Genomic DNA, 72,089 nt, shown 5'->3' with positions numbered 1-72,089 from the left:
CAGCTGTTTTTTCATTCCATTCAACTTTTACATTTTGGTTCAAATAAATTAAATTGTTCAGCCCTTCAGTTTATTGCTTTATTGTACAACCCGATATGCATTTCTTGTAATGTTGGAAGGATCATGTATTTATTGTAAATTGATGCTAATTGCTACCAATCTGTTTTATTGGCTGAAGTCTTATGTTCTTGGAGAGATTCCATCAATAAAGGATCGAATAACCATAGTTCGCCAACTTTGGGATCTAACAAGTGATCTTCTGGTATGGTTTCTTGCTAATACTTTCATTGTTATGTGAAAGAGAGATTGTCTATAAATAATGTTACTTATTAACTTGGTGTTGTTTTAGCATTTAAGTTAAGTAAAACAAAATTATAGCGGAAAAGGAGTGGTAGGAGCAAAGAAAAATGTCTGTTAATTTTTTCAAAGAGTTCTTTAAAAAGGAATGATGGGAGCCCCTTCGAATTCATGATATTGTGTTTAATTCTTTTGAATCTTATATCTAATGTTATCTCCGTTTGTGAAATTTAATTCTTGTAGGTCTTGGTTGAACCAGGAACGCCTCATGGATCTAATATTATTGCTCAGATGAGATCTCACATATTATGGATGGAAGAAAGAGTAAATTTACTACTTTTGTGAAAAAATGAACAATAATAAATAATCTTTCTATTCTGTATTTAGGCATCATAGTTGCCTTTCTCCTTCTATATTTTATTCTTACTAAGCATGAAATTTGCTGTTTTTGTAGAAATATCGTAAAGCATCTCGTAAGAATAATGAAGTTTGTAAAGATTTGATCACTCAGAAGTCTGGTGCGTTCGTGGTTGCCCCTGTAAGTATATTACAGTTTTACTCAACATCTTTTCCAATTATTTTAGTTTTACAACTCATTTTTCTTCAATTTCTGCCTGCCCCATTCTTATTCTCTTTTCTGGTGAATCTTCTGCATGCAGTGTCCTCATGATGGGATTTGTCCGCTGGTAAAATCTGGAAAATATTGTCATTTTGTTCAACGCTTAGAGAGGACTTCATCGCAACGTGCCTACAAGGTTTCTGTGTAATTCATATTTTTCTTTCTGTACTGGAAGGAATTATGTTTCTTCTTACATTCCTAGTTTCACCTTTTCCTGTGATTTCAACAAGGATTAGCATAAGCAATTTATTGCTGTTAAATTTCGCCATTACAGCGTTCAAAGGGTGATCCTTTACGTGGTTTTGAAGATGAGAAATTTTCCTATGTTGTTTTTAGACGTGGACCAAGGCCAAGGCAAGTGTTTTAATTAAATCTTTCATTCTGGAACTAAATCAATGTAGATACTAAATAGAATAGAAGAAAATAATTTAATTAGTAAAACTTTTTCATACTATCATGATGATGGATTGTCATGTGTGGTAGTAAGGTTGATAACTTTTGTAATAAATTACTTTCAAAACCACATTTAGGATAATTTCTAATTAGTTAATAATATAAAAATCTTTATGTTAACAATGTGTCAAATTTAAACTCTTGATGAAAAAATTGCAGATATCTTTTTTTCATGAAAATATAACAAGACTAATGGCATGATCTCTTGTTGACATGTATCTCTTAATATTTTCCAATTAATTTCTGTTTTGATTTCATTTTTTTTATGGATATTTCTTATGGTCACAATTTCTACTTAAAAGAAGGAACACTTTCTGATCCTTCCTACCCTGATTATTGAATAGGATAAATCCATATCTTTGAGGCATAAATGTTTCATCCTTTATAACTCTGTTCTTTTTACCCATCCCTCACACCAGGGAACCTTGGCCCCTTGAGGGTGTGGAATTTGAGACTCTGAAGGAGCAGCATGCAAAAAGAAATCCAGAGGATCTTGAAATTGACTATGGTACATGTTTGCCTTTATGCTAACTTTTTCCTAGAATGCTTTGAAACAGAACATATTGTATGATTTGTTAGTAGCAAACAAGCTTCCAAACAAGCTTCCTTTGCATGGTATACAGGAAAGGGTTTTTGAGATTGTAAACTAATGTTTTTTTGATTATTATTTATTTGTCAATTTTTCAGAGGACTGGATGAAGTTACAACAAGCTGATGATACTCTTCATGAAGTAGCTGATGCAGCAGATGATTTGGAAACTGGTGACACTTCTTGTGAAGTAGTTAACGCTGTAAGTTATGATTCGGATGCTGTGGAAACTGACGGTGATGATGATAGTGACAATGACTACGAAAGGAGAGAAGAGAGAGCTAGTGCTGATCTTGGAGGTGGCTGGGGCAGGATTGTCTTCATGCCTGTCAGAAGGGGCAGACAGGTCACAATGAATGTGTGCAGATCCACCAAAAAGGATGCCTCAGAGGGTTCATATGATCGTATTGTCGTCACAAAGAGCAAGAACCCTACCTTGCATCATCAGGCCAAAAGATCTATCTGGGGTGACCTGTGGCCCTTTTGAAGCTAAATATTGTTTGATGTTAATTTATTGTCATTTCATGTTCCTGACTGATAAAAAATGTTAAGGGTTATGCCTTCAAAATTCAAAGAAAACATAAGAAATTCACATTATAGATGGAGTTCTGCATGTAGCCTTTAGCTATTAAATTTCCTTCATGAAACACGGTATTATAGATAATTTGTTTAGAGAAAAGTGAGAATTGTATTATAACTTGTTGGGTCAGCTACAAAACCATCAAGAATTATATGCGATAAGTGTTTTAGATAATGATACTTTATTATTTTATTTTAAAAATATCAACAGTATAATTAGAATTTTCTAATTAGATGTTTAGTTATCTAATAAGTTTTATCTTTCTAAAATTTTAAAATTTTATTTTAATGATATTTTATTATTATTTTTTATTTTTTTCTAAAAATTCTAACTCTATTCGTCTATTGGAAGTTCAAAGATTGTGTGAAGGTTCCTTGAGAAGAGATCCTCATAGTCAATTGATTTCAACTATAAAGAAAAAATAGAAATCTTGAAACTGTAAGAGGAATTTTAGAGTTCTTAGAATCATTAGAGCGTCAGTTAGATAAGGAAAGTTAGTTTATTTGGTTTGGATTTGGTATATATGTGATGTTTGATGTTTGTATGATGATATGATGATTGATTTGTGAACTTTAATTAAATTGTAAAATTTGATATGTTAGAGTGTTTGAAAATGATAGTTTGTTGAATTGAAAACTTATACATATTGGTGTGGAGATTGAATTGAGCACGTGTTTTAATAGACATTTTCACTTTCACCCTTGGATCATTTAAGAGATTTTTTCACCAAACCTCATTGATCTTATGTAGCTTCAGAAGATTCTCGATAGTGAATTCTCAATATACTCTCCAACCTGCTAGGGATACTTGGATCAAATAACAAGTTTTAGTTAGCCATTATTAGAAAAACTATTATTTATGTTGTAAAGTCAACAAGTTCTTGTAAGTTTGAAGTTTTAGGCGGTGTTCACTTACACTGATTTTACTGTTTAAGAAGATTGGAAAGGACAGATTCTGCATAAATTCATGTTCACTTGCACCAATTTAGAAAGAAGAAAATGAAGTGATTTGCGAAATCCATGATTAATTTATCACCCACTGATAAGAAGAGATTTGAAGGTAATTGATATAAAATGTCAATTTTTGTCCTTGCTTTATTTCATAATTAGTTACAGGTGTAATTGATTCAAATGAGTTTTATTTAAGGTGCAATTAAAATAATTAAAATTAATTAAAAAATCAATTAATCATAATAATATATTTTGTATAACTACTATTAATAATAATGAAAAAGATTTAAAAACATTGAAAACGTTTATTAAAATCTTTTATAACAATAATATTAATTTAAGATGATAAAATTAATTTTAAAAGTTTAATAATCTATATTAATAAGCAATTAAATAATTTTATTTTAATCTATATTAATAAATAATTAAATAATTTTATATTAATCTATATTAATAAGTAATTAAATTTAATATTATTAATAAATATCATTTTACATTACTTTTATCATTAAGGGTATTTTGGTAATCCTCATTATTTTTTTTATCAATTAAAACATTTTTTTATCTGTCACATCGGTCAAATTCTACACTAACTTTTACAAACTTTTCTTCCAAATCAATTCTGATTCACCTCCAAATCTCTTAGGCTGTGTTCACATCTATTGATGGAACTGTTTATGCAGAATAGGACAGACAAATTTGGAGTTAAAATCGTGTCCACATTAACGAATTGGAAAGGATGGAAGAGCAACGATTTGTGAGATGAAGCATTTTCTCCATCTGTGACAATGGTATGGGATTTGACGGAGACTGGAGTAAAATTCTGTTTTTACCCGTTTAAACATTTTATTCATAAAGCAATTGAAAAAGCATGCAGTCTCGGGATGTGGGAACATTTATTTGAGAGAGGTGTGATATTAGAGAGGGACTTGGTGGTGTGTGAATATATTAAGGTTTAAACCCTCATTTGGTCCTTGTATTTGTGTGTCAATCTCAAGTAGGTCCTCATTTTTTTTGGTCTCAATCGGGTCCATAAACTTGTAAAAATGAGCCAATTAAGCCCTCTCCGTTAAGTTATCACTGACGTCGTCTGCTGACGCTGAGTTGTAATTTGTTTTAGTTGACGAGGCAATGTGTATTAAATTAGATGAGTGTTCTGTTGTATAATGAAGCATTCCACATGGCAACCACATGTTATGTTGTTAGCCCTAACACTTAACATTTAAAGCAACCTTGACTTTCAAAGTGTTAGACATGTTCATGTTGGGGAAGAAGAGTTCTGGAAGCACTGTTCAGCTCACGAAATGTCTGGTTCATCTTCTTCTTGCAAATGCACGGGTTGGGGCTTTCAACAGAGTTCTGCCAGTGGGAGCAGGTTGAGTGCAAAACCCACTTGCTTTTGTGGTCAGAATGCAATCTTCCGCATTGCCAGAACCCCTAAAAACAAGGGCAAAAGATTTTGGGGTTGCCTTAACTTCAAGGTAAGTTTAATGGGAGCAGAAACGTAACTTTTTTTGTGGTTTGGTTTTCCACAGGGTGGGAGTTTTGATTTCATTGACGAGGGAGTGTGTTTTCTTCTTCCATAGGGTGGGAGTGAAGATTTCGTTGGATGCAACTTCTTTCCGTGGTGCAGTGAAGAAGTATTTGATGAACGAAATGTGGTGAATGTAGAAGACACGAGTGGAAGTGCAAGAAATGAAGAAGTGAGTGGAAGTTTGATGAAGATGGAACAAAGTCTGATGAAGATGGAAGAAAGAGATGTTGAAAAGCGGAAAATAGCTTGTTTGGGGAAAAGTGTTGTTGTTTTGGAGAAGTGGATGAAGGTGTTAATGGGGGTGGTGTTTGTTACATGTGTTTATAATGTAATTGTGATATCAATGTTGATGAAACTAGGTTGATTTCTTAGTGGAAGTTTTTTTAATGTAATTTGATATTTGGAATGTAATGTAATTGTGATATCAATGAAACTAAGTTGATTTCTTAGTGGAAGTTTTTGTAATGTAATTTGATATTTGGAATTTTATTGTCTATTTAATTTATAAAGGCGACTTCTAATGATGTTTAATACTGTCTTATTTGTTTTATTTAATTTGATATGGGCAGAATAAGTTAAAGAAAGTGCAAAAGTAACATCATAAAGCAATGGTCAATACCCATCATACAGGAATGAGCACTAGATGAATAAACATTGTCTTTCATTATCATATAACAAAAAAAAACCTGATAGCAACATTGTCTTACTCAGTGCATAACATAACAAAAGAAACCTAGTAGGGACATCTGTCTTACATTATGAAAGAAGTTCACAAAAAAAAAACTGATATTACTTCATGAGTAAATACAACTTCATCAGTACAAATTACACAAAAAAAACTGATATTACATTGTTCCTTCATCAGTACAGATTACATGACATTTAAAAGACTGTGTTCAGAATTGAATTAAATATGACTTCATTGATCAGAAGGAGGCACAGTAGACTCCTGAGTAATAGGCACATCTGTTGGTGGAGGTATTGTAACTTCTGTTTGTTCACTAGGTTGGTCAGGAGGCACATCTGGTGTTGTAGGTCGTTGTGGACAAGATCTTTTGTTGTGTCCAATTTCTTTGCAGAGAGCACATGTTTTTTTGGTTCCACCCTTTCTTAATTCAGTGTCATTCTTCTTCAACTCCCAAGCCTCTAATCTTCGTTTTTTCTTGGGCTTTCCTGGCATTGTCCTCTTCTTTGGGGTAATACATCTGGATATGAAGTTATGTCCCAGACAAGTTGATCATTAATAGGATAAATGATGATGTTGTAGGTCTCTTCATAAGTAGACTTCCTAAACCAATTCCCAATGTAGTCTTCTGCATTTAAATTCAAGAATTTCATTGCGGTAATGGCGTGAGTGCAAGAAATGCCAGTAATTAACCATTTTCTACAACTACAGTCCTTGTTGTCAAGATTGACAACAAATTGCTACCCAAATTGTGAAATGTGTATGACTTCAAATAATTGATGTGATGACCATCTATCATGAGTAAAAAATGACAACATAGTTAGCAACAAGTAAATATAATGTGACAACATAGGAAGCTTATGTGTCATTTTAATTTTTTTTAATATTTACACAGTGTAACATCCAAGTATTTATCAAACTTGACAACTCAATAAGGTTGGGCCACGGTGGCATTTGCACCGTTAGATTTTTAACGATGTGAGCGAAAAGGACCAGACTGAACATTTTTTAACAAATTACGGGGTCTTACTGAACTTTTTTGAAAGGTAGGATTGTTTTGAACCAAACCCATAAAAGTAGGGACCAAAATAGGTATTAAACCTTTCATAAATTAAAAGGTAAAAAGATAAAAAATTTAAAGTAAAAAAAGGGTGATTTTGTAATTAAAAATTATTTAGAGAGTTATAGGGAGCATTTGGGGCTGTGGAGGGAGCAACTTCCCACAAAAAATTATTTAAAAGAAAAACCAAAAACAAAAATTACTTTTAATTTTTTATTAAATAAATATTATTTTAGTTGATTCAAGGAAGATTAACTAAATTAAATATTAAAATTAAATAATCAGTTTAGCTTACATAATCTTATTATTTTTAAGTTAGTATAAGTTAAAGGGACGTTTATCTATGAACAAGTTAAAATAAATATTAAAAATATATAAAATTAGCATTTCACTTAACCGACAATAACATTAATTTAAATATTTTATTAATTTATGATATCATGGACAAAAAGATGCTAATTATAAATAAACTGAAATAAATAAGGTTTACCAAATGCAAATTATAAAAAATATTAAAAAAATAAGTTTAACGTGGATTTAATAGACAATAACCTTGTTTTATTTTTAATATTTTATTTATTTAAATTAGCATAGTCTTACATTAACTATAAAAAAAATTAAAATTAATAAAGTTAATATGGGTTTGACGCTAATCTTATTTATTTTAAATATTTATATTTATTAATCAATGTTAAGCTATATATTCTGAATCGGTATACATTCTTTTTATTAAATATGAATTGTGGATTACTTTTAATTTAGTGGTCCAGATTTAAAGATGACAAATTTTCTTACTCATAATTTTATTCTCTCAATTTCTATATCACATATCATCCCACTCGTCTTCTTCATAAACATTCATAAATCTTCTCTTTATACTCATATCCTTAATCACATTCATCTCTTTCATCTACACACATTTGTCTTTATATTTTTTCTCATTTCCTTCATTCATATCTGTATCTCCTTTCTTGATATTCATTTTTCCATCCATATTGATTTTTTTATCCATATTATATATATATATATATATATATATATATATATATATATATATATATGAATATGGATACATTCTATAAGATTTTTTTTTAATTTAATGTTATTATCATCGATTACACCAAACTAAATTAAATAAATTTTAAAATAACAACATATTAGCAGCTAAGACGATGTTAAATTTTAAAACTAGTATTATATTTCAGAAAATAGGAGCACGTGGAATACTTATTAATCTTCTGAAAAGGGTGACACCCTACGTACTAGTGAGTTGATCATAGTTCATGAGCATGCCATTCGTATGGTAAACTTTTTTTATTTTTCTGTTTCTTTCATATATAATTTATGTATTTTCTATTTCATGTACACTTCTAACTCTAGATTATGTTACAGGCACAAGCTCTGGGACGGACGAGCCATGTTGATGGGGTCTTTGCACAGACTCATGTTCGGAAGGACACTAATGAATTCGTTGATGAAAGATCTCGGAAGACTCATGTAAGCAAATATCACTGCTACTAATAGTAATTTTTCATTATGTTATTGTATCATTCCCTAACATTGCTTTTAATATTTGAACAAGAAGAATTTTCTATGAGACTTTCATAGGTTAGATCCGAACATGGGTCAGCTCCTACACCGGATGATGCGAGTAATGAGGACAACGACATCCATAGGACACAATGTTGGCTCCATGTCGTTGGTGGAAAGAAAAAAGGACGAGTATACGGTGCAGGACAACTTGCTGCAAACTATACAACATCAAGAGGAGATACTTTGAAGCACCAACCTTCTTCTTCCACCACTACTGCTGACGAGACTATCAAGCGCTTGACACAACTACTACAACAACGTGACTAGGAAAATCGTGATTTGAGAGAAGACTACAGTGACTTGAGAAACGAGTTTACAAACTTCAAGTCCCTGGTCATGAGAGCGTTGCCTGATGCTTTAGACATTCATTCCATTGTCCCTTCGACCCAGCCACGACCTTCCCCGTCACCCGTCGTTCCTCAGCAGCTCACATCAGTCCAGCCCACACCAGTCCACCCATCTACATAGCAGCAGATGATGAAGATCATTCCGATGATGACTATGTAGATTATTCTGCTACATTATATTTGCTCATGTCTATATGATATTGTTTTATGTTTCATGTTTCTTTTATAAATACAAGTTCTTAAATATGAACAATACAAATGATGTTATATTGTTGTTTTTGTCATCAATGATTGGATGATTTTGGGATGCATATTATGGAGGTTCGTCTGTTATTTGAAAATAATATGCAGGTTTGTCTGTGTTGTGAACATTTTATACAGGTTTGTTTAGTTGGATAAGAAATACAAATATGACCTACTTTTGCCTGGATCTTACTGAAGGATTTACCGAAGGCTTTTGTAAATGTCACTCAGTTCTATCTTCTTGAGAAACAACAAATGGCTCAACCTGTGAATGAGGCTCATGAGGAAGCAGAAGACGATGATGATCCTCTATCCATATTGATGAAGAGATTACATAAGTTGAATAAAGGAGCAGTAGAGCTGGAGTGGGAGTTAAGAACTTTTGGTGTCCAGTGCCATATTCCATTGTATATTGCTTTCAATGATGCAGTGGAGATCGTTGCTGAGAAAGAATGTTGAACATTTCATGCATACAACTATGATGCATGTAAGTTTTTTAATTATTATTTAACAATTTGTTTTTTAGTATTATTACTTTTTAATAAATATACTTAACTTTATTGTTATAGGTATATAGACACCATCTTAGTGGAACAAGGTCAGGCAACAATGTAAGGCTTTCTTAAACCTCAAACCATTCAACCATCTGGAAACACATTAGATTCCAGACAATCATATATGCAAACATGGATGACTGAGTCTAAAAGAGAGTTGTATGTCGCGCCATACATTGATGCATATGTGTTTTATAATATTGTCAACTTTTATCAAAATTTAATCAATAAACTCACTGGTTGTTAGTACATGATAGGGGTCATTGGCAAGTGAATCATTCCAACAAGAGCACAAGTTGTTAGTTTTGTTCTCTTCATAGGAAGATGAAATTAGAATTGAAGTCTTTGTTACAAACGTAAGTATTACATTCATTTATATTAATTCATTATGATATTAATATATTAACTTATGTTTCTAGTGTTTCAAATTTGTTTAGAGTTGTGGCTAGGACCAAAGGACAACAAATTGAAATTATATATCTTAAGGTTGGAATTTGTTGATTTTTAACTATTAATTTTCGTAGTCAAATTTAAACCATTACATTTGACTAACTTCTTTCACATATTTAGTATAACAAGCAGAATGATTCCTGGGCATGTGGCTACTACATATGTCATGGATGAAGACAATCATCCGAGCATGAATCAGACCAGATTGGACTAAGGTAGAAATTTACATTTGAAAATCTTAATAATATAAATAAATTTTTCACATTAAAATGAATATAGTAGTAAAGTTTCCTTGATTTTGCAGCGGTTCAACACTACCTCTACATTGTCAGATGCTGTAATAAAGAAGATACGAGAGGAATGAGCAGAATATTTGAATAAACATTTTAATTAGATATAGCTTTAGGTTTTTCCTTAAAGTTTTGCAGCGTTTTGATGATAGCATTTGCTTAGCTTTTAGTTTTACTTGTGCAACTTTTTAATGGATGAATTGATGATAACATCGTTTAAACTGTGAATAGATGAATACTGTGAATATATGAATTGGAAAACTGGGTTCTTTTTGTTTTGATGATAGCATTTGCTTTTAGTCTTTTAGTTTTACTTTTTAATTGGAAATGATGAATTGATGATAACATGGTTTAAATTAATTAATTCTGTGAATATATGAATTGGAAAACTGGTTTCTGTATTTAAGGTTTGGTTTAACGAGCAAAAACGAACCAGATTTAAAAAAAAACACTGAACTTGATGTCGAGCTATACATTGTCCGATGTTAATATGTGTATTTTAACGTCAACTTGTACACCGTTTGATGTTCATATGATATAGTGGATTACCATAAAAATGCAACGTTGGGCAAGCTTCTCTCCGACTCAGTGAGGGTAACGTCATGTATCCATAAGTTCGACGTTAACGTTACGTCCAGCCTCCTACTGTTGGACGTCAACTTTACGTCCAGTCCCCTTATAGTTGATGTCAAATCTTCCTTTAAATATAAATATTTATTCACATATTAAATGTTGAACTCTTTATTAATCGACGTGACTATAAACAATAAGTAACGTCGTTCTACGTACTTTGACGTCAACTTTACGTCCAACCTCTTTCAATTGGACATCAACTTTACGTCCAGTCTACCTTACAGTGACACCAAATCTTGCTTTAATTATAAATATATATTCAAATATTAGATGTCGCTCTCTTTATTATTCGAAGTGCTTATAAACAACAAGTAACGTCGATCCTCATAAATCGACGTCAACTTTACGTCCAACTTTTTTCTATTGGATGTCAACTTTACGTCAAGTCCCTTTAGAGTTGACGTCAAATCTTCCTTTAAATATAACTATTTATTCACATATTAAATTTCATTCTCTTTAATACTCGACATGTATATAAACAAGTAACGTCAGATTATATTATTCGACATCAAAATTACGTCTCTCGATATGACGTCGTTCACGAATGCGCCGTTAAAAGTTCAAAATATTCGACGTTATACGTTGTTTTTGTACTAGTGATGAGATGATAATACGGGAAATTGATTCGATATGTCAAATGTAATAATGATTTTTTTTTTAAAAATTTTTTTTTATGACGTACAAGACAATATATGTAATAATAGATTAATTCTGAAAAACATATATTATGGAACGTGAACAATTAGTTGTCATAATATATTTGAGATGTTATAATAGGTAAAAATATCTACGTCATAATACATTGGACATATTATGATAGGTGACAAAAAATACGTCATAACATGCTAAACCTATTATAACGTACTTTTCTGCTACGTCATAAAATGCACAAATATACTATGATGCCTAGAATTATGATGTCAGACCTCCTGTCATAATAGGTCAACTTTACTCATCATAAAAAATGATTTTTCCATATTATTAATTATAAAGACATAAAACTAGCAATATAAAAAATTTATTTTAATAGATATTTTTGCTTGCTTCTTCATAAAGAAATATATGTTATGTTCAAAACCATTATTGACATAAAAGAAAAGAAATATAATTTTCCTTTATAGAATTTATTATATAAATGTATATTATTTTAAATGGTAGAGTTAATTATTTCAGATTTCAATAAATGTAGTGAAATCAAGGATAATTAATTAAATCTTAAATATTACCTTAATTAAATCTTAAATAGTACCTTTAGGACACTACTTAATATTCTTTTTATAATAATAATAATAATTTATTATGATTATTATTGTTTAATATTCTAGAAAGTTAATAATAATAATAATTATTATTATATTAATAATAATATTAATAACAACATTAGTAATAGAAATAAAAATTATTATTATAATATTGATAATAATGATAATAATAATAATTATTATTAGGGAATACTAACCCGTGCCTTAAGTTACTGTTTAAAGTATAATTAATGATTCTTGATTTCGTTATATTTGTGTTAAAATTTGGAATAATTAACTTATTAATTAAAATAATATAAGTTTATTTAACGGATTTTTTAAAAACAAAAAATATGTGCCTACAATCTTTTTGAACATAAAACATCTCTACTAAGAAATAAGGAAAAACAAATATATTGAATTAAATTTTTTATATTGCTAGCTTTAAGACGTTATAGTTAATAATTTTAGATATTAAAATATTGTTTGTTTCTTTGATACAACAGATTTTTTGTTAAGTTAATCAAAACGTTGAAAGAGGTTATCGAGAAGTCAGAAAAGTCAATAAAGTCTTAAATTTATATTTTAATTTTTTTTTTGAAGAATTTTTAGATGTGTAACACTTTATTAGTTGATATACTGATTTCTTAGTTGTTTTATTTTCATTTGTTGCTTCCTACGTTAATTTAAGCCTTTTTTTTAGGTTTAATTATATTTTATTTTTTAGCAACATTAAAATAATAAAGAGAAATGATTTAAAAGAAAGAGAAACGGTGTTTTATTATTTAATTATCTTTTATGTTTTTTTATATCAAATAAATTATATATTATAATTGTATAACATTTATAAAAAAAAATTGTCCTTTAAATAAAGTAAAATTGCATTAATAATGATTATTGATATGAGAATTAAAGAATTCATTTAATGTCACATTAACATTTCTGTGTTAAATTAGTAAAATCTCTTTTATTAAAATTACAAACAATATTTTCATATATGAAATTATTAATTATTGTTGTGAGAATTAAAGAATTCATTTAATGTCACATTAATATTCCTGTTAATTTAATAAAATCTCTTTTATTAAAATTATAAACAATATTTTAATATATAAAATTATTAATTATTGTTGGAAGTTTCACTACCAGATATGAAGTCAATTTAAAGTATATAGGTAGATATAAACCTCAACTTACAGACCGATTTTGTGAGTTGAATTAAACTTAAAATCCACTTTTTAACGTATTAGTTTGAGGGGAGGGTTACATATATTACTTTTAGTTAATTTGTTATTATTTTTTATTTGTATTTTGAGCTTAGTCCATATTTCTTCTATTATAAATAAAGGATGCTACATGTATATTCATAAGGGAGATAAATCTCATATATAGTTTACACTATATTCAACATGGGGGATTATGTTAGACTTAAAGTTCACTTCTTAATATGATATCAGAGCTATGGCATGAGAGGATATGTTGGAAGTCCCATATCGATTAAAAATAAGGCCAATTTATAATATATAAATTGATGCAAACCCAAGACTTTAATCTCTCCATCTTTAAAATAAATAACTCCACTTTTTTATCTTTATTTCTTCAAATTCATTAGCTCACTATCTTTTAAATCCATCATTAGACTTAGACACACTTTGATCACTAAATAATGCTATAAAAGTTATCTCGTGCTAACTTATGTTTCATCCCATTCTACTCATAAGTCACCATTCATATTCTATACTTTCAACATTTATGTGTTAAATTAATAAAATTTCCTTTATTAAAATTACAAACAATATTTTAATATATGAAATTATTAATCATGGTTAGAAGTCCTACGTGGATTAAAGATATAAATCAATTTATAGTATATAAGTGAATGCAAACCTTACTTTATAACTCGATTTTGTAGAGTTAAATTAGACTTAAAATTCAAGTCTAAATATGGTATGAATTGGAATCTATCATAATGTTTATGTGTAAACCAAAGACTTTAATTTCTGTATCTTTAAAACAAAAAACTTCACTTTTTCATCTTTATCTCTCAAATTTATTTGCTAACTCTCTTTCAAATCCATCACTAAAGACAGACACGCTTTGATCACTAAAGAATGCTATAAAAGCTATCTCGTGCTAATCTAAGTTTCATCCAATTCTACTCAGAAGTCACCATTCATATTCTATACCACAATGGCTATGGCAAGTGACAAACAAGCAAATGAAGAGAATGAGCTAATGCTCGCCCTTCCAAAGGAGAGGGGTTTGTATGCAGGTCCCTATCTCCATCTATTTCAAGATTTTTGGTGCCCATCATTTTATTTTCAAGGAGTGATCAACTTTCAAAAACATTTTCTTGCAAAAGACAATGATGTTTTTGTTGCCAGCTTTCCAAAATCAGGTACTACCTGGTTGAAAGCCCTAACTTTTGTCATTGCAAACCATCAACGTTTTTCCTCTTTTGAGAATCATCCATTACTTTCTTCCAATCCCCATGAACTTGTGTCTTCCCCTGAATTCATCTTGTCTCATGATTTGCATGACCAGGTTCTTTCCCTCTCCAACATGAGTGAGCCAAGACTTTTTTCTACTCACTTACCATTCTCTTCATTACCTAAAACTATCACAGAATCCAACTGCAAGATCATTTATATATGTAGAAATCCATTTGATACTTTTGTTTCAGCATGGGAATTTTCTACTAAAATAAAGTCAGTGTCTTCACCTGCATTAACATTTGAGGAAGCATTTGAAAAGTACTGCAATGGGATATCAGGGTTTGGTCCATGGTGGAGCCATATGCTAGGTTATTGGAATGAGAGCATAACTAGACCAGACAAAGTTTTGTTCTTAAAATATGAAGATCTTAAAGAGGATACAGTATTTCATGTGAAAAGAATGGTAGAGTTTTTGGGCTCTTCTGTCACTCGAGAAGAAGAGGACACCACAGTGATTGAAAACATGATCAATCTATGCAGATTTGAGAAGATGAAGGATTTGGAAGTGAATCAATCTGGATATATACACAGTATTGCAGAGAAGAAAAACTTCTTTCGGAAGGGTAAAATAGGAGATTGGATAAATTACTTTTCTCCTTCTATGATAGAAAAGTTATCGAAAATCATTGAAGAGAAGTTAAGTGGATCAGGTCTATCATTTAAAGTTCATTCCTAGATTTCAATGAAAGATGTGACTACATAATGTTCTACTGTGTGGAACAATTGATGTTGTGATCTTTGCTTTTACTAAATAAGGATATGTTTTTACGCTTTTGATGAATAAAGAACAATGTTTTTTCAGTCTCTTATGATCCTTTCAAGCATGCTCTAATTTTGGATTAAGAGTTTGTTCACTATTAAATATTAGCCTTCTTTTACATCGTCCCACTATAAAAAGAGAAGAAAAAACTTTTCCGTTATTTAGTGTATACTTTAACTTGGATCTATATACTATTTGGAGGAAAGATCAATTTTCATGTGAAAAATAGAGTTGTAATATAACTTAAATATATTTTAGATTTTGTAAGAATAATTTATCATTAAACTAAATATGTTTCTGTTCTGGGAGTTAGACATAAGTTTTGAAGAAAGAAAATTAGACAAAAGAATAAAAAAATAAAGGAAAAACAAAAATAAATAAAATTTATTAAAGTTATATGTTAATTTGAATTATTTGTTCATAGAAAATATTATAAAGTGATTTGATTTTATTTATTTAATGAGGTTTGAAATAAATCTAAAGTATTTTCCTGAGATTTAAGAGTAAACTTTGAAATAAAACAAACTTCTAATAATTAGATTTATTCTTGAAATTATATTAACTTCTAATAAATTATTTCTGTTAAATAGGATTTTTTAATTGATAACATGTAAAAATTATATTCTGCACATAAATAACATATGATAAAAATAATATTTTCTATGACTTGTATAAAGTCTAAAAATATATAATTTATCTTAAAAACAATAACAAAAAACAATAACAAAAAACAATATTTAAAACCCAAAATTAAATATCCATAAAGACTGTGTGGAAAATTTGAACGGAAAGGTAAAAAAGTATTGTAAAACTGACTTATTCAAAGTTCAGTTTTTTTTAATTTAATTAAAATATAGTTAATTATAGTTTAATGTAATTTAATTACTTATTTCCAGTCCTATAGTAAATAGTATAGATTAAATGAAACTGGTAAAAGTTGATTAAATAGAATTTTATTATTATCTAAAGATTGACTGGAACAATGTTCAGGTATAAGTAATACGTGTTAGATAGACAGGAAGCTACGTTGAGACAAAAGTTTAGAGGCAAATTGGATTGAGTAGGGCGATTCTAACTCTAGGTATTTTCACTCCATAATTAAATGGGTGGATGTTCAAGGTTTCTGGTATGAGTAATCAATCATTGTTAAAGGCAACGTCAAAGTATTTTTTTTTAAAAAAAGAAAAAATATTGAGTGAAACAAATAATTTGGATATAAAGTTGGGAAAACCATAGACTTTTTTGTCAATCACATTTGAAGATAATATGGAATTGATGAAGGGTTTTGTAGAAATAGAAATAAAGAGCTAATTTGGTAGTTTGAGAGCACTAGGTGTACTGATCCAGATGGATTTAATTTTCGTTTCGTTAAGAAGTACTGAGAGGTTACAAAGGAGGAACTCATCCAAAGAATGAAAAGATTCGAAAGGAATGGAAACATTCCAAAGGGTTGTAATTCGTCATTCATAATATTAATTGTAAAAGCAATCAATTCAATTGGTTTAGATGAATATAGGCTCATATGGTTGGATGTATGTATAAGAAAATTTTGTGAACTTCTTTCCAATTGGCTGAAGCACATCACATCAATAAACTTTTATCAAGGGTGGAGCTCTGAGGGTTGTGTTTTAGTTGCAAATGAACTGACGGTGGTGTGTTTTAGCTTATGGCTTTCTTCCACTCCAAGCTTCAATAGGAGTCTTGTCTTGGACTGCCTTAGTTGGACATCTGTTTAGAATGTAAACTACAATGTAGGTTGTTTCAGCCCAAAAAGGGTTAGACATACTTTTCTCTTTTAGCATTGATCTTGTCATTTCCATAACTGTGCGATTCTTTCTCTCTGACACGCCATTTTGTTGTGGAGTATATGCGACTGTAAGTTGTCGCTCTATGCCTTCATCTTCGTAGAATTTGTCAAACTCGCAAGATGTGTACTTCTTGCCACGACCACTTCTAAGTACTTTTATCAGTTTTTCACTTTGCTTCTCAACAAAGTGCCTTGAATTTCTTGAATACTCTGAAGACTTCTGACATTACCTTTAAGAAATGGACTCATGTCATTCTAGAGAAGTCATCAATGAAAAGGATGAAATACTTGTTGTTGTGATGTGAAGGCGTTCTCATCAGTTTGCAAACATCGGTATGAACTAACTCTAATAAGTCTTTTGTTCTCCATGCTTTGTCTGTCAAGAATGGTAATCATTGTTGTTTGTCGAGGAGACATTCTCCTTCAAGCATGGAAGATCTTTCATCATGTTTTTCTGATATAGAAGCTTTAAGGCATGTATGTTGAAGTGGCCAAATCTCCTACGCTAAAGCCATGAGTCATCAACTTCTACCTTCATGGCAATATTAGTTCGAAGTTTGAAGCTTATAGGAAAACTTCTATTTCTCTTCTCTATTTTTACTTAGCCAATTTCTATCATTTTACTATCATGAATTTTTCATGTATCTTTCTCATAATGAAGAGAATATCCATTCTCCATAATTTGGCCAATACTTAAAGGATTTTCTTTAAGATTTTGAACTTGTAAAACGTCCTTGCTGAATTTCGTACCTTGCTTTGTCTCCAGCATGACAATTCCTTTGCCTTGAGACTCCAATATTGTTCCATTTCCTTGCTGAACTTTGACATTGACAGATTTATAAATGTCTTTGAAGATGCTTTGATCTTTCAACTTGTGATTGGTGCATCCACTATCCAGGTACCAACTTCCTTCTCCACTAGGAGATTCTTGATTGGCATAGAATAAGAGTTTCTCTTGATTGTGTTCTTCGGCAAAGTTTGCTTTATGCTTACTTTTATTACTACAATACTTCTCTATGTGACCAAATTTCTTACAGTTATGACATTGAGGTTTTCCATGATGCCAAAAATCTTTTCCCAAGTGACTTGTCTTTTTACAGATGCCACATATGTAGGATATTTTTCTTGACGAGTCACAGAGAAGCTTTTAGAATTTTATTTATTTCTATAAATTTCTTCTCTACTTTTGTTTCCTTCAATTCTTTATTTTGAGACCGTAATTTCAGTTTTGATTGAAAGACATTTTCAACCAAGTCTTCTTCAACCATTTTTTTTATCAATAATATTTTCCTCATGGGCTCTCATCGGACTAAATATTTCTTTTATTCTAAAATAGCAGTCTTTAATGGTTTCAAATTCTTTCATTCTTATTAATTCAAACTCTTGTCTTAGAGAATGAAGTTTAACATTGTATACTTGATCACTTCCTTGAAACTCCTCTTGTATTATGCTCCAAGCTTGTTTTGCAGTTGTGGCACCAACTATCCTTCGAAAAATTGTTTCACAACTGCTTGTTGAAAAACCAATAAATCCCTTGAATCTTTTTGCTTATTTTCCTTCAAATCCTTCTTCTGAGCCGTAGTAAGAGTAGAGGTGTCTTCTAGAAAAGTGAACCCCTCTTCTATAATGTCCCATAAATCTAGAGAGCGGAAGAATGTCTTCATTTTGACACTCCAAAAACACATTTGAAAAGGATATACCAGATCCACCTACGTTTTCTTCCATTGTTTTTGATAACTTTTCTCTCATAGCTGGTCAAAAGTAGTTTACCCAATCTCCTATTTCACACTTCCAAAATAAGTACTTTTTCTCAATGTTCCTGCGAAATGTTCCAGATTTATTCACTTCTAGATTCTTCATTTTTATGTTTTCAATCACTCTGTTACTTTCCTCTTCTTCTGTGAGTGGACAGTCCAAGAATTCTGCAACTCTTCTCACGTAAAAATTGGCATCTTCTTTGAGTCCTTCATACTTCAAGAAGATAACCTTGTTTGGTGTTGTTATGCTCTCTTTTCAGTAACCTAACATATGCTCCCAAGTCGAGCCAAACCCAACTATTCCCTTGCAGTACTTTTCTAAAGCTTCCTCTATTGTTAGTTCATGCAAAGAGCTTGACTTCATTTTATTGAAGAAGGTCCAAGAAAAAATGAATGCATCAAATGGGTTTCTGCAGATATAAAGTATCTTACAATTGGATTCCTTGATTGAGTTGGAGAGGGAAGGGAATGGAATGTGAGTACCAAAAACTCTTGGTTCAGTCATATTGGAGAGGTGAGAAAGTTTGTGTTGGATGTTATCACCACGAAGATGAAGTCAAGGAAAGGAACAAGTACATGAGAATTTGACAGTAGTGATTTCAGACAAGTTATTTCCAGATAGAAGGATATCACCAACGTATACCAGAATAATAATGATAGTAGAAGGAGAACGTTTAATAAATAAAGAATGGTCAACTGAACTTTGTGTATACCCGATAGAGAGTAATTCTGATGTTAGTTTGTGATTCCAATTTCTGCTTGCCTGCTTTAAACAATAAAGAGACTTTTGAATCTTGCAAACAAGATTGGGAGTAGAAGGACAAACACTAGGAGGAGGTTTCATGTATATATCTTCAGTTAAATCACCATGGAGAAAGGCATTGTCAACATCCAACTGATGAAGAAACCATAGATTGATAGTAGCAGAGCAAGCACAAAACGAATAATGGTGATTTTAACAATAGGGGAGAAAGTCCCATAGTAATCCAAGCCTTCAGTTGAGTAAAACCTCTTGCCACTAAACAAGCTTTATATCTGTCAATAGAGCCATATGTTTTATGCTTGATACGATAGACCTAATGACAACTGATGGGTTTCTTACCAGTAGGGAAATTAACCAAAGTCCAGGTTTGGTTTCTTTCAAGAGCACGAAGTTCAATATTCATAGCCTGCAGCCAACATTCAAACTTGCTGGCCTATTTAAAGTTGAATGGTTCAACTTGTGCAGAAATATTATGACAAAAAGAAGCATGGTTAGAAGAGCAATTAACATAAGAAAGGAACAAATGTATAGGATACGGGGTAGTATGGGATGAGGGAATTCTAGAAGTAGTACCACAATAGTAGTGTTGTAAATACCTAGGTCTACTTTTGTTTCTAAGAGAAACTCTCTTTCCAATAGTAGGAAGAATGATGCTATCAGAAGTATGGTTAGGAGTATTACTAGTTGGGTAATTTGTGGCAGTGGAAACAAGTGCCATATTTAGAAAGTCAAAAAAAGTAACATCAGAAATATCATCATTTGAAGACACGAAGGTGGAGTTAAAGAAGTTTGATAGGGAAAAATATGTTCATGAAAAATGACATTTCGTGAAACAATAGTAGAATGTGAATGCAAATCATGCAGTACAAAACCTTTGGTTCCAGATTTGTATCCAAGAAAAATGCATTTGTTACTTCTAGAATCAAGCATTGTGTGACCTGCAGTGACACAGCTGGAGTATGATAAGCATCCAAAAACTTTCAGATTTGAAAAATCTGGTTTGATGGAATAAACTATTTCATAAGGAGATTATGATAAGCATCCAAAAACTTTCAAATTTGAAAAATCTGGTTTGATGGAATAAACTATTTCATAAGGAGATTTATTTTGAAGAAAAGGTGTTAGTAGTCTATTAATAATATGAATAGCAAACTTTATAGCATAAGACCAAAAAATGTTTGGAACTTTGGATTGGAAAAGAAGAGATCGACAAACATTTAGAATGTGTTGATGCTTCCTTTCAACAATGCCATTTTGTTGGGGAGTAGCAACACAAGTAATTTCATGAAAAATGCCTTTGGTAGTATAAAATTCATTAAGAAGAAATTATTTTCCATTGTGATCTTATTATTTTAAGTTTACAATAAAACTGATTTTCAGTTAAAAGAATGAAGTTTTGCAGTAAAAGTTTGACCTCATATTTGTGTTTCAAAAGGAGAATCCATGTGAAACGACTATAGTCATCAACAATGGTCAAAAAATATTTATATCCATCAATGAAAGTAGTAGAAATGGGGCCCCAAATACCAACATGAATAAGATGCAAAGAAACATGGTGATTTAGTTTTGCTAACAGAAAATTGAAGACGCGTTTTTGTTTAGCAAAGCACAAGCATCAATAGATTGAAAAGAAATATCAGAATATTGAGAAGCTAATGTGTGGAAAATTTTATTTGAAGGATGACCAAGTTTCATGTGCCACAAATTACAAGAATGACTAGAGTTATTATTAGAAACAAAATGAAAGGAATTTAATTCTGAAGTACTCATGGTATTATTATTCAAGAGATAAAAGAGTCCTTGGTATTTTTTAGCTACTCCAATCATCTAGTAAGTATCCATCTGCACAATGAGACAACTATTTTGATGAAAAATAATGAAACGATTATTGGAATTTAACATTTTAGAAATAGAAACAAGATGAACAGAGAAATTGGGAACAAATAGAGTATTGTGCAAAACCAAATTGCCTAAAATTATAGTTCCTGAGAATTTAGCAGTAACAAAACTTTGATTAGGTAAATGTATAGAAATAGGAGTGATAGGCTGAAAGAATTAAAAGGAAATCTTGAAGAACATATATGATCAGTAGCCCCACTATCTATTATCCAAGAAGAAAAATTGGGTGTAGAAAAAGAACCTGATGATTGTGGAGTGCATTGATTGACGCTGGCCATGATAGGAGTAGATGGTTGAGATTATTTCAACAAGCCAAGAATAGCTTTATACTATTCCTGAGAAAAACTACAGTGAACTTGGGTTTTATCAGTAGAGGAGTCATTGGAGGTGTGTGAAACAACATCAGTCAGGTTGGCAGAGGGGTTGGAGGAAACATGATTCTGTTTGATGGTGGGTTTATAACCTTGAGGAAGACCATATTTGATCCAGCAATTGTCAGAGGTGTGATTCCTTCTTTGACAATGATCATAATATTTGGCACGACCACACAATTTATTAGTACGTCCATGTCCACGACCACCAAATGACCCACCACAAGAAGTTTTTGAAGTCTTGTTCTGAGAGTCCTAAAATTGAGATTGGCCATGGAATCTTGTGGAATTTGAGAGGAGGAATTATGAAATTCACGTTCTTGTTGAAGGGCCAAAGAAAAAGTTTTAGGGAGAGTAGGAATAGGTTTCATTAGCATAATCTGAGAACGAACTTGAGAAAATTCATCGTTTAACCCATGAAGAAACTTTATGACAAAATCATCGTTGCGCTCTTGTTGAATCTTGGTCAATAACCGCAATTACAAGGAGAATTGCAGGTGCAGAGAAGAATGGTCTTATACAGGGAAATTATTTGAAGACGAGTATAATATTGAGAGACAGTAGAATCACCTTGTTTACAAGATGGAAGTTCTTCTTGGAGATCGGCGATATAAAACTTATCACCATGAGAAAAACGCTGGAGAAGATCGGTCCAAATCTCGTACACGAAATCCGTCCACATGACAGATTGTTTGATAGGAAGAGTCATGGAACGCGTCAGCCATGAGATCACAATCTTGTTGCATCTCTTCCAAGCTTCATGAAGAACATCATCAGGGAGAGGGAAATAAAGGGTACTAAGAACAAATTTGTCTTTGTTCTTGGTTTCAAGAGCTTACAAGCATATCATGCCTCCATTGTTGAAAATTGGTGTTGGAGAGAGGAGGGTTAACAAGAATGAGGGCTGGGTTCTCACCGGAATGAAGAAACAGAGGGTGTACAGGGTTAGAAAGATGATCGGAGAAAGAAATCGGAGTGGCCATGAGAGAAGAAGAGATAACGAGAAGAAGAAAGGGGAAAACGAAGAACCCTAATTACTTTCTATCTTCTGATACCATGTAAGTGTTTGAAAAAAAATTCTAGGAAAAGGTATTATTGAGAATGAAATCAATCAAAATTATTGAAATACAACGGAAGCAAGAAATATATACAAAATGAAAAAATAAAAAAGTCTTACAAGAGTAATTGTAACAGAAGAAGAGATATGTTAAGATCCCTATCAATAACAACACAACAGTGTTAGGATGTCCTTGCTAAGGCACAGCAAAAACAGTAGCATTTTTGGAAAGTCTCTTGACGTGTGTTTGCCAGAATGAATTGGTGATTAATTGCCTCTTTATTATCGGGATGTTTCTTCATATTCCTTTATGAGTGACAATTAATGTAAGAAATATTTGACACAAGGGATACATTTGAAATATGCAAACTACTTCAATGGATCACTCTTCTTAATTTCTTGAGCTTTGGAATCAGAGCTGGATATTTTATCATGATAATTGGCAATTCCTGATTCTATTTCTTTTTCAACACTAGTACAATAATAAAAAAAGACACCGGTTAGTTTTCCTTATAGGAATAGGTTGTAGAACCGATGCATACATGGACGAGGTAAAAAGGACACGTTTTATGTCTCGGTCAGATGTCGAGATAAAACAGTACAAAGTTATGCCTCAGTTATCTAAGAACCGAGGTAGGATATCTTTTTTTCTCAGAGTTTAGTACACAATGGAATCGTGCTCTTCAGATCCAAAAATCAATTTTCATGTCATAGAGAATTCCCATTGTCGTTGATTGATCATGTGTAAACCTTCAACCCGAGAAGTGGCTCTGACGGCTGAGTGGTGCAAGTGAAATTGTTTTTCAGCAACAAGAAAATCCCAAAACCAGAAAATCCAAAACCAAAAAATCCCAAAACTGAAAATCCAAAACCAGATATGAAGAAGAAGCAGAAGAACAAGAGTAGATTTGACGACAAGCAGAAGAACCAAGAAGCTCCCTTAGGGTTTCCAATCACTCGCAGAGGGGAAGAATGGCTGAGGCAGCAACGGCAGCGGCAGCGGCAGCGACGACGGAGGACTCGCCGATCTGGAGTGGCTTGGCGATCTGGAGCAGTGGATCCGGAGCGGTGGATCTGGAGCGGTGGATCTGGAGCGGCGGATTTGGAGTGGCGGATCTGCAGCGGCGGTCGTCTGGAGGCAGCGGTGTCTGGAGGCAGCGGCGGTCGTCTGGAGGCAGCGACGGTCGTTTGGACTGTGCACGGCAATGGGAAGAATGGGAGAGCACAGAGGGGAAGGGAGAGCACCAAGAAAGAAGAAGTTGTTCGAGTGTGAAAATGAAAAGGTTCAAAGTATAGGTAGTAAGTGTATAGGCAGCGGTCGTCTGGGTAACCTGAGGCAATAGCGCTTTTTCAAAAAAATTGTATCCTCGGGACAGATGTATAGATCTCGGGTCTGCTTCTAACCGAGACAATATTATCATTCGACCTCGGGTCAAGCTGTAACCGAGGCATATAATCTTTTACGCTTCGGGTTTTACGTAACCGAAGCGTATATGACGCGTTAGTTTCCCTTTTTTTACTAGTGCAATTTGGACAACTCCTGCTTAATTTCTTGTAACATTTCTTTTTATTGAAAACGTAAAACAGTAAAAACTATTGATTAACTATGATTGATTAACTATTATTGAAAACGTAAAACAGTAAAAACTAACAAATTTTAAAATTATTTTTAATTTTTAAGACTGGATATATTTTATTTCGTTGACAAAAGTATTTTTAATGTTTAGACTTCAATTTATATAATAATAATTATTTTTGATTTCAAATTATTTTCATTTATTATTAGACATATTTCATATTAATCAAATAATTTGAATCATAAAAAAATTAAATTATATATATTACGGACGGTTTTAAAAACTCCACCTACGTAAACCAAGAAAATACCGATGGTTTTGGTTAATCCATTTAAGTTCCGGTGATTTTTAATAACTCTAACAACTATCGACAATTATTATGAAATCCTGACAAGTGAAGGCAATTTTTATGAAACCCCGCCGAAAAATATTTATGTTTTTTTCCGACAATTCTTCCAATCGTGACAAATGTATTTGGAGGTTAAAAGCTTCGGTCTTTGCATCATTCATTTTATTAAACTTTCCGGTGTCAATATAAACATAATTGTACTACATTTTCTTCAGCTAGACTTATAACAAAATGCTTTCCTGTTCCAAAATACAAACCAAAATTATATAATAGGAATGCCAAATTAGGATTTCCCAAACTGGGTGTATAAATTATTGAAAACAACGTACATACACACAGACATAAAAACATAAATTTAATACATGTCAAATCCAATTCATCTTGGAATATAAACAATACAAAGGATAATATTTAACACTTGTTGGTGGCGTGATCACAAATCTAAAAGCACATTTTAAAAGGATAGACCAGATCCACCTAATTTTTCTTCCATTGTTTTTGATAATTTTTCTGTCATAGCTGGTGAAAAGTAGTTTACCCAATCTCCTATTTCACCCTTCCGAAATAAGTACTTTTTCTCAATGTTCCTGCCAAATGTTCCAGATTTATTCACTTCCATATTCTTCATTTTCTCGAAACTGCATAACTTTATTATGTTTTCAATCACTCCGTTACTTTCCTCTTTTCTGTGAATGGACAGTCCAAGAATTCTGCAACACTTCTCACGTAAAAATTGGCATCTTCTTTGAGTCCTTCATACTTCAAGAAGAGAACCTTGTTTGGTGTTGCTATGCTCTCTTTCCAGTAACCTAACATATGCTCCCAAGTCGGACCAAACCCAACTATTCCCTTGCAGTACTTTTCTAAAGCTTCCTCTATTGTTACTTCATGCAAAGAGCCTGACTTTGTTTTATTGAAGAAGGTCCAAGAAGAAACGAATGCGTCAAATGGGTTTCTGCAGATATAAAGTATCTTACAGTTGGATTCCTTGATTGAGTTGGAGAGAGAAGGGAATGGAACGTGAGTACCAAAAGCTCTTGGTTCAGTCGTATTGGAGAGGTAAGAAAGTTTGTGTTGGATGTTATCACCATGAAAGATGAAGTCAAGGAAAGGAACAAGTTCATGAGAATTGGAAATGAGTAATGGATGATTATCAAAAGATGAGAATATAAATCAAATGTTAGCCTTAAGAATATAAATCAGTAATTTATTAAATAATATCCCCAAACTAATTACATTCTTCGCTTTCTCTCGATGTTTTGAAATTTTCGTTTAAATAATCATAAATCATCTGAACTATTCCGGCTGAAAAATGAGATGAGGATAACCACCTGTCTGAAAGTCCTGGGCGTCGAACGTGCTCGAGTCAGAATTTTTCTCGACAGACCTTTAATAGTTCAATAGTGAGTAAAAAGTGAGGTTACCTCGAAACTAAACCCTTATTTATAGGGTTTAGATGAATCCGACTAATTAATTTACCTCTTTAATGGTAATTCATGCAAACCTTAACCACTCATTCGTAGCCGTTGTAACATTAATTGTGCTTTAATTCCATTCAATTGTTGTTTTGACCAAACGGCTACGAAGTCTTACTTCGTAATGTAGTCGTCCGGTCCACTTGTCTTAGCACCCAATCATGCCTAACCGATCGGATTTAACTCTATAGTAACACAAACCAATACATTTATATATTATTATACAAATATTTTCAAATCAATAGACACACTTAGTTCCAAATAATAAAATATCTATATCTAGCCATGCATAAGTTGGCATCCACCTTATTGTATGATAAACTATTTCTTTTCGTATTTTATTTTCCCATACTTTATACACTTTGTATATAAAAACTTGGTGGTGGATCTATCATAAACCACTTTTCGGATTTCATTGTCCCACAATCATACCCGGCAAAATGTTCAAATGCTTTTCCTTTTTCTTTTTTTTATGTTTGTACCTTCCTCCTTTTGATTTGATCATATTTAATTACATTAAATAATGGAGATTTCAACTCCTTTTCCGTTGTGAGTATCTTACGATCCATATATGTTTAATCATTTATGTTTCCCTATTTTTGTTGTTTTATTTACATTAAATTGTAATTTTTCATCATTTAAAAAATTTATCCTTCTCTATGTTTTTAATTCCATTATTAATTTTGAATACGTGTATTCTTTTTATACTTTCTATATTTTATTTATTAAATTGTTTCTTAAATGTATGTATTACGTTGGAGGTTGAATTGATTCAAAATTTCAAAAATAGAATATATAAAATTGAAAATGGAACTAAAATTATAATTTTTTTTAAGATGTTGAAAATAATACTATAAAATAAAATAAATGAGTACTTTTTATATTTTGATGGAATTTAATTGGAAAAAACTTTAAAAGATTAGGAATAATTGCAACTTCTAAGCATAATCCTCTCCTATCGCTCAAGTATCACAAGTTCTAAGCATTTTTTCTTATGAATGTTTAAATGATTTACCAATGGATTTTATTAACATTTCTATTACCAATAGATGTTACGTAGAATTTACCGATAAAATACTACACGAATATCACTAACGGATTTTATTAACAAAATTATCGATAAAATTTATTGAAAAAAAATTACATCATTTTTTAAATTAACATTACAAATAAATTCATCATCAATGAAATTCACGATGAAAACTTTTGACAGATTCATTACCTATTTTTTGAATTAAGATTTCAGATAAAAATATTTGTTAATAATAAAATTTTTAAATTTTTTTACTATTTTTGTCAATAAATTTTATTTTAGTAATAAATAATTTTTTATTGGTAATTATTATTTAATAAATACTAAATTTCTTATAGTAAGCTTAGCTAACGTTTAGCATATTATGCACATAAGCTTGTATTTTTGTGTTTATTACTTTGAGATTTTAATTAAATTTGAAATAAAATAGGATGTTTTAGAACATTGAAAGTCTATTGAATAAAAAGTCTATATAACCTATATTTTAATATACGTTTGTATTATTTAGTTAATTAACTTCTTCAATATTAGAAGTGAACCATGTTTTATCCGGGGTTTTGATCACCAGTTATTGCTCAAAATTGAAAAATGGGTTTGAACTCAAATTGCAATTATTATAGTTCACCACATTTCACCATAAAATAATAGTTAATTCGGAACCTCAAGCCATAAAATATAGAAATAAACAGAAAAATTCAAGTAAATTGAAATAATTTTTCATTGTAAATTGAAATTCTCTACAAAACCAACTTCCAAGAAAAAAAAATCCCATTAAGACGAAAATGACATTAGAACTGTTTTTTCTATTACACATAGGATAATCTTACCCGATTTTAGAAGTTAAATAATAAAGTTGGTGGCATACAACAGATGTCTGCCACTGCTGCCATTTTGCCTAAAAAATTTTAATAACGCTGTGCACGTGCACTAAAATATTCAATATTTTAAACACTGTATGCATTAATAACTCATTATTTAAACTATAATTGAATGAATGCAATTATAACTCAACATTTAAACGTTGATTCAATGGTAATCAGAAGTGATACAACCTAAAGGAACAAGTACTAATAACGTTGAAAAACTACTTCTATTACATTTTAGTATGTTTCAAAATTATTAATAAGGTTGCTTCGACATTTAATAATTTTGAAAAACTACTTTTATTACTTTTGTTTTCTATCAAACATAAGGAGTCCAAATCTACGTTAATACACATAAGACATTTGTCATCTTTTAAACTCAAAACATATGATGTTTAACTATGTTATCTTTATACGTAGTGAAAATTAGACTCAAATTTGAATTATTTCCAATAATTTTTTTTTCAACCATTAGTACAAAAGTAGCGTACAACGTCGGTGATTTTAGACTTTTAAAGACATACTCGAGACTGACGTCGTATCGGGAAACATTATATTAACGTTGAATTATACAGGTTGACGTTAATAGTTTACATAAAACGTTAGACAGTAAAAGAATTCGACGTGTAATATGTGACGACCAGATGAATGTAAAGGAGGATTTGACGTCCACTATAAGGGACCGAGACGTAATATTGATGTCAAATTTTTTCCTCCAATAGACGTCTATATGTTGGATGTAAAGGGAGATTTGACGTCCATTGACAGTAGTGTGAGACGTAAATGTGACGTCGATTAACACTGGAGGCTGACGTCACTATCGTTGAGCTACGGAGGAGCTCGCCCAGCAGTGTATTTCTATGCTTGGGCACTGGAAAGGGTGTAACGTCGTTCAGTGTCAAGGACGACATCAAGACACCTATATTAAGGTTGTTTAGTATATAGGTCGACGTTGAATTCAGGGGTGTTTTTATAAAAAATATTGATTCGTTTTTGCTTATTTAACAAAACCTGAAATACATAAACTAGTTTTCCAATTCTTAGAATTCATCAATTCACGTTTTAAAACCATTCTATTATCATACTGTCATCAATTCAAAAGTAATAGTGAATCCTTTTTACATTGTATCTTTTCTGCCAAGTACGGTAACCTACTTTATATATAATAACCATGACAAACCACCAACTATGATATTATTTATGAGTTGTTTTTTTTAGTTTTGTTATCTGTTTCGATGATGTGAGATTAGATTCACACTTAGAATTATTTCCAAAAATGAGTTGTTTTTTTTAGTTTTGTTATCTGTTTCGATGATGTGAGATTAGATTCATACTTAGAATTATTTCCAAAAATGTATTATGCATTTAAGCTTGTGTTATATATATATATATATATATATATATATATATATATATATATATATATATATATATATATATATAAATTTTGAAATTTTAAATAAATTTCAGACTAAAATGCTGTAGAACATTGAAAGCACATTGACTAAGTCTATTTAACCTATGTTTTAATATACGTTTGTATTATTTAGTTAACTTCTTTATTATCTTATTATAAGCATAAAAGTGAATCATTTAGCTTTTATTCGGTGTGGTGATCAATTATTGCACCAAAAAATAAAACATGGGTTTGAACTGAAATTGCAATTACAACCACATTTTAGGCATAAAATAAGAGCTTTCTCGAAACCCAATCTATGGAAAGCAAAATAAACTGAAATGTTCAACTAAATTAAAATAATTTTTCGTTCGTTGTAAAATTTTCTACAAAACCAATTTCCAATAAAAAACAATTCTATTATTAAAGAAGAAGATCAATGTTAAAAGTCTTATATAACGTCAATTTCCATTACATAAGTTCCATTACATAAGGATACAAACCTCATTTTAAAAGTTAATTTTATAGAATTGAGTTAAATTTAAAATTCATTTCTTAACATAGTATTAGAATTATGAGTTTGAATTTATCCTAACGATATTTGTTACTTATTTGACCTATTGTGTTACCTACTATCAAGAGATTTGTTGTTTGTTGAACATATTATTCTACCTGCTGGTTGACCAGGCACTAATGTTTAGTCACAAATCCTAGATGTATATCCTTTGCATAAAGAGAGTGTGTTGAAATCTCACATTGACTAGTAATAAGGTCAATTACACTACATAAAAAAATACAAATCTTATTTTATAAGTCAATTTTATCAAATTAAATTAGATTTAAAGTGTTCTTGTTAACAATAAAAATTAATTAAAACAATTTTTTTTACAGCTAGATACTCTTAACCTTTTAGAACATAATAAAAGTTGGGGGCATACACAACACATGTCTGCCACTGCTGACACTTGCCAAAAAATAATAATAATACTGTAAACGTGCACTAAAATATTCAATTTATCCTCATCTTGAACCACACTGATTGATGCTATAAAGAAGTACACACCAAGGAGAGAAAAATTGTGACACACACTACTGTGGTAAATTACTTCAATGGCTTCGGCGGATACAAAACATGCAAATGGAGAAGAGAATCTAGTTTACTCCCTTCGCAGAGAGGGTGGTTTGGCATCCTCTTACCTCTACCTATTTCAAGAATTCTGGTGCCCAGGTATTGCTATAGAAGGTGTAAAAGGTTTCCAAAAGTACTTTCAAGCAAAAGATAATGATGTTGTTGTTGCAAGCTTTCCAAAAACTGGTACTACTTGGTTAATAGCCCTTACTTTTGCCATTGTGAACCGCCAATACTTCTCTACAGAGAATCATCCGTTACTTACTTCAAATCCTCATACACTTGTGCCTTGCCTTGAGTTTAAGATCTTCTGTGATGACATCCATGACCCAGTTCTTCACCTATCCAATATGCTTGAGCCAAGACTTTTTAGTACTCACACTCCTTTCACTGCATTACCTAAATCGATCACCGAGTCTAATGCTAAGATAATATACATTTGTAGGAACCCATTTGACACTTTTATTTCTTCATGGATTTACTTTAACAAAATTAGGTTACCAGCATTAGAACTGGAGGAAGCTTTTGAAATGTATTGTAATGGAATTGTTTCCTTTGGTCCTTGGTGGAGTCATATGTTAGGGTATTGGAAAGAGAGCATGGCTAGACCAAACAAAGTACTGTTCTTAAAGTATGAGGATCTCAAAGAGAATGTCAATTTTTACGTGAAAAACATTGCAGAGTTTTTGGGATGTCCTTTTACTGCTGAGGAAGAAAGTGTTGGAGAGATTGAAAGCATAACCAAGCTATGTAGCTTTGAGAAAATGAAAGAGTTGGAAGTAAACATTTCAGGAAAGTTAGACAAATTCATTGACAATAAATTCTTTTTTCGAAAGGGTGAAATAGGTGATTGGGTAAATTACTTTTCTCCTTCTATGGTAAACAAATTGTCCAAAATTATCGAAGAAAAATTGTGTGGATCAGGTCTGTCGTTTAAGATCTGTTCTTAAAACTCCCAAGAGCCAAACACATATGTTGCTGTGTCTTTGGTACAAATGTTGTGGTCACTTTTTCCTTCATAATGTAATGAAATGTGTCTACCTTCCTGTAACCATTCGATCTCAGTTGAATGGAAAATCTATCTTAATATTGATTTAATTTTTTCTGTCAGGAAATCTTTTACCGGAATCCGTATACTTCAATCTATATTATATGAAAGATCAATGCACACTGGCCTCAATTTCAAACTTGTTTAGAAGATCCATTTATTGTAAAAAATGCACTAGCATGTGTAAATTTTCTTAAGAATTTAATATAATAGTTTAATTTAAAATTTTTATATATAACTCATATTTGTAAGCATGATTTTAATGTAAGAAAATTATATATATATATATATATATATATATATATATATATATATATATATATATATATATAAAGATATATTGCTTGTAGCCGAATAATAGTCAATAACTAATGGAGTACTCACTCAATTTTTCATTCACCATAATATTCATATATTTTATAACTTCTTAAAATTTTTACTAACTTGAGTGCTATAATGTATTTTACATAGAATTTCTCCTTCATGATCTATAAGAAACCATAGAAACTATCAATTCGGTTGCTGAGAGACTCAGCCTTTTCATCTCAAAACATTATGTCAAAATTCGGTTAGAACATTTGACACTTGTAATGACAACTATAAAAACTGGTCCTACGCCTCATATAGGAAAGAGATTATGCAAGTTGAAGTAATTAACAACATTTTTCCAAATTGGGTCGAACCATACTGTATCTCTGAATTTGTTAGGAAAAGAAGATACCTACTTCAGCTCCTAACAGTGTAAGATTTTATTTCAATTAAACCAAAGTAATACTTTATGTTTTGTCTTGAACCCTTGGGTTTTTGGTGTAGGGTAGAGCATCTTCACAAAATACGCTTTCATACTTTCCTCTGGGTCAGTTTAGGTTATCTTAAATGTTCTTAGTCAAATTTTGTCCACGTTCTCAGTTTTGAACTTCAAACCGTATGGACGAGTACCTATTAAAGACACTCCAATGTTTAAGTCAGTAATCTAATCAATCGAATGTTACAAGAAAATCTTAAATTCGCAATAAACAATCACATATCTTCTTACATTTGACTTGTATTTGTAGATTTTGAGTTAAGATTATGATTAGCAATGTTGTAATCACGACTCATCACCTAATAAATAAGACTTACCAATAAACTCGATCAGAGGTGGTAGTTAAAGTTGTTAAGGGACTCTGAATCGTTCGATCCTTAGCCTGCCGTCCACATACCTAAACCGTATGGTCATAAAATACACTGGCCCCAAGCCCGAGCCAGGTTTACCTGACGGCTGGGTTTGTTGTATTAGGCCAATCATGGTGAAGAACCATCTATTGTAGGATTATACAGTTAGACCGACCGATTTTGCTTGCTGAGTGTTTTTTTGGAGGGAATGCCTTTTGCGCCACCTCATGGTTCGCACCTCGAAGTTGTGGTAGAGACGCTTGATCTGGTCGTTGATCGTGGCTTAATCCAACAATGAACAAATGTCGACGGTTACACGTGATTCCCCTGTAAATATAAAGGTGACCTGCGGCACCATTTTCACCAACTGATATACAAAAGGCTTGTCACTTTGAGGCTTAACAACCGAATATCCAAAAGGTTAGTTAGCCTAACTCAACAAAGGACTTGCTAGCTTCAAAATGTGTTTGAGCTGCCTCTTTTAACATTATCTTACACATTTATATGGATATTTAAGATTATATCTTAAGAGCATGATTAGATATTTATGACTTTATTATCTAACATAATTTTAATAAAAATAATAGAAATTATTCGTTATTTTATATCAATTTTAATATAATTTTTATATTAATCACGCAATATATCATATTCTCTAATATATAAAGACAAGTGACGTAATAATGTAACATTCACGTCATCTAATTAATGAAAAAACTAAACAATGTAAGCTTAATTCTCATATCATTTTTATATCTATAAGTTTGTTTGTAATTTTATTTACTTGAGTTTTAGAGAATTTTCTATTTGAAGTCATACAACTCAACAATCAATATTGAAATTCAACTTTCTTGAAAACTATTTTTCTCTGCTTTGATAGATCTGTTAGAATTTTCAAGATCTACTTTCTTTTTCGATAAAAAAAATAAAATCTTACGTTAAAATCATATTTTTATCTGACTTTTTTTTAGTTAAAGTCATGTATTAGTATATAATCAATTTTTTATTTCATTTTATTTTATAAAACTCGTGATCTCGTACATTACTATTTTTATGTTTCTTTCACACTGTTAATAACTATTTGAGTTTTTATTTTTTTTACTTTTTCATTTTCAATTAACTTTTCTTTTGTTTAAATATATATTTATGTGATGAGCAAATTTTAATATTTGGAGATGTTACTGTTAGATAATTAAGGTAAAAAAATAAACCAATTATGATAATTGAATGTTGTTTTTAATTTAAAAAATAAAAAACTAAATAAAAGTCTTCTTTGAACAGAAAAAGTAAAAGAATTCCAATAAAAACTTTAAGAAAATAAAATTTATTTTAGAAAAACTAGAAATTATTATTTAAAATGATATTTTTTAATTTAATTTAATTTTAGTTTAGTTTTGTTAGATTAGGTATTTTTCATTTATTTGATAAAGGCCTTTTTATATTTTTAGATGTGATTTTTTTTTATAATCTAGAGATGATGTCTTTAAATAATCAGGTCAATAAATTAAAGTTTATCAATAAATGATTACAAAATTTAATTACTAATTAATATTATCAACGTATTTTACTGATAAAAATTTTCAGTAAATCTATTATTATTGATGAAAACTTTTGACAGATTCGTTACCTATTTTTTGAATTAAGATTGTTAACAATAAAAATTTTAAAATGTTTTACTATTTTTTGTCAATAATTTTTTTTAGTAATAAATAACTGTTTATTGGTAATTATTAGTTAATAAATACTGAATTTCTTATAGTAAGCTTGATTAACGCTGAGTGTCAGAACCCATTTAAAATCCATTAAAAACTCATTTGAGTGGAAGCCAAATGTCAAGGAAGAGAACTCAGAGAGTGAAAAACAGGTGGCAGCAGGAGGTTGGCCGTTCACTAATGACGGTAGGAGTAAAATTCTGGGTTTTCAAAAGTTCACGCCACTTCTGAATGCACCCTTTTTCCCCAGAGTTCTGAACTCCATTTTCTCCTCTTCTCTCTAAGATTTCTTCATTTTCTCTCTACAAAATCTTACTTTTTTTTTCTCCGATCATCAAACAGACCACACCTGAGCATTCCCGGCTTCGAGGGCGTTCGTTTGAACCGATCAGTTTTTGATTCCGAGCTGGTAAGTTCATCTCTTCCTCAGCCGTGTGTTTTATGTCGCATGCAAACCCAGATTTTTTGATTGCATGAGTTGATCCTCTCATTCTGAGTATTTCTAGTCTTGTGTTTGATTTAGTTTCTTAAAGCGTGACTGTAGAACGTTAAGGTCTCTGATAGAGGCGAACCATATGTTGCATTTGTGAACGTTCGGTTACGCTTAGAGGTAAGGGAAGCTTATATAATTTGATTTAGATTCTTACTTTGTATGGATGCATGTTCGTTGATTGCTAAATGAATATGAAATATGGTTGTTACTGCATTGTTGGTTGTATGAGTATATGAATCTGAGAGATGAGAAACTGGAATGACATTGTGTTGATAATTTGGTTGATGATGAAATATGGTATGTTGTTTAAAAGTATTGATGATTAATGAAAGCCATGAAATGGGTAGGGATGCTGTCGAGAGTCAGTATTGACCATTCAATTATACAAGCGTTCATTCTCAGTAGCGTTCGTTCTTAATAAGTGTTTGGTATTAGACCATGTTGTCGAGAGTCAGTATTGACCATTCAATTATACAAGCGTTCGTTCTCAGTAGCGTTCGTTCTTAGTAAGTGTTTGGTATTAGACTAGCGCTCGTTCGATATAATGTTCGGTTTTCTTGTGGACTCGGTTGGAACTGGATTCTTTCATTTGGAGAGAATTCTAGTTGAAGACTAACGTCTTCGTTTCGTTTTGTAATATTTGTACTTAAGCATTCAACCAAGGATATTCGTTCCTTGGTATTTGATTATAAACTTCAGTATATCTATATGTATTTGTATATTTCATTCGTTCTTGAACATTAGTTAAATAATATCTGATATTTATCAAGCCTTTATTCTATAAGTTAAGTAGTGCTCGGTCTTACATCAAGCGCTCGTTCTTACACCAAGCGCGTGTACTAAATAGTGTTCGGTCTTACACCAAGTACTCGTACTAAGTGGTGCTCAGTCTTAAACCAAGCGCTTGACCTTGATTTAGTAATATGATTTTTTAAAATAAGAGCATTCGGCCAAACTCAATAGCGTTCGGTCTCTACAGTGCTCGATCTTCGACTAGCACTCGTTCTCCTTGATGTTAAACTCACTAATAAAGCTAAGTATTTATATCGTTTGGTTTCTTCATATAATTACGTCTGTTATTATTATTTGATGTCCTACAATATCAGTTTCTAATGGTGTTCGGCCTAGAGTGTTAGTACTTGGCCTAGGCTTTACGGTGTTCGGTTTGAACTATCAAGAGTCAGTTCATTAAATTGACTCACTTGGTAAATAACGTTCGATTCTATTAGCCTCTAAGAACTATTATTGTATTCGGTCCCTTTCACAATAAGTGAGTAACTCTCTCGATTTGATCTGTTTTGAGTTGGAGACATGTCGGTCTCACTTCAAGTGTTCGGTCTTGTTCTGGATTAAAAACTAACGTTTAGTATTTGGTATCCTATGGGATCTTTATTCAAATTGGTTCAGTTGAGGTTTTAATAATGAAAGATGATGGAATATGATATGGATGAAATGACTTTGGTTATAAAAGAGTGTTCTGGGGAGGAATATCTCATGATTTGATATTGGAATGGTAAAGTATGAATGTGGTCAGACTAAGCTATCGTTCATCCTAACATTCTAATTGTCACTGAGTCTCAAGTAGAGAATGGTGGCGCATGTGGTGAGAATAGCAGGAGGCCTGGTTTCGTATAGCTTGGGGTTCCAGCTATCGGAGTAAACTCATGTGTAGACTTGGGTTTCCAGCTACAGTGAGGGATGAAGGACTAACCTCGTGTGGCGGCTTGGGTTTCCAGCTGTGGTAATATTATAGGCGTCCCTCTCCCTCCCGCATGGACGTTTAAGGGGCTGAAGACAATTAATTCTTCAACCACCTTGTCAGCACATCTAAACGTCCGCTATGGCGGGCCGGAGACGTTCGTGCCCCTCCTGCACGGACGTTTAATGGGCTAACAGGGGAGTTGAAGCGTTCATTTGTTCAGCCTTTTAGACGTCCAGGCCCCTCCCACGGACGTCTATAATATTATAGACGTCCGTCCCCCCACAACAGACGTCTACAGTTTCACTTATTTACAAATATGCCACCGGTCAATTATTTATGTTGGGCTTTTGTGAACGGATGTCTATATGCATGCATATATGTATATATACATATATTTATATATAGTAATAGAACGGCAAAAGAAAAAGAAGAAGAGTATTCTAGAATAAAGGTTACAAAGAGGTATTAGGGTATTATGACAGTTCCAACTATACAAACCAAAATTATATAATAAGAATGCCAAACTAGGATTTCCCAAACTGAGTGTAAAAATTATTGAAAACAACGTACATAGACACAAACATAAAAACATAAATTTAAAACATGTCAAATCCAATTCATCTTGGAATATAAACAATACAAAGCATAATATTTAACACTTGTTGGTGGCGTGATCACAAATCTAAAAGCACATTTTAAAAGGATAGACCAGATCCACCTAATTTTTCTTCCATTGCTTTTGATAATTTTTCTGTCATAGCTGGTGAAAAGTAGTTAACCCAATCTCCTATTTCACCCTTCCGAAATAAGTACTTTTTCTCAATGTTCCTGTCAAATGCTCCAGATTTATTCACTTCTAGATTCTTCATTTTCTCAAAACTGCATAACTTTATTATGTTTTCAATCACTCCGTTACTTTCCTCTTCTTCTGTGAATGGACAGTCCAAGAATTCTGCAACACTTCTCACGTAAAAATTGGCATCTTCTTTGAGTTATTGGATTTAATTTATTTTCCGTTCATATCTGTGCATTTATCTTCATATATTTATATTCTATTTTTATATTTATATTCCGTTTATATATTGTTTCAAACAATTATATATTTCAAACAATTATATATATGTAAAATTGTACTCTCTTCTCATGTAATAAGAAATATAATTCCTATCCTTTCTTTTCTCATAACATGGTATCAGAGCACCTGTGTCTAGAATCCATTTGGAATAGATATTACCTTGAGCCTGGGAAGAAGTGGAAGCATTATGAGAGCTCACTAGATTAGTAGAATGTGGGATTGTGGGATTAGATTGAGGAAGAAGTGCCAATAAACCATGAATTTGCTCTTGAGAAAGTCCCAAAATTGCGGAATGTGACTGTGCCGGAGAATTATTATAAGAAGGAACTACTGTAGAAGAATCTGTTGTAACATTGTGGACTCTTTTGGATTTGAGATCAGGTGGTAATCCATGTATTAGAAAGCAAGTATCAATGGTGTGGTTTGTCCTGCCACAGTGAGTGCATTGTCGAGGTGCACCAAACCTTCCCCCTGAGGAACGAGCCTGAGAACCTTGATAACGAGCCTGAGAACCTTGATATGAAGATCTTCCCCGGCCATAATCATTGGCAGGAGAGGGTTTACCTCTGCCATTGAAGGTAGAAAAAGAAGGTTTAGATTGAGAAACTTGTGACGCCATGACTGGAGGTTGAGAAAGAATTCCGGATTGTAATTGTCGCTCATGTTGAATTATCATCGAAAAAATTTTGGGTAAAGAAGGCAAGGGATCCATGAGAAGGATCTGAGAGCGAACAACAGAGTAATTATCATTCAAGCCTCTAAGAAAACAAAGAACACAATCATTTTCACGATATTCCTTCATTGTCTTAGAAACAACACAACAAGAAGCAGAAGATTGGCATTCAGGAATAGGGCGAAAATTGCAAAGTTCATCCCAGAGAATCTTCATTTTAGTGTAATATGCAGTAACACTTAGATCAGACTGATGCATTGAATAAAGATCTTGATGCAATTGTGAAATTCGAACAGAATCACCTTGGGAGAAACGATCTTTGAGATCCTTCCATGCCGTAGCAGCAGAGTCAATCCAAATAATACTTGTAGCAATCTCATGAGAAACAGAATGATTGATCCAAGATAAAACTAGATTATTGCAACGCTTCCATGCTTGAACCATTGGATCTGTATCAGCTGGACAAGGAATGGAACCATCAACAAAGCCAAATTTATTCTTCATTTGTAGTGACATAGACATCGAGCGAGCCCATCCATGATAATTGTGACCTTCAAGAATCGGGGAAACAAGCACCAATGAAGGATTCTCATTAGGATGAATGTAATAGTCATGTGTTGTATCTTGCAACGATGCGAGAGTAACAGAAGGAGTAGCCATAAAAGGAGAAGAAAAAGGCAGAAAAGCCAAGAACTAAAGGTAGAAAATGAAGATCTGGACAGGAAAAGAATTGGTTGCGGAAGAACGTGATAAAAAAAATTAATTTTCTTCTGATACCATGTTATGAGAAAAGAAAGGATAGGAATTGTATTTCTTATTACATGAGAAGAGAGTACAACTTATTGGCTTTGTTTCTTATATAAAAACACAATTTGGCATTGATGTAAAAGCTGTTAGATCAGATAATGGTAATGAGTTTGCAATGACAGATTTTTATAGACAAAAAGGGATACAACATCAATTATCATGTGTTGAAACACCTCAACAAAATGGAGTCGTTGAGAGAAAACATCAACACATTCTCAATGTTGCTAGATCTTTAATGTTTCAATCCCATTTGCCCATAATTTTCTGGTCTTTTGCTGTTCGTTATGCTGTGCAACTCATTAATATTTTACCTTCCAAAGTTTTGACATATTTTTCTCCATCTCAACTGTTACACAATGTTAAACCTGACATTACTTACTTACGAGTTTTTGGCTCACTTTGCTATGCTTCAACTCTTCAAACTCATAGAACAAAATTTCAACCTCGTGCAAGAAAATGTGTTTTACTGGGTTTTAAAATAGGAGTGAAAGGCTACCTTTTGTTAGATTTCAATTCTAGGGAAATTTTTCTATCAAGGAATGTAGTATTTTATGAAAATATATTTCCTTTTCTTACTAGTGACAAGCACTCACCTATTAATACACAAAATTCCTTGGATTTTGTCACCAAAATTATTTCACCTCCATCACCTCTTTTCTCAGAAGTTACTGATCAACCCTCTTTACCACTTACATCTCCTCCTTCTATTGTTTCCGACCCTGTTATTTTCTCTTCTCAGCCTGTTTCTGTTGAACCTGTCACTGCTACTCCACAAAGGAAATCAATTAGGCCAAAACATACACCATCTTATCTGCAGGACTATCATTGCAACATGTCATCTACTTCTTCCGCCACTCAGTCATCCACAGGTACCTTATATCCTATCTCTTCATATCTATCATATGATGCATTATCATCTCTTCATAAATCATATGTCCTTAATCTTTCCCAAGTTAGTGAACCTAAAACCTATAACCAAGCCATCAAACATGATTGTTGGAGAAATGCCATGGATCAAGAAATTGCAGCTTTAGAAAATACCAAAACTTGGGTTTTGACTGATCTACCTAATGGAAAGCAACCTATCGGATGTAAATGGGTATACAAAATAAAGAGGCATGCTGATGGGAGTATTGAACGATACAAGGCAAGGCTTGTAGCCAAAGGCTACACACAACAACAAGGTTTAGATTACTTTGAGACTTTTTCACCTGTTGTCAAACTCACAACAGTAAGATTGGTTCTAGCTTTAGCAGCTTCCAAACATTGGTATTTACATCAACTAGATGTAACTAATGCCTTTTTACATGGGGATCTAGATGAAGAAGTATACATGTCTCTTCCTCTTGGTTATAAATCTGAAAAACCAGGACAAGTTTGCAAGTTGTTAAAGTCTTTATATGGACTCAAACAAGCCTCTAGACAATGGAATTACAAGTTGACAACTACTTTACTTTCTTTGGGCTACACACAATCAAAATCAGATTATTCACTTTTTGTCAAAAGTGATTCTGCTCATATTACCATCTTACTTGTTTATGTAGATGATATAGTTTTGGCAGGTGATGACATCCAGGAAATCCAAACTGTGAAGGCTCTATTGAATGCAAAGTTCAAGATTAAAGACTTAGGCCAACTCAAGTATTTTCTGGGCTTAGAAATTGCAAGATCTCAACAGGGCATTAATTTGTCACAAAGGAAGTATGCTTTAGAGTTACTAGAAGATGCAGGATTGTTGGGGTGTCAACCTGTTTCTACTCCTATACAGCCAGGCACAAAATTTTCCAAGACAGAAGGGAAACCCTATTCAGATGTGCAGGCCTATAGACGACTTCTTGGCAGGTTACTATATCTAACCAACACAAGACCAGATTTATGTTTCGCTGTTAGTACTCTCAGTCAATTTCTTTCCAATCCTTTGGAAGATCACTATGCAGCAGCAATAAGAATCCTGAGATATATCAAGAACAATCCAGGACAAGGATTATTCTTTCCCTCCAACACAGAACATACTCTCAAGGCTTTTAGTGATTCTGATTGGGCTGCTTGCCCTGACACTAGAAGGTCTGTGACTGGTTTTAATGTGTTCTATGGTGCATCATTAATTAGCTGGAAATCCAAGAAGCAAGGTACTATATCTAGATCATCCACCGAAGCAGAATATAGAGCTTTAGCTTCCACAACATGTGAAATTCAATGGCTTCTGTATTTGCTCCATGATTTGAAACAACCTCTACCACAACCAGTTTCTCTGTTTTGTGACAATCAATCTGCTATACAAATTGCACAAAATCCAGCCATGCATGAAAGAACAAAGCATATTGAAATTGATTGTCATCTCATAAGAGATAAAGTTCAAGCTGGTGTAATTAAGCTCCTGTCCATTCCTACTTCAGCACAACTTGCAGACATTCATACTAAAGCTTTGCATCCAGCACAATTTCAATCTTTGTTGTCCAAGCTGAGCATTAAGGATATATATGCTGCAGCTTGAGGGGGGATATTGGATTTAATTTATTTTCCGTTCATATCTGTGCATTTATCTTCATATATTTATATTCTATTTTTATATTTATATTCCGTTTATATATTGTTTCAAACAATTATATATTTCAAACAATTATATATATGTAAAATTGTACTCTCTTCTTATGTAATAAGAAATACAATTCCTATCCTTTCTTTTCTCATAACATGAGTCCTTCATACTTCAAGAAGAGAACCTTGTTTGGTGTTGCTATGCTCTCTTTCCAGTAACCTAACATATGCTCCCAAGTCGGACCAAACCCAACTATTCCCTTGCAGTACTTTTCTAAAGCTTCCTCTATTGTTACTTCATGCAAAGAGCCTGACTTTGTTTTATTGAAGAAGGTCCAAGAAGAAACGAATGCGTCAAATGGGTTTCTGCAGATATAAAGTATCTTACAGTTGGATTCCTTGATTGAGTTGGAGAGAGAAGGGAATGGAACGTGAGTACCAAAAACTCTTGGTTCAGTCATATTGGAGAGGTAAGAAAGTTTGTGTTGGATGTTATCACCATGAAAGATGAAGTCAAGGAAAGGAACAAGTTCATGAGAATTGGAAGTGAGTAATGGATGATTATCAAAAGATGAGAAACGTTTTCTGTTGAGAATAGAAAAAGTAAGGGCTTTCAACCAAGTAGTACCTGATTTTGGAAAGCTGGCAACAATAACATCACTGTCTTTTGCCTGAAAGTGCTTTTGAAAATTGATTACACCTTCAATATGAGTTGATGGACACCAAAAGTGTTGAAAAAGATAGAGATGGCGTGATCCCCAACCCCTCTCTTTGGGAAAGGGCAGAAGGAGCTTCTCTTCTTCATATGCTTGAAGCCCTTCTGTTGAAGCCATCGGAAGCTATAGTTATAGAATGTGAATCTTACCACTGAAAATGGTTGATGATAATTCACCTCAACGAGGGATATCTTTTATAGCGTCAACTACTGTTCATGTTCAAGATAAATATTATTTATCAAATCTCAATAATAATTAAAACAATTTAGAAAAACTAATAAGTAAAATTCTTTATTAGAAAACCAAATGTTAGCCTTAAGAATATAAATCAGTAATTTATTAAATAATATCCACAAATTAATTACTCGTTTTTCTCTCGATCTTTTGAAAATTTTCATTTAAATAGTAATTCAATAGGGAGTAAAAAGTGAGGTTACCTGGAAAGTAAACCCTTATTTATAGAGTTTAGATGAATCTGACTAATTAATTTACCTCTTTAATGGTCATTCATGTAAACCTTAACCACTCATTAGTAGCCGTTGTAGCATTAATATTGTGCTTTAATTCCGTTCAATTGTTGCCGTTGTAGCATTAATATTGTGCTTTAATTCCGTTCAATTGTTGTTTTGACCGAGCGGCTACTTTCGTAATGTAGTCCTCTAGTCCACTTGTCTTAGCACCCGGTCATGCCTAACCGGTCGGGTTTAACCCTACATTAACACAAACCAATACATTTATATATTATTATACAAATATTTTCAAATCATTTGAAACACTTACTTTCAAATAATAAAATATCTATATCTAGTCATGCATAAGTTGGCATCCACCTTATTGTATGATAAACTATTTCTTTCCGTATTTTATTTTCCCATAGTTTATACATTTTATATATAAACAAAAATTTGGTGGTTGATCTATCATAAACCACTTTTCGGATTTCATTGTCCCACAATCATACCCGGCAAAATGTTCAAATGCTTTTCCTTTTTCATTTTTTTACCCATCCTTGTTTATTTGTTTGTACCTTCCTCCTTTTGATTTTATCATATTTAATTACATTAAATAATGGAGATTTCAACTCCTTTTCCGTTGTGAGTATCTTACGATCCATATATGTTTAATCATTTATGTTTCCCTATTTTTGTTGTTTTATTTACATTAAATTGCAATTTTTCATCATTTAAAAAAGGTTTAATACCTCTTTTGGTCCCTAGAAAGGGGGCCAATGTTCAATGTGGTCCCACCTTTTTTTAGAAGTTCAATGTGATCCCATCTTTTGTAAAAAGTGTGCAATCAAGTCCTTTTTGGAAACGACGTTAAGTTTTTAACGGAGCAGCTGACAGGATGGACTGAAGTTAGTTACGTGGCTTTGTGTGGGTAATACGTGGCAGTGAGAGGGTGATACGTGGCTTTGTGAGAGGGTAAATCAGAAATTAGGGTTTGAGTTGCAGAGAAATTGGGAATTTGGGATTTCTTCTGAAGGCTGTTCGTCGTGTTACTCTTAGACTCAAACGAAGGACGACTTCTTGTTAGGTCTTCAAATGAAATTTCATTACGGTTCTTAGCATTGACGGTGGTGGTATTCGAGGAATCATTCCCGGTGTTCTTCTTGCCTACCTTGAGGCTCAACTTCAGGTTAGCAAATTGCAGTGTTTTAAATTTTAAGTTAGATTCTAAGGCTTCTGAATGTCTGTCTATGCATACATATATAGGAGTTAGACGGTGAGAATGCAAGGATTGCAGATTACTTTGACGTGATTGCTGGGACAAGTACAGGGGGTCTCGTTGCTGCCATGTTAACAGCTCCTAATCCAATGGCCAACAAACGCCCTTTATTTGCTGCCAAAGAAATTGTTCCTTTTTTCCTCCAAAAGTCTCCACAAATTTTCCCTCGAAAGGACGGCTTCTTGATTTTAGGAAGTTTCCAAATGGTTATGTAACTGCAGTTCAGTTCTATATTTGCACAGTTCTGTAACTGAAGACCACAACCATGGACCACCGAGAAGATCCTTTATCCCAACTTTTCAAACACGACGAACACCCTTAAGAAGAAACACGACGATAAATCCCAAATTCCCAATTTCTCTGCAACTCAAACCCTAATTTCTGATTTACCCTCTCAAAGCCACGTATCACCCTCTCACTGCCACGTATTACCCACACAATGCCACGTAACTAACTTCAGTCCACCCTGTCAGCTGCTCCGTTAAAAACTTAACGCCGTTTCGAAAAAGGACTTGATTGCACACTTTTTACAAAAGATGGGATCACATTGAACTTCTAAAAAAAGGTGGGACCACATTGAACATTGGCCCCCTTTCTAGGGACCAAAAGAGGTATTAAACCTTTAAAAAATTTATCCTTCTCTATGTTTTAGTTCCATTATTAATTTTGTATACGTGCATTCTTTTTACTTTCTATATTATATTTATTAAATTGTTTCTTAACATTAAATGTATGTATTATGTTGGAGGTTTAATTGATTCAAAATTTTAAAAATAGAATATATAAAATTGAAAACGGAACTAAAATTATAATTTTTTTTAAGATGTTGAAAATAATACTATAAAATAAAATAAATGAGTATTTTTTATATTTTGATGGAATTTAATTGGAAAAGACTTTAAAAGATTAGGAATAATTGCAACTTCTATTTGGGATCACAATTTGTCATTTGAATTACCATAATACTCTCCTATCGCTCAAGTATCACAAGTTCTAAGCATCTTCTTTTATCAATATGTTTAAATTATTTACCAATGGATTTTATTAATATTTCCATTACCAATAGATGTTACATAGAATTTACCCATAAAATCCTACACGAATATCACTAACGGATTTTACTAACAAAACTAACAATGAAATTTATTAACAAAAACATTACCTCATTTTTTAAATTAACATTACAAATAAATTCATCATCAATGAAATTCACGACGAAAAATTTTGACAGATTCATTACCTATTTTTTGAATTAAGATTTCAGATAAAAATATTTGTTAATTGATAAAAATTTTAAAATGTTTTACTATTTTTGTCAATAAATTTTATTTTAGTAATAAATAATCTTTTATCGGAAATTATTAGTTAATAAATACTAAATTTCTTATAGTAATCTTAGCTAACGTTTAGCATATTATGCACATAAGCTTGTAATGACTTTGAGATTTTAAATAAATTTGGAATAAACTAGGATGTTTTAGAACATTGAAAGTCTATTGAATAAAAAGTCTATATTACCTATATTTTAATATACGTTTGTATTATTTAGTTAATTAACTTCTTCATTGCCATGCTTTTATCCGGGGTTTTGCTCACCAATTATTGCTCCAAAATTTAAAAATGCGTTTGAACTCAAATTGCAATTATTATAGTTCACCACATTTCACCATAAAATAATAGTTAATTCGGAACCTCAAGCCATAGTAGAAATAAACAGAAAAATTCAAGTAAATTGAAATAATTTTTCATTTGTTGTAAATTGAAATTCTCTACAAAACAAACTTCCAACAAAAAAAAATCCCGAAAATTGCATTAAAAGCGTGTTTTATCACACATGAGAACTCCTCTTTATGGAAGTATTTGTCCGTGAAGCTAATTGGTGACCGGTGACATTGTTCTACATGGTTTGTCCACCAGGTAGACCATCCGGAGAGTGCACACATCGCTTCCAGGCTGAAGAGGGGGATCCATAGTCCACTAATCCTCCGGAGATAGTGTTGATATGCTCGCATAATGGGCGATCTCCACTTCAGCTCCTATTTTTGCTTCTTCTCCTCTCTTGTTGTGGCCTGTCCAACCCTCCATAATTGGGGCATTCTCTTTTTTCCGAACTATATAGTCGAGGGCTTCCTCTCGTTTTTTTCATACTTTTTTAGTTGTCATGACTCGATCAGTTCCTCAAGTTTTTTCTTGAGGGTCACACATTCCTTAGTCGTGTGATCCATATTCTTGTGATAGAGACAATGCTTGTTGTCTTTCGCCCTGGAAGGGTTGGTCGCCTCCTTGGTATCGACATCATGTTAGCACTCACTGCCTCTTGCAGTATCTTTTCTTGGGGTGCGTTCAACGGGGTGTATTGATTGACGCCCCCAGGGTAAGTCCTTTGGTCGTAAACTTCCCGGCTTCTCACCGACACCATTCAGCTTCTTCCCTTTCTTCTTCTCTTTCGCAACTTATTGGCTTTGCTTCCTCTTAAACTCCTGTTAAGACAAAATCATCTATATGTCTAAACACTCTAATGTTTTGAAGTTTAACCGAATAACATTAAACAAAATAAGAATTTAAAAAGATCATAGGATGAAACATAAGACTTAGGCTCAAGAATCCCCAGCATAGAGAAATCTTAGGAAAACGTTTAGGATTGTAGAAAACATAAAAATACCCAAATCAAATACCTAGACGTAGTGTTAAATAATTGATAAGTCAAAGTGTCTAAGAGAGTTTGCTAAACATGTATGCTTACTACACCTAAGGGGTATTCAGTTAAACTTTTGCGAAAACAAAAAAGCGTCAAGACAGTGCCTTGACAAAAACACTCTTAAAGCCTAAAACCTAAAAAGAAAAAGAAAACATAACATGTTAAACACAATTTCTCTGAAAAGGCAAAATAAGTAAAAGATTTTTCATCAGTCTAAACCATACCATGAGCTAAAATTGTTACTTCATCCAATGATGAAGTTCTATCTCAACACTTATCCTTAGAAGAAAAACTTAATTGTTAAACGCTACTGTCAACACCCAATTTTGTTCAGGTAAATAAAATTCATAAAAAAATAAATAAATAAAAAATAATACAATTTGTTTTACTGTTTGCACCCCCAAATTGATTTTTTAACTCTTAACCCAATGGCCTAAAATAATTCTACACTTTTTTACTTCCTCACCATTTTTTTTCTTATCACACCCACTCTCCACCTCACCCTCACATCACCTTCCACATCACATACATTTTTTATTTACTATTACATTTTTTATATATTTATTTTTATTTAATTTTTTTCTAACTTTTCTAATTTTTCCACTTACCTTTCTTTATTATATTTTATTTCAACTTATTTTTCCACCCACTTTTTATATTATTTCTTTCACTTCTTTTCACATTAACTTTTATTATTTATTATATTTTATTTCACCTACTTTCTCCACCAACTTTTTATATTATTTCTTTCACTTATTTTTCACATTAACTTTTACTATTTACTATATTTTATTTCACCTACTTTCTCCACTCACTTTTTATATTATTTCTTTCACTTAATTTCCACATTAACTTTACTATATTTTATTTCACCTAATTTCTCCACAAACTTTCTATATTATTTTTTTTACTTATTTTCCACCTTAACTTTTTCTATTTTTCCACTCATTTTTTAAAAAAATTATATTTTATTTAACAATTTCTCCATCCTTAACTCTATAAATACCCACATTCTCTTCACTCCATTTTACACACACAATTACATAATATCCATCTCTTCTCTCTCACACTAAACCTCTTCATTTTCATTCCAAAACTCTACTTCATTCTTCTCTTACAAAATACATCTATTCTCCATACTTAACCATTATCCAACACTTCAAAACATCTCTTCTCCTCCATATCAACGTCTACATCTCTTGAAGTTTCTATTTGCACTATCATCTTCTCATCCAGGTTCTTATCTCTTCACATCTTCCTTTTATTTTGAATTATCTTGTTAAATTTTGTTTTATTGTTCCATAATTGTTTTTAATGTTTTTTATTCTAAATTTTCACTTATTAACAATTTTTTAATCTCTATTAAAAAAAATAAAAAATATCAATTATCATGTCAAGTCTCGGATTTGCTTGATAATTCAATTTTTCATAATAATAATTATTATCATGTCAAGTTTCGGATTTGCTTTATAATTGAATTTTTCATAATAATAATTTTGATTGTCATGTCAAGTCTCGGACTTGCTTGATAATTACGTTTTTCATAATCATTTTAATTATCATGTCAAGTCTCGGATTTGTTTGATAATTAAAAATTAAAAATTTAAAAATAATTTTCTTGCAATTAAATGTAAACATTTGTTCTCTTAAGTTTTTTTATTAATCATATCAATCATGTCAAAATTCATAAAAAAATACAAAAGTTTTCAAAATCACAAAAATAATTTTATCTTCCATTTATTTCATATGTAGCTTATTGTCCATGTAGTAGCACTTTTTTTTACATAATTTGAAAATACCAAAAAATCATAAAATTTCAAAATAAAAAATATCAACAAATTTCCAAATGAAAAGAAAGCTAGAACTACGTGATCATTGATTCTCCATCAAAAGTTGAGATACGTAGGAGCAAGGCAATGCCTTGTCAGGTTCATCTTTCCAAAAATCCAAAATTATCCTAAATCATTTTCCTAATAAATTTTCCAAACAATTTTTCAATTTTCCAAAAATATTTTTCTTCCATTTGTATTGTTTTGTCCTGTTATTTCGAGGAAAATAACCATTTTGAAAACCACATCAACTTTGCACGTTTAATTAAAAGTACTGCTTTCATGCAGGCACTGTAGGGTGCTAACACCTTCCCTACGCGTAACAGACTCCTGAACTCAAAACTCTGATTTCATAGACCTTGTCTTTATTCTATGGTTTTCCCTAGTTTTCCAAAATAAACTATCGTGACGACTCCAAACTCCTAATTTTTAAAATCTTTTATTATTTTTTAAAGAGTCTCGTCGTCTCCCTGTCGCAATCCCGGTTGCGACAAATGATGACTCCATTGGGGACCCATTTTTAAGAGAGTCGGACCATTTAATTAAATGTGCAAAATTGATGTGGTTTTTTTTCTTTCCCCTTTTCTTATGGAGCATGTATATTATTGTGTTTTTTTAATATTTGAAATAATTGTATGTATGTCTTTCTATTTTAAATAATTACATGTATGTATTTTTTTTATTACAGGAGTGCATTTCCTTTTATAATTGTTGAATATAGAACCTTAGGGTATAAGACATGTTATATCTCTGCTTAGATTTTTTCTGGTTATTTTGCATGTATGATTTTGAGTGGTCTTAGGTTTCTCCCTTCACACATTTCACATTATATGTTGTACATTTAATTTGATATTGGTCCCTATGCCCAAGTCTGAGTGAGCCTTAAGGAGTGGAGGTCCGACGATTGTCATGTTAGATCTCGGATCTACTTGGCTATTGGAAGACTTCATCCACCAATACAATAAAGAGAAAAGGCACCGGTCAGTTTTGCTTATAGGCATCGGTTTTACAACCGAGGCATATGTGGACGAGGTAAAAAGGGTAAGCTTTATGTCTCGGTTACGGACCGAGATAAAATGAGATAGGAATATGCCTCGGTTCTTAGATAACCGAGGTAGTAGCATGTTTTCTTTTATTTTGGGACAGACCCAAGATTTCCCAATTTCAGCTCAAGAATCTAAAACAAACAAAGAAAACCATAACAGGAATCAAACAAGACATAATATTACAACAACGTTTGTTTAACTATTAAACCATTGACAGAAACAAGTTTGAACAGAGTTTGACAGGGTTCTCTGTTTTTGTCTAGAGAAGCAGCAAACATCATGAGTTTCTTCGAGGAACAACATACATATAAACAACCAATGTCAAAATTACAACCCACAAAACCAAAGTGATGATAGCAACAACTAATGAGAAGAAACTCAAAAGCAGAGATGAAGCAGCACCTCCCACCATAAACATGCCACAAGTGATGATTGGAAGAAGGCCTTTACGGTGCGTCTGAAGTATTGTTCCAACAATGACCAAGAAGGAGATAGAACACCGATCCAAACCAGAAGCATCATCTCCTTGTGATGTTTGATGGACATGTCAAGTTTTGTTGCTGCAATAAGGGAAAACAACAATTCTACAAGCTTTATATTTTGTGCAATTCAACTCTGAAAACAGAGATAATGTTATGATGATTAGTGATTAAAAGCATCTTCAAACAGAGTAAACAATGATGATAGTTATACTAACCTCAATGAAGAAGATATACAGTCTCCTCCAGTCCATACTCAATCAGCAACACTGCGTCATCCATATCCAAAACCAGAGAAGCCAAATGCGTGTCACACAACAAAACAAAGAAAAGGATGAAGATGCACGAAAGCAATGATGACGGAGGGCTTCGACGGCTGGAGGAAGATTGCCGGTCTAGGGCGGCAACGACATTCGATTAAGGGGTGAGAGGGTAGCAGTGACTCACGGTGAGGAGTTTGACGACAAGCGCCGCGACAGCGACAACGGAGGCCTCGCCGATCTGAAGCGGCTTGGCGATTTGGGCTTCGCGATTTGGAGCTGTGGATGAAGATGAAGATACTCTCTTTGGTTTTAAGGGGAGGAGGTAGAAACCCTGTTTCTGATTTCTGGAAAAGAAAGAAACCCTAACAGATTTGGCCATTTGGGCTAGGCCCTTTTCTATTTCGGCGGAGGCAGCAGTGGCGGAGGTAGCAGTAACGGAGGCATGGGCAGAGGCAGTAATGGCGTAGGCAGCAGCGACGGAGGCTACAACGGTGGCAAAAGAGTGGAGTCGTTTGAGGAAGCACTGCAGGCAGCAGCGGCGGAGCACCAATGGCGTGATGACGAAGGGAGAAGGCGCGACCAAGAACGACAGCAAGCAGTGGCAGGCGCGAGCACTGACAGCACAAGGGTGGCGCGGCGAGCCGTGGCAGTGGTGGAGGAACCCATAAAAGAAAGAGCTACGCAGAGGAAGAGTGGAGAGCAGGAGGAAGGAGAAGCTTTTTGACGCAAATAGGTTAAGTGCAGTAAATGGAGTGGTAGTAAAAGCTTTTGCTTTGACACCGGTTAAAAGGTCATCCCGAGGTATAAAGTGTTGGACAGCATCAACGATTTCGGTTTCTGATGAACTGATGCCTTAGGTCTGGCGTAGCAGGTAAAGTTGTTGGCAAGTAGCAGGTGTAGCAGTGGTATAGGCCTCGGGTCTTAGATTAACCGGTGCTATATCACTATTCTGTCTCGGGTCTTAGATTAACCGATGTATATAACGTTATACGCTTCGGTTTTCATATAACCGAAGCCTATATAGCGAGTTAAAAACCATATTTTTTACTAGTGATCTAGAGTTTGCTTCCTCTTGGCATGCCACATATGTTAGATCGTCTGTCGTTGTGGTTATGTCCTGAGGTTGACTTCAGCTCTAGAGGCCTGTGAGATTATTTAGAGCTACCATTGAATTAGCATGTAAAAAGCTCATATACCAAAATAAGTTTTTCCATACCAAGTAGGACACAAAAAGGGAAATTAGTTTCAATATTTATTATTCACATTTTCATTATACTTGACAATAAATGTTTCATGAATATTAAACATATAAAAAATAAAATAAAAAATATATATGTAAAAAAAAGTGTTATACTTCAATTCATATTTAATTATTTTTCATTTTGCCTGTCACCAAGTTCCTCATAATTTCTTTTAAAGAAATGAAAACTTCAAAAAGACTTATTTTAACATGTTTTCAAATTCATAATTTTCTCACCTTTGTAAAACATTTTGAGCATACAATTACTTTTTGATTTTTTTTTCTGTATTATAATTAAAAATTCATAACATGTGCATAAGATTGTTTTCTTGATATTTTCAGATTTTTCATGAGTGACCTATATATCCAAAATAATTTTTTTAAAAAAAATTTAAAAAAAAAGAAAATTTCAAACTCATTTTTAACATTCAGTGTGACATTAAGAAATATTTTTTTTAAGCTCAATTGTTTATCTCATTAACCTCAGTTGTCTTTGTCCATCAAGTCCAATTATGTTTGTTCATTAAGTCTAGTTTCGTTTAGCCTTCTCAATCCAATTTTATTTTACCCTTGTAGCCCAACATTTTCTAACACCTTAAGCCTAAATTTTTTTTTCTGAACTATCCAACTCAGTTCTTGTCTAGCACCCTAAACCCAAGTTTCTCTAGTCATAGAAAGAAAATCTTTCAACAAGTTTTATCTTTTTCACTTCGCAAAAAAAAAACACAAAAAAAATTGTACATCAAATGTTGAGTCGATTGTTTTCAATTCAAATCATTAATTTTATAAGATTAAGAAAAACACAAAAAAAAAACAAAAAGAAATGCTATTGAGGTATTGGTCACTCAACTGAGAAGTGTTGGACTTTTAAAGGTAAGGTACAAGATTTGAATGATTCTGGGTGGCTAAAGTTACAAGAGGATAAACCAAGCGTTGAGGTCAATCCTCTTTCTAGCCATGGTAACACTTCAACAAATGCTATTGAGGCTAGTGAACACAAACTGGTAAGGAATGTGAGGGAAATTCAAAGTTCCAGAAGATTCATTTTTAAGGTTCTGCTGAAGCAAGGTTTGTTAAAAAATGAATATGACCTAAGGGAACAATGTAGGTTCCATCCGGGTGAAGGACATTCCATCGATGAGTGCACCATGTTTGAAAATGTGTTAGAAGATCTTATTGACAGAAAATTCGTGCAAGTGTGTCGTGAGGACAAGAAGAAGTCGATGGAAGAAGGGAAGGAGCGCAACCTGACTCGAATGGAAAGGAGAAAACCAAAAGTAGGAAAGATTCACATATGCGACATCAAGGAGAGTTTCCACCGTACTAGATGGATGAACATTGGCCAAATTGTAGTTGTTGGAGATGATGATAGATCCGAAAGCTCGAATTTTGTATGGGCTTGTTGCCCAAATGCACAACTCAACAAGTGAGAGATAATGGATTTACATGTGATGCTTGATTTGAATAAAATGTAATAATTAACCCTATTGCTTTACCCAAAGCTTTAGGATTCATAATTTATGGGGTGACACCTCTTCTTTTACGCTTAGCGTGATAACAAAATTGTGTTTGCTAAAAAAAAGGGCATAATGTATCACATGCTCTCATTGTTCATCATCAAATTTATGACATTTTGAGAATAAAAATAAAATAATGGCTATTATTATTTTTTGGGTCAAATAGTTATATCACATTTACTATTGAAACATCAGTGTGTGCATTACTTGAAAGAACTCATCCTTTAGCCTTCACTAAATAAAGGATTGTCCCTAATAATGATATTTGAGCCCAAATAATGACCACAAGTTTTACACTAGGGGCAGATTTTCCTTGTTAAGATTACCTTCACTGGTATTTATTTGGGAGATCCTTAAATCCGTTAGGGAAAAAATAATAATAAAAAAAATGACTCACGTTCAGGTCATTTAATTTTTTCTCATAGTTAATCTTGTGAAAATAAAGCAATCAAAATTTGAAATGATGTGTGGCCATCTTTCTTCATCCATAAAAAGTAATAAAATAATACCCATTGTTATCTTATTTGAGCCAAAAAAAAATCTTTTTCAAAATTTTCCAGGCAATGGTTATCATCACAGTAAAAGTCAGCTCAAGATTCAAATAAAAAACAACACTCAATGATCAAAAGAAAAGCTTGTGAAAAAAAAAGAGAAGAAAAATCACAAAGTGATAACAAATGAAGAATGAAATTTGAAATAAAGCAAAGTAGTCAAAAAGATTGACGAATAGCTAATACAAAATGTAGACCATAACTCTTGTTTCCAAAAAAAAAAACCAACAAATAATAATTTGAGCCTTTATATCCTTTCTTTCAATACCCTTCAACCAAGCCATACTACAAGCCAAACAAAATCCACACAAATTGAATAATGATTGTTCAAATTTTCATAATACTTAATTTTATGATAAGACAAAATGATTAATAATGCGGTTAAAAAAAGTGAAAGAATTAAAAAAATGTCCTCGAAAAAATGAAACTCCCTATTGATTAAGGTCATGGAAAAGAAAATGAAGCAAACAGGGGCAATCTGTTTAGCCAATCATCTTCGTATCCCTTACCACATTTCAACATAAAATAATAGTTAATTCGGAACCTCAAGCCATAGAAAATAGAAATAAACAGAAAAATTCAAGTAAACTGAAATCATTTTTCATTTGTTGTAAATTGAAATTCTCTACAAAAGCAACTTCCAAGAAAAAAACCCCATTAAGATGAAGAAGAAAAAAACTGCACTAGAACCGTTTTTTTTATCATTTTAAACTTAAATAATAAAGTTGGTGGCATACCCAACAGATGTCTGCCACTGCTGCCGTTTGCCTAAAAAATATTAATAACGCTGTGCACTTGCACTAAAATATTCAATATTTTAATCAGTACACTGATAACTCATTTTTATCAATATATCTATTGCTGATGAAATTTTTAACAACATTTATCAATTGATTTTATTGACATATTTTATATTTAATTTATCGAGACAATCAAATTAATACACGAATATTGCTAGCAAATTTTGCTAAATCTATTAAAAATGCATTATCGATGAAAGTTATCGACATGTCTGTTGCTTCATTTTTAGAATTAAGATTATCAATGAAATTCACCAATAACTTGATTGTAGTTATAGATTTTACAAGAAATTTATCAATAAATTACTATAAAACTTGATTGTTAACAAATATTAAACGCATTTTATTAATAAAACATATCGATAGTGAAAGTTTTCGACAGATTGTTACCCTATTTTTGGAATTAAGATTATCAATAAAAATATCTATTAATAATTAGAATTCTAAAATTTGTAACTATATTTTGTTAGCAAATTTTATTTCACTTAAATGATTTTTTATCGATAATTATGTGTTTCTTGTAGTAAACTTAGTTAATGCTTAGTATATGGTGGGTTTTTTTTTTCTAGAGGGTTGTTCATTAGTTGACACCACTTTTAATTTAAAATGGTCTGATGGTAAACTTTACTATCTCGTGTAATTTGAGACTATCCCATTGGACCAACTATCAATTATTTTCTGTACTAAAAACAATTATGAAAAAAAAATTAAAGTTTATCCAACTATTAAGTTCACATCCTATTTCAGTGTTGCTATTATTTCATCTTGTTTTTAATTTGTAGTACCAAAATATGTATTAGTTATTAAATCTCGACTATAGGAAATTATTATGATTTTGCATCAAAATATCTATTTTGTTTTTAAATACAAAAAAACTTTAAAATTGTATAGGTGTTAATATAAAACTTAAATGCTTACTTCGTCCTCGTATTAATAGGTATTTCTGTTTAGTATTCGGTTTTAAAAATAAGATATTGGGTATATGTTATGAAAAATGTAGGAATAAGGTCATGCCTGTTAAGTTGACAGTAACGGCGTTAAATTCATACTGATATGGTCGTACTTTTTCTCTTCTCTTTTCTGCTGTCCAACTTTTTGTTATCTCTTGTTCAGCTTTTTCTTTGATGATTTGTTGAACTTTTTTCTTTATGGACCTTATTTATATATTTTTCATAACATAGGGATTTAATGTCTTCATTTTTAAAACCGGGTACTAAACAAAAATTCATCTCTTAACATGAAAACGAAGTAAACATTTAAGTCTAATATAATCGTAATAGTATTACTTTTTCTTAAGTACACTAAATGGTTTGCAGCTTCAAATAATATATAATAGGAATCTGGAATTACCTTAGAATTTCCAAAATACTGAAGTCAACGTACATAGACACAAACAAGAAACTTAAATTTAACACAGGCTAAATCCAAATAATAAAAAGGTACATGGACCCAAACAAATTATATATATATATATATATATATATATATATATATATATATATATATATATATATATATATATATTAAGAACACGTTTTAAAGGAAAGGCCAGATCCACCTAATTTTTCTTCCATCGTTTGGGATAATTTGTCTCTCATAGCTGGGGAAAAGTAGTTTACCCAATCTCCTATTTCACCCTTCCGAAATAAGTATTTTTTCTCAAAGTTCCTGTCAAATGTTCCAGATTTATTCACTTCTAGATTCTTCATTTTCTCGAAACTGCATAAGTTGCTTATGCTTTCAATCACTCCGTTACTTTCCTCTTCTTCTGTGAAAGGACAGTCCAAGAATTCTGCAACTCTTTTCACGTAAAAATTTATATCTTCTTTGAGTTCTTCATATTTCAAGAAGAGAACCTTGTTTGGTGTTGCTATGCTCTCTTTCCAGTAACCTAACATATGTTCCCAAGTCGGACCAAACCCTATTATTCCCTTGCAGTAGTTTTCTAGGGCTTCTTCCATTGTCAGTTTATGCAGAGAGTCTGGATTACTTTTATTGGCGAAGATCCAAAATGAAACAAAAGTGTCAAATGGATTTCTGCAGATATAAAGTATCTTACAGTTGGATTCTTTGATTGAGTTGGAGAGGGAAGGGAATGGAATGTGAGTACCAAAAACTCTCGGTTCAGTCATATTGGAGAGGTAAGAAAGTTTGTGTTGGATGTTATCACCATGAAAGATGAAGTCAAGGAAAGGAACAAGTTCATGAGAATTGGAAGTGAGTAATGGATGATTATCAAAAGATGAGAAACGTTTTCTGTTGACAATAGAAAAAGTAAGGGCTTTCAACCAAGTAGTACCTGATTTTGGAAAGCTGGAAACAATAACATCACTGTCTTTTGCCTGAAAGTGCTTTTGAAAATTGTTTACACCTTCGATAAAATTTGATGGACACCAAAAATCTTGAAAGAGATAGAGATGGCGTGCTGCCCAACCCTTCTCTTTGGGAAGGGACAGAAGGACCTTCTCTTCTTCATATGCTTGCAGCCCTTCTGTTGAAGCCATTGGAAGTTATAGCTGTGGAACTTATACCAATGAAAGGTTGATGATATGTAGCTCAATATGGGATATATTTATAACCTGAGATCTGTGCTCCAAAGTGATGAAGAGCTTTTTTTATTTTTTTACTAGAGAAATGATATATTGAAAACATTTTGTCGTACGCGTAGCGTTATTTATATGACAAGGTGCGCGAGGGATTTGCTGATTGATTTTTCATTCTGACCTTTTCTCCTCTCTCATACCATACGTTCTCTCCCCCAAGTCTTTGAACTCCATTTCAGTGCACCTTCCATTATTATGTTGATGTCTCTCCCAATTACCAGAGACACACATGCGCTTTCACTTTTCTTATCTGCATTTTCTGCTTAAGAATAAATATGATGTCTTTTCTGTGTTTAAAAGATGGAAAAAAGAAGTTGAGACTTAAACATGTTTAAAAGTTAAATGTTTTATGGTGGATAACATGACAATAGTGAATTCAAGGAATTTTGTTCAAAGAATGGGATCATAATGATCAAGATAGTTATAGGAACACGGGAATAAAATGGTGTGGTAGAAATAATGAAAAACACCTAAAATGAGAGAGCAAGATGTATGAGAGTCCAGTCAGAACTACCCATGGTATTTTGGGTAGATGTAATAAACACAACAGCCTATCTTATAAATATAGTATTATCAGTTCCTTTATATTATAAGTTACCTGAAGAGGTGTGGTCTGGAAATGAGGTAAGTCTTTCACACTTGAAAGTCTTTGGTTGTGCTTCATATATTATATTGGACTCAAATAATAGAGATAAATTGGATCCTAATAAAAAATGATGTTATTTCATTGGCTAAGGACCTGACATGTATGACTACATGTTTTGGGATGAATAAAACAAAAAAATTATCAGAAGTAGAAATGTTACTTTTAATAAAGACATCTTCTACAAAGACAAGATTGCATAATCGATAAATGCACAGTCAGAGCAAGTATCATTAGAAAAAATTTCACAAAATGATGTAGTCAATAGAAGGCAAAATATAAAGGTAAAGCCTAAGCAAAACCTGAACACATAGTAGTGTCAGAAACTCCTGAAGTAATGACTAGAAGATCTAATAGAACAATTGTAACACCACAAAGGTATTTTCCTTCATTACACTACTTGTTGATTGATGCTAGTGGGGCAAAGCATTTTGTTGAGACTATGCGAAGATGAATATGTTAAGTCTCTTCAAAAAAATAAAACATGGTCTTTACCAAGCTAACTGAAGGAGAAAGGTTTTGCAAAATAGGTGGTTCTATGGGATAAAAGAAGAACCAGACGACAATAGAATATATAAGACTAGACTCGTTGTAAAAGAGTTCAACCAGAAACATGATATTGACTTCACATAAATTTTCTCTCATGTTCTCAATATGACTAAGTTATTTTGAGTATAATAGTGGCAAAAAGTCTTCATCTAGAGCATTTAGATGTCAAAACTGCATTCCTACATGTGGATCTTGAGAATGAAATCTTTATGGCACAACCAAACGATTTTGAAGCACAAGGCAAAGAGAATCTTGTCTACAAGTTTTATAAAATCTTGTATGGATTGAAACAAACACCAAGACAAAGGTGCAAAAATTTTAATGAGTTTAGCAGAAACTCAGGATTTCATAAATGTGAAGAAGATCATTGTTGTTTGTTGAGACTTTGGCAAGTGTACCAAATCGTTTCAAGTAATAAACCAGTAAGATTGGATATCGTTTCCCAAAAGACTCACGTCACTAAACAATTGTATAACTTCGAACTAACTTAGACTAAAGAATGATTTCATAATTTGGGTTTTTATGCAATTAAAGTAAAGATGAAACATAAATGGTAAAAATGATCTGATAGACAAATTTATGATCACCAAAATATGATGTCACAAACTTGTTGAACAATTGGCAAGTATGACCAAATCGTTTCAAGTAATAAACTCGGTAAGACCAAGTATCGTTCTCCCAAAGGACTCACGGCCTAGTTTAGTTGTGTGGTTCGTTGATTAGCTAAGACTTAAGAACGAAATATTTGGAGTTTAATATGCAAGACAGAAAATAAACATGTATGCATGAGGTTTTGATCAATGGCAAAAGCAAAAGACAAGCACTTTCAATGAAATATATATATGAATATGTTGTTGGGGGTCAATTTCATCTTATCCACTCTCATATATTTTAGGAATTCAACATTCAAATCATCATTGTTAATGTCACTCTCTAAATTACCTTGTCAAGAAGGCCTATCCCTAATTACGAGTTCATACGATTCCTAGCATTCCTAATAATTAGTTCTCTTAGCACAGGAGCTTAACGACAACCAATATAATATTGGGAGTAATTCCCCGGATCTAGACTTCCCCGTACGTTCCCGTATCGACAAAATCAATAATCATGCATTGAATGAGTTAAACAAAGCAAGCATTAAGTAAAGAGGAAAAACCCTAACTAATGATGAAAGAAAGCATAAATCTTAGATTAAGATGCAAGCACAAATTCCATATATGAGAGCTTCAAAAGATTACATTGATTCCCCAACAAACATACAAGGTTTAGTTCACCATATTCATGGTGAACCTAGATGAACAATAATGAAAGAATGAAGGATAAAACCCTAGAAAGGTGAAGAGGTAGCCTGAGCATCCAAGATCCTCCTTCAAAGGGGTGGAAGAGAGAGTGTTTGCTTCGTTTCTGCCAAAGATACCAACCCTAGGACATCTAGGTCTTTAAATAGGACATAAAAATAATAGAAAACGGGTCCAGGCCCAAACAGATCATAAAATCGCATAAAACTGGCCCAAAACTCGTTTGGTTGACTTTTTTCGTATTCTGGTTGACTGGTTGACTTTTCTGGTTTCTGGTTGACTTTTCTGATTCCATCTCTCTCCTTCTTCACTTCTTTCACTAAATTCACCTTAAAACCTGCACAAAAACACTGAAATCAAGCATAAACTTGTCCAGCTCTCTTATTTCTGAAAATATGGATAAAAGCATGATTTCAAGCTAGTTTCTAAGTGTAAAGGTTGCTTTTTGTGTCAATTTTAAGCATGAAAATATCAGTTTTTCAACTGTTATCATGATCTTTGATGACTCAAACACATGGAAACGGATAAGATTAGAAGTGATATGAATTGATATTGTTGGGATATGATTTCACCTACTTTACTCTTATGCATGTAAAGTTACACCTTCTTCACTTACTAATGTCAATTTCTAATTTACTCAAACACAATCCCTTGGTAGAGAGAGTCTAGAATTCCTTATTAAACTTCAATTCCTTGGAAAACCTAACAAGTTAATCCGCTTTAAGACTTGAGACCTAAGACAACCAAAAGTTCAAGTTTTATCCCTACATATAATTCCCTTTGAGTAATTTGTTCCAACTCTAGGTTCACACAATATTTCCCAAACTCAAGCAAACCCTAAAATCATGCCATGGATAGTAGTGTCACAACAAGCATTAAGAGAATGGACAAAATACTAGCAATTGATGAAAGAAGCATCAAATATATTCAAATCAGTAGCAATACATAAGAGTTCAATGGCTACATCAATCCCTAAACAATAATGAAACTAGCTCTCCATGAATGGAGAGCTTGAGCTTACAACAATGATGGAAATGGAAGAACAAAGAAGACCAAAGGAAGAAGATGGATTGTTCCCATAGCTCTTAGCTCACCTCCAAGAGCTCCAAATGAGAGAAATCGCGTTTGGATGTCAAAAGAGATACAAAGCTCTTCGCGTTTCTGAGTTAAATAGGGCAAATATGCCATGTCAGCAAAGTTGGCACTCAAGCGCTCAGAAAGAGGGGTGCTCAGGCGCGCGGTAGTCGTGGTGCACTAGCGCTCAAGCGCCCTTAAGCTAGGGACGCCTGGGCTAGTGTTGAGACCTCAACAAGTGTACCAAATCATTTAAGTAATAAACCAGTAAGTCTGGATATTGTTTCCCAAGAAATTTGTTTTGACTTGCTAATTGTGAAACTTTACTAATTTAGCGTCAAATACGATTATCAAATGTATTTTTCTACACAATACAGATCAAAATTCAAATAAACAAAGTGGTAAAAACAGTCGAGTTTAGGTTCATTGGGGTTGAATTTCATGTTTAAAAGTTAGTGCTCTTTACTATCAGATACAATTGTGAAAATTTACTAATTTAGCGTCAAATACGATTATCAAATGTATTTTTCTACACAATACAGATTAAAATTCAAATAAACAAAGTGGTCAAAACAGTCATGTTTAGGTTCATTGGGGTTGAATTTCATGTTCAAAACTTGGTGCTCTTTACTATCAGATATAATTCCTCAAGAATCATGCATCAACATCATAAGCAGACAAGTCTCCAATTCCTCACATGACAAGCTCTAAATTTTTTACAGAAACTCTAATCCCTTAGAATTCAGATTTGCATTAAGATCGATGTTATTGATGGCCAAAAGTTCTCAATCTATGTCTAGAATTAAGTTCTTTTGGTTGTTCTACCTAGGTCCGTGATCCTAACATTTCCCAATGATTCAAATCACTCTAATTGCTTAGATTTCCATCATTAAGTATGAATAATAAGGATAGAACAAAAGATTCATCAAAGATTAACATAAAACAACAAAGTTTACATAGAGTTTTGCTACATTACTTTCAACCCTAATGAAATGGAGTTTTAGCTATTCTTAGACATCATGGAAGCAAGATGGAAGAAAATGGATGGAATGGATGGTGAGAAATGGTGTTCTCGCTCCCTTGAACCCTCCAAACTCGAGTTGAGAGCCTCTGCAATGTCTCCATTGTCCAAAACTGCCTCCTCTGGTTCAGTTTCATGTCATTTTAAAGAGGTTTGATTAAGTGTCCACTCGCTGGGCGAGCTGCACGAGGTGTTGGGCGAGCTGAATGAGTCGCTGGGCGGCCTGCACGAGCCGCTGGGCGAGTGGCAAAAAGTCACCACTCGTTGGGCGAGAAACTCCCACTCGTTGGGCGAGCAGCTCTCACTCGCTGGGTGAGTGGCTCGCTTGGGTGAGCTGCACCTGCTCGTCGGGCGAGTGGCTCGCTTGGGTGAGCGGCTCCTTCTGGGTGGGCAACTGATGCACACAAGGTCTCCTTGATATTTTCCAATCCTTATTCTACAGCGAAATAAACACATAAAAGCATCAATACTCATTTAAACATTCAAAGACTATACAAATATCAACATTTATACACTTTTCATGAGAATAAGCACTTAAACTAATCAAAAACACGTTATATTAGGCAACAAATATAGGTAAAGTTGACACTTATCAGCTATCTTCAGTAGAATTATGGCCCTTCATTTTTACTGTTTTTCTTGCTTTCCTTGGGTTCCAATGCCTCCATTTGATGTATTGGCTTCTTCCAAATACTTTAAAGACATAAAAGCAAGGATTAGTGATCAAAATATCTCATTAGAGATTACGGTGCAACCACTTAACAAACTAAAAGAAAATTAGGATTTATAAGGCAAAATATGTCATTATCATTGTTATGTGAAAAAATGTATTTATAGTTCCATCATTCTTGATTTATATGTTGATTACAGGAAGTAATATGACATAAATTAATAGGTTGCAAAAACAATTTTTAGAAAATTTTGAAATGAAAGATATTGGCCCAACTAAACAAATTCTTGGTGTGAGAATCTTCAAGATAGATTTGAAGGTCTTTTGAACTTATCTAAGAAGAAATATATTAAAATATTGCTTAACATATTCAATGTTGGAAATGATAAAACCTGGAATACACCTTTGGGAACTTCCAATCCTCATACACTTGTGCCTTACCTTAGAGTTTAAGATCTTCTGTGATGACATCCATGACCCAATTCTTCACTTATCCAATATGCTTGAGTCAAGACTTTTTAGTACTCACACTCCTTTCACCGCATTACCTAAATCAATCATTGAATCTAATGCTAAGATAAGATACATTTGTAGGAACTCATTTGACACTTATTTTTGCATGGGCTTACTTTAACAAAATTAGGTCAATTTCTTTACCAGCATTAGAACTAGAGGAAGCTTTTGAAATGTATTGTAATGGAATTGTTTCCTTTGGTCCTTGGTGAAGTCATATGTTAAGAGTATTGGAAAGAAAGCATGGCTAGACCAAACAAAGTATTGTTTTTAAATTATGAGTTGTCAATTTTTATGGGAAAAACAATGCAGGGTTTTTGGGATGTCCTTTTACTGTTGAGGAAGAAAGTGATGAAGAGATTGTAAGCATAATCAAGCTATGTAGCTTTGAGAAAATGAAAGAGTTGGAAGTAAATATTTCAGGAAAGCTAGAGAAATTCATTGACAATAAGTTCTTTTTTCGAAAGGGTGAAATAGATGATTGGGTAAATTACTTTTCTCCTTCTATGATAAACAAATTGTCCAAAATTGTCGAAGAAAAATTTAGTGGATTAGGTCTGTCGTTTAAGATGTGTTCTTAAAACTCACAAGATCCAAACACATGTTGCTATGTCTTTGGTACAAATGTTGTGGTCAGTTTTTATTTTGCTGAATATAGAGGTTTCTTTCATAATATAATGAAATGTGTCTACCTTTAACCATTCAATCTCAGTTGAATGGAAACTGTATCTTATAATGTTTCAAAGACAAAGTTCTTCCTTTTGATTTTCTTTGATTTAATTTTTTCTTTGTCAGGAAATCTTTTACTGGAATCCGTATACTTCATTCTATAATATATGAAAAGATCCATTTATTGTAAAATACACTAGCATGCATAAATTTTCTGAATAATTTAATATACTAGTTTAATTTAGGGTTAATACCAATTTTGGCCTCTAGTTTCATTAGGTGTGTTTAAAGAAGATTATATTGGTTTCATATTTTGTAAAAAAGGTTCAAGTTCTTCCTTTTTGCGTAGGTGTTAAAAACGCAAACAATATAATGTCCACCTTAGCCAAAAGTGAATGAGTTGTCCAGTTATTGACTGCGTGACAAGCTTAAGTGAATTCGCTGACAACGTCAGGTTTTAGGGGTTCTTCGTGAATGAGAAGATGAACTTGCGATTTTATTAATCGATCATTTGCGCAATGGTTTTGAGTTTTTGTTTTGGGAATAATCGATTATCTGGAATGATAATCAATTATCCTTTCATATGTGATGAATTTGGAAATTTGTTGTGTAAGAACGAACCACTAGAATAATCGATTATCACAGTATGATTTGTGTAATTGTGCACTTCTCGGGAATAATCGACTATCACTTATGATAATCAATTATCCTAGTGCAATTTTGTTAAATTGGCGAATTTGATGAAGAATGGAATTGGACCAAGCTTGAAGAGTTGTAGAGCGTGGTGATGATTAGAGAATGAGGTTAGTGATTATGTTTAGGGTCGGTCTTGACTTGTGTTTGAGATTGGAGCATGAATGGGTGTTGGGAAGTACCTTAGTGTGGGTGATGAGCATAAGAGTGGGGGATAAGTCTACTTGTTGTACCTCGTAAATCCTGAGTTAGAATAGGTGCTTAAATTTGCCTTGTGTGCAAAAGAAGGGTTGTTCGGCTATTGAACCTTCCTTGTATGGGGGTGATTGTGTTTTCCTTGTCCTTGTGTAGCAGAAATACATGTTCCTAAGCTAGATTGCAGGACTACTCAAAGATGTTGTGTGTTTGTGAATGAAATTATCCGCGATGATCGTATAATCTACTATAGGTGAGCACGTGTTGTTGCATATGTTTCTGAGACATGATAAATTCAAGAGATGACGATGGACAAACTTAAATTTTTTTTAAAGTTATGTTTAATCTTTTGAGACAATGTAATTGGAATTCTTTATTTCTTCTGTTATTTTCATTATATTTTAATAATGTAATTGGATAAAGTTTTTTAAACTATTATATTTTAAATAAATTATGTACATTTAATTATTGAGATTTTGAAAAGTATGTTTCAGAAGCGTTAGAGAGATTATTGTGTATGTATATATTTTATGAATAAAAATATATATATAAGAATTATTCTCTTAAACTTTTCTCACTAGTACAATCAAGGTATACCGCCTCGGTCATTTTCACTTATAGACACCGGTTCTACGACCGGTGCATATTCAGACGAGGTAAAAAGAATGAATTTTTTGGCTCGGTTCTGAACCGAATCAAAAGGATTCAGATTCTGACTCGGTTCACAAACAACCGAGGCAGTAAAGTTTTTTAATTTTTTTATTTTCAACCGACATCAGTGTTGTTATGTTTGTTTATTCTCTTTGTGGTTAAACTTCTTTCTCTTTTCTGCAATTTTTTTCATCCATGTCTTTGGACAAAATTACTTTGACAATGTCTAAGAAGGGGGAACAGGAAGCAGAGAGAGCAGACGAAAGATCCAAACCAAAATCAGAGATCCAAACCAAAAACAAAAAATCAGAGATCCATTTCGCCATCCACCTGCAAAGAAACAGAACCAAAAACCAAAAATCAAAAACCAAAAAACGCAGAAAAGGGTTTCCGCCATTGCAGCCGTCGTCGCGGGCTGTCTCGCCGCATCGTTGCGGGCTCCCGCTGCACCTTCGCAGGCTCTCGCTGCACCGTCGCGAGCTCCCTCGCCGCGCCGTATAGATCTCTCTCGCCTCGCCGCGCTGTCGGAGCTCTCTCGTCTCGCCGCACCGTCTTGTCTCGTCACCGTCACCGCCTCGTCTCGCCTCCCGCACCGTCGCGAGCCGTCTCGCCTCGCCACACCGTCTCGTCACCGTCACCACCTCGTCTCGTTAGATCTCGTCTCGTCTCGCCTCGCCGCACCGTCGCCGCACCGTCGTCGCACCGTCCTGGGGATGCAGAGGGAGAAGTTATCTGGTGAGAGAATGATGGAGTTGAGGGAGAGGGGACTAGAGAATGGGAGGGGTTGCAGGAGAGGAGGGAGGGGATGAGGGAAAGTGAAACGTGAAATGGGAAATGGGAAATGAAACATTTAGAGTAGAAGTAGGAATAATGGAAGGGTTTGAATGGAAAGCCTGGCTCACTGAAAAGGTGCAACACGTTACGCCTCGGTTCTGTTATTAACCGAGGCCGTAGCTCTCTCTGTCAGATGGAAACCCTGCTTTACTGGAAAACGTGTAGGTCCTTGTCCCTCGGTCCTGCATCAACCGAAGCAGTATCAGATCCTTATGCCTCGGTCCTCCATCAATTGGTGTCGTAAACTTTTTATGCCTCGGTTCTTTGTATACCCGAAGCATATAACTTCATCTTAATTTCCAAACTGCCACCGCGTCTTTAAATGCTTCGGTTTTTACAAAACCGCGACATATATCACGAGTTAAAAAGGTGTTTTTTTACTAGTGTCTGTTGAAAGAACGATATCAAAATTTCATTAGTCTCATTTTCAACAATTTCAAATGCTAAAGGAAAAGAAAAAAGCTATTGATTGCCATCATGAGAAATTGTTGTCAACAAAGTGACATGATACGTTTTAGTAAAGAATGGGTCATCAACTTGAACAATGCACTTGCAATAATTGAATCCTTGCAAAACTTGAAACAAGAATACATGTTCGAAGATATAACATATAACATGAGATGTGTTCTTAAGATAAGAATGAACAATATATTGTACAGTTATTCCGAATACTTTCTTGTACAACTTCCAACTTGAAAGATATTATACATTTCCTTCGAACCATCAAACTCCATGGCCATAGATTTTTGTTTTCCAATTCATGTTTTTCTATGTCACAAAATAACATGATGACTTTCTGTATCGTATGAAATATGGACCGAGCGGTTATTATATAAGACCGATCAGTCTATTCGCCATTGGTCAAATGGTTTGGGCCGTAATTGGGCCAGCACTTAAGTTGCTACTGGGCCAATAATCCAATGGATGAGAAAATAATTAAAGATACCTAGTTAAAGATATTTGATAAACCAAATCCAAAATATTTGGTTGAAGATATTTATAGAGCCGTTTATGGGTAACTAACCGAATCTCCAAGTAAGGTTGTTTTTATTTGATCTATGAAATAATTATAAATACATGGATAGGGCCAAAAGTCAGGTACACTTTCACTTACGCATTACACTATTCTCAAATACTCAAAGAGTGTTAATCATTCACTGAGTATTTCATTAAGAGCTAAAGCTCTTCAACAACATGCCTAACTTGAGCATCGGAATGCCTTTTTTAGGTACATGCCCCCTCATCAAGAAGGAGACCGATCGGTCAGCAGCAAGAGATTGAAAGTGATCGAGCGGTCCAGGTTGAAGAAAGGTAGGCGATCCAGGCATTTGGACACAAGAAAGACGACCGTGCGGTCTATATTGCGCGAGAGCGAGCATTCGGTCTACTTTGCAGAAGAGCGAGCGTTCGGAGAGCGAGCGACAAAGTCATCCAGTAGCGGTAAAGTCATGTGTCTTGGTCCGACAAAAATATCTACCGAAACACTTTCAATTTCTGCACTTTCAATTTCTACAATTAAATTTCTTATAGGAATGGAATAATTTTTTTTACCAAATTTAAAACAATTATATATGTGTGTGTAAAAAATGTGTATCCCTAATTAGTATGGTATTATTTAATGGTAATGACTATACCTTTTCTTTAAAAAAAACAATCGTGTTAAAATATATCATATTGAATGTTAAAGCAAGAAAAAGAACAACCTATTTCTGTGTTCATTTTGTGGGTTGTAACATCACATAATCTTTCACTTGAAAATTCATAATTTATATATTGTAACATTACATTTACGGTAACATCCCGTAATCTCACACTTAAAATTCATAGTTGATATATGTCTATACATGTTTTAAACTCAGATTTCAACTACAAAATTATAAGTTGAGTTCTTCTACTTTATTCTTCTATCTTTCTCTTCATTGGCAGTGAGTCAGACGACATTCCTTCATCTGCTCCCATATAACGAATTATACGATCATTGCACATACCCAAACACAAACACAAACAAGTAGGGTGAGCTAACATGCAACCAATCATTTATAAAACATGCATATTTACTTTGATGCACTCAACAAACCTCATATAATAATTATGTCAGATACACTCATACCATCATACAACAATCGCATCATAGATACTCATCCATTACTTTGATACACTCAATAGACACTCCTTCCACAATACCCAATAGACACTCATTCCACAATACCCAATAGACACTTATCCCGACGATATGTTGATGAGCGGTCAACGGGAGGTTACGCACTTGTGATGCCTTCTTAGTCCTCAACACTATGTTCAAAACCGGCACATAGACCAAGACCTCCTGCCCTCCATACCATCCACAAGGTTAGTCCTCAACACTATGTCCAAAACCAACACATAGACCAGGACCTCCTGCCCCTCTCACCACATAATTCATCCTTCTCTACTTGAGACTGGATGATCATTAGAGTATCTGGATAACTTCCAACTCAAGACCCTCAACATCAACATATACACACATACCATGGCATTACAGAATCTCTCTGCCAGACTCATACCATCCACAAGGTTAGTCCTCAACACTATGTCCAAAATCGACAGATAGACTAGGACCTCCTGCCCCTCTCACACATAATTCATCCTTCTCTACTTGAGATTGGATGATCATTAGAGTATCAGGATAACCTCCAACTCAGGACCCTCAACATCAACATATACACACATACCATGGCATTACAGAATCTTTCCGCGAGACTCATACCATGCTCACATTCCTCGACTCATATTATACCCTTACGAAATCTCCCCATAATACTCATATCATGTTCAGATGCATAAATTCAAATCCAATATAATAAATTACAATCATCACAAAAATCATACAAAATGAATATATCACAAAATAAATTAACAATTCTAAAATATCACCATAAATGGTCACTGGAGAAGAATCAAATGTTTGACGAATCAAACTCACCATAAACGCGAGTACATATGACTAGTCACAACTTACTGGATTTTACCAGGGCTGCTCTATGATCAGGGATGTACCAATTCCGGTTTTTAAGATTCCTCTATCCTACCATCACAAGTATAATTCATAATTTCATATCTACCACAATACATGAATTCATCAGAAATTTTCATTCCAAAAAGATATATTGCACAATAATTTAACAATACATAATCTGTTCAACAAGATTTAAGTTAAAAACTTGTCGAGTAGACTTCCAAGAAAGAGAGGTGCGTCACAATGGACAACTTAAGTACCAAGTCTTTCCTTAGCCAAAGTGTTCCTCAACTAGTTTTTAACAAATTTCTTATTTACAGATTCAAAACAACAGCATGTAATATTATCACAGAAATTCACTATAGATATACAATAAGCACCTATGTTTTTCATTAACAGTATTCACACAGAAATTCAAGACATGAATAGTAATAAAACAATACTAAATCATAATATAAAAGCTTAGAAAGGTTAGCTCCCTTACCTCTATTGGAGACTTTTCTTGCTCTGAATTTGTTTATCCGAAAATTCTCCAAAACCTCTACTCTTCTTGCTACTAAAAATGTCTTCCTAATTCTTTCTTCTCTATTTCTCAAGGTTTCTCACTTGATTCTTCCTCTCTTTGTGCAAAATAACCTCCCCTCTCATGGCTATTTATAGTCCAAAAATTTTACTATTCATCAATTTTTTAATATTATTTATTATTTTAATATTATTTTATTATATTAATATCTTAATCACCACTTACATAATGGATTCCTCAATAATGCCTTCAAATCTAAAGTGCTTTATCCACTATCAATATTTTAATATTTGTTTTTTTTAATAATTTTTTTTTAATTTTTTTTTACAAAAGGGTAGAAAAGAGCTTAAACCCATGTTCTTGAAATCACTATAATTTTCTACCATTTAAGCTACCAAAATTTTTATATTTAACTTATTAATTATATTTTCCATTCACAAATAAATTTATTACTACTAGTAATAAAATTGTTACAATTAAGTAAATATTTTTCATGGATATTACATGGGTACCCTTTAATACTATCTTAGTGGTTTGTAAATTTTTATATTGGTTAAAAAATCTTGAATATCTTATTTTATTAATTTAGTTTTTTGTTATTACAAATATAAAAAAAAAGTCAAAATGAGAAAAAGAATAATAAAATTATATTAATTATAAATAGATACAAATCTTATCTTATAAATAATTTTATAGTTAAATTGAATTTAAAAACGTATTGAAATATTTCATCCATTAAAATTAAATTCAATAAAGTTTTAGCTTTAACAATAGTCATCATTGAAGGTTTTACAATTTGTAAGCAATTAAAATAATTAAAGTGGTCCCATATATTAATTATAAGACCAAAATTTACGTCTTATTGGACCAAGATTTACCAACTACGATCTATATAGGAAATAAAGAAAAAAAGCTACTCGCCGCTTTTCAAATACAAACAATTTACTTGTGTTCAAATTTCCATGAATCTGTGGTAGTTGTTAACATGTGTACATTTCCTATAACAATTAGAAGGTTTAAATATCATCTTCAACCTAATCCCAAATCATTTATATAAAATACGTTTTAAACATGTAGTAATATTGTACTTACCTAATCATACTGTGAAAAGTTTAATACATTTAAATATGAATTATTCACATTTAATCAATTATATAAACTCTAAATCAACTATTGATTATTATCGAGCATCACTTGTATGAGTACTATTAAATATAATTTATTATTTTATTTTTTAAATTAAAAAATATAAATACGTACAGATTATGTAGTGATCCAAGACCACTTGTTAATATATATTTTTTATAGGGAGATTGTACTCTACCTACAGCGTACATTTTCCAAGCTATTATCAACTACTCTTCTGGAAATTCAAGAAGCATAGTATGGGAAGGAATATAACTTTCCTTCATAGCCAATTTTCATCTTGTTCATTTCCTTTTCACAATGCCAAGAACGTGTGTGCTTGAGTAAGGAAATGTTTATAGATCAATTTGCTTTCGAAGTGGATTTCTTGATAGGTTGTAAAGATTCAAAAACCTAGAGAAAATATAAGTTAGAATATTTTCAAATATTTAATTGATAATCGAATGACTAAAGTGTTAAAAATTTGTTTGACGAGTCTAGAGACTGTCTTGCTTTTGCTAGTCGTGGAAGTATATCTTTAGAAGAAGTAGAATGAATATATTGAAGCTTACATTACTTTTTTGGTAATTACAAAGCTTTACATGTTGAAATTATGGGAGTATTGACTATTAAAATTTTTTGGTCTATCAAAAGAGAAAGTTGGTTAGAAAGACACAATACCATCAGATTTGAGTTCAATCACATAAAAAATCGACATCACTCTTTATCCAAAATTTTAAGGTAATAGCTTAATAGGTTTTTTACCTTTATATACAGTGTTTTACTTTTCTCATTTTTATTCAATGGGACTTAGACTCACACTTGCATTCCCAACAATCTTCCCCTCAAAAGTAAGTCTCTTCCACATTCATGCATTTCCCTTCAGCGGAAACATTCCCAACCAACCACAATCACGAGTAACTCTTCATACCGTCGTTCATCTTAATGAGACGTGCTTACCTGGAACCCTTTTCCAGGAAGACTTTCGATATAAGGACCATTGTACTCGTCTGATGAACAATCGACTATAATATCACTGTTGGGTCTATCGAGGAGGAGGTTAACTAAGAAGACACAATACCAAAAGTCTTAAGATTTTGTGTAGAGAATGGTG

The 72,089-nt window shown here is 32.6% G+C and overlaps 3 protein-coding genes and 4 pseudogenes across 6 annotated transcripts in view; 3 read left to right on the top strand and 4 right to left on the bottom strand.

Annotated features, from left to right (window-relative positions):
* Nucleotides 1–2,712, top strand: part of LOC124835965 (copper ion binding / methyltransferase) — an 8,005-nt gene extending 5,293 nt beyond the window's left edge. For all 4 annotated transcript variants that reach the window (XM_088111020.1, XM_047311014.2, XM_047311015.2 and 1 more), the window contains exons 7-13: nt 179–262; nt 541–621; nt 752–835; nt 957–1,052; nt 1,191–1,270; nt 1,789–1,877; nt 2,057–2,712. In XM_088111020.1, the coding sequence (XP_087967146.1) occupies nt 179–262; nt 541–621; nt 752–835; nt 957–1,052; nt 1,191–1,270; nt 1,789–1,877; nt 2,057–2,445 (903 nt within the window). In that variant the 3' untranslated portion in view covers nt 2,446–2,712. The remainder of the gene's footprint in view (nt 1–178; nt 263–540; nt 622–751; nt 836–956; nt 1,053–1,190; nt 1,271–1,788; nt 1,878–2,056) is intronic.
* Nucleotides 2,713–14,269: 11,557 nt separating this feature from the next.
* LOC124835966 (cytosolic sulfotransferase 15 pseudogene) lies at nt 14,270–15,296 on the top strand (annotated as a pseudogene).
* A 9,981-nt stretch (nt 15,297–25,277) lies between these two features.
* On the bottom strand, nt 25,278–26,123 carry LOC148202542 (cytosolic sulfotransferase 15 pseudogene; annotated as a pseudogene).
* A 4,699-nt stretch (nt 26,124–30,822) lies between these two features.
* LOC124846325 (cytosolic sulfotransferase 15 pseudogene) lies at nt 30,823–31,965 on the top strand (annotated as a pseudogene).
* A 5,547-nt stretch (nt 31,966–37,512) lies between these two features.
* Nucleotides 37,513–42,905, bottom strand: LOC124832524 (cytosolic sulfotransferase 15-like). The gene is made up of 2 exons (XM_088110022.1): nt 42,216–42,905; nt 37,513–37,953 (listed from the first exon to the last, which is right to left on the bottom strand). The coding sequence occupies exons 1-2, from the start codon at nt 42,883–42,885 to the stop codon at nt 37,655–37,657; spliced, it is 969 nt and encodes a 322-aa protein (XP_087966148.1). The 5' UTR covers nt 42,886–42,905; the 3' UTR covers nt 37,513–37,654.
* LOC148202541 (uncharacterized) lies at nt 38,304–39,367 on the bottom strand. Its single transcript, XM_088110021.1, has 2 exons — nt 39,010–39,367; nt 38,304–38,600 (listed from the first exon to the last, which is right to left on the bottom strand). The coding sequence occupies exons 1-2, from the start codon at nt 39,365–39,367 to the stop codon at nt 38,431–38,433; spliced, it is 528 nt and encodes a 175-aa protein (XP_087966147.1). The 3' UTR covers nt 38,304–38,430.
* Nucleotides 42,906–56,442: 13,537 nt separating the features above from the next.
* Nucleotides 56,443–57,525, bottom strand: LOC124819585 (cytosolic sulfotransferase 15 pseudogene; annotated as a pseudogene).
* Between the last annotated feature and the right edge of the window lie 14,564 nt (nt 57,526–72,089).

The sequence above is a fragment of the Vigna umbellata genome, chromosome 3, assembly GCF_029865625.1.
Source record: "Vigna umbellata cultivar VRB3 chromosome 3, Vumbellata_1.0, whole genome shotgun sequence".
Classification (NCBI taxonomy): Eukaryota; Viridiplantae; Streptophyta; class Magnoliopsida; order Fabales; family Fabaceae; genus Vigna; species Vigna umbellata.
The sequence above is the reverse complement of the archived record's forward strand: the minus strand, read 5'-3'. Positions and strand labels throughout refer to the sequence as shown.

What these genes read in the sequence shown, in the direction of transcription:
- LOC148202541 (XM_088110021.1), bottom strand. Translation starts at nt 39,367, where the DNA reads ATGGCTACTCCTTCTGTTACTCTCGCATCGTTGCAAGATACAACACAT. An exon ending in CAAAGATCGTTTCTCCCAAG is followed by an intron (nt 38,601 to 39,009) that starts GTGATTCTGTTC and finishes CTTCAATGGCAG; the next exon opens with AGGTAAACCCTCTCCTGCCA.
- LOC124832524 (XM_088110022.1), bottom strand. Translation starts at nt 42,885, where the DNA reads ATGGCTTCAACAGAAGGGCTTCAAGCATATGAAGAAGAGAAGCTCCTT. An exon ending in TCTCTTCTTGAAGTATGAAG is followed by an intron (nt 37,954 to 42,215) that starts GACTCATGTTAT and finishes ATTAAATCCAAT; the next exon opens with AACTCAAAGAAGATGCCAAT.